The following is a 72,089-nucleotide window of genomic DNA, read 5'->3' on the forward strand; positions in this document are numbered from 1 at the left end:
ATAGAAACATGCCTAGGATTCCTGAACATTAAATAGGGACTAGGTTTGGGTTTTAATAAATTTAAATAGACTCAATCATAATGATGCTTGCTATTTGAATGTTTTAAACAAACGAATGGATTTAATCTTTTAAAATATTTTAGCAATTAAGATTAAATGTGTAGGATGAATTGGATATAGAGAATTCTTATTTAACGGTATAATAAAATATCATCATGTATAAGATTCAGTTTGTGTAGCACATATGATATAGGAAATTTAAAAAAATAATAAGTCATTCCTATTATGTGATAACTTGATATCATATTTATCATAGTTATTTATGGAATGTTTGATGTATTTCCTTAATTGTTACATCAATTGTTGGATTGTGTGGTTTAATGCACCGGTATAGGACGGTGGCATTCTAGGGATGGATTAACTTATCAGTTAAGTCCTACCTATTTTATATAAGGGAATGGATTAACAAAAATGTTAAGTCCTACTTATATTTAAGTCAGGCCTGCTGAACAAGTTGAATGACTTATGGAGGATTAATTTATTATATAAGGGAATGGATTAACTAAAATGTTAAGTCCTACTTATATTCAAGTCAGGTCAGCTGAACAAGTTGAATGACTTATGGAGGATTAATTTATACTGGATAGGATGGTTACTAGATTTTATATATATAAGTATGGTGCCATGATATGAGCTTGAGTCTCAGGATCAATGGTTAGGGCGCGTATATCGCCAGGGATGTGCACCTAGATATAATGTAGTTGTGTACCCTGGTAGGTCTAGGTACTCATGCCCACTATATGTGCGTTTTGCATGTTGCCTACTAATCAGGTTGAGACAACCTTATAGTCTAGTGAGGTTCCTTTAGTGTGTATACATATATATATACGGACTACTAGTTACTGTTGGATTGACTAGGATGTATACGTGTATCGGATCTCTGCTTGGACTGTAGTAGAGTAGAACTTGTTTGTGGGCCTGACCCACCATTATTTTTCAGGTGTTCGTCACGAGTAGAGGTTGTTCGTGCTGAGCGGGGATCAATCTACTTCATTCTTCCGATGCTACATAGGAGTTCCTTTATGATTCAGTTTCCTGTTTTAGATTACTGTCATTTGTTTAGTTTGGATTTTTTAGGGGTCCACACAGTATGGATTCCCGAGTTGTATTTTGGAGGATCAGTTGTATCAGAAGAGTTTATTAATTAATGGAAATATATTATGAGGTTTATTATTAGATTATCATTTTAGTTTCTTGTCAGCATTTTATTTATTCTTCTTTATTCTTTTGTACTCTGTGTTCGTTTATTATCAATTTGTTTTGATATCGTCGGGTATTCGGGCGTGGGCCTGGCCAACCCGCATTTGGAAATTCGGGGGTATCACAGTGCCAACTGCCACTTATTTGCTTAGGTGCCTGGCGCTTGGCTAGAATGCCACTTGCCACTTGGCCTTTTATTTTTCTTAGCAAGTGTCTGGCGTTCGGCTCATAGTGCCAGCTGCCACTTATTTGCTTAGGTGCCTGGCGCTTGGCTAGAATGCCATTTGCCACTTGGCCTTTTATTTTTCTTAGCAAGTGTTTGGCGTTCGACTCATAGTGCCAGCTGCCACTTATTTGCTTAGGATTTTAGAGAGGAGTGCAATCCTTATAAATCTCAGAAACTCATATATTCAACTGTTTTCAATTTAAAATAAATAGAATTCAGTACTGAATCTCAATTTTTTATTGATAATACCTCTTTAGAGAAGTAGCATTCCAAGGCTTGTTAACCAGCCTTCCGGCCATGGTTTCTAAGGTATATGCGCCTTTTCCTATGGCCTCTGCAATTCTGTATGGGCTTTCCCATGGTGGCATTATCTTTTTGACTATCCCTATCTTCTTTTTCAGGACCAGGTCACCTGGCCTAAAGTCTCTGTGCTTTACTTTCCTGTTATGGCTGTTCGCGAGCGTCTGCTGGTAAGATGCGAGCCTTACCGCTGCTGCGTCTCTTTTTTCTTCCAGCAAATCGAGGTTAAACCTTAGCATACTGTCATTATGCTCACGGTTCCATGCCAAGCTTCGAACACTCGGAACTAAGTGCTCGACTGGTATAACTGCCTCGGTTCCATACGCCATGGTGAATGGGTTTTCTCCGGTCGGTCGTCTAAGGGTCGTTCTGTAGGCCCATAAGACGTTCGACAGTTCATCTAACCACCTTCCTTTCCTTTCCTCTAGTTTCTTCTTGATACAAGTAAATATTATTCTGTTTGTAATTTCCGCTTGTCCATTGGCCTATGGGTGACTTACTGCTGCCAGCTTTTGATTAATTCCATATTCCTCCAACAGCTCTCTTACTTGCTTACTGTCAAGGTTGGTACCATTATCCATGACGATTGACCTCGGAACACCAAACCGGCAAATAATATTACTCTAAATGAATCGTCTCACATGAGTTTGAGTAACGCTCAGATATGGCTCTGCTTCCACCCACTTAGTAAAGTAGTCTATAGCCAGTAACACATACTTGTTCTGAGCTCTGGCAGTTGGTAGAGGACCAACTACATCCATCCCCCATTGTGTGAAAGGCCATGGTGTGGCCATTACATGCAAGTCTTCAGGTGGTTGGTGAATCAGTGGTCCGAACCTTTGGCACTTATCGCACCTTCTGGACAATTCTTCCGAATCTCGCGACATGTTTGGCCAGAAGTACCCTTGAGCCATTGCCTTGTGTGCTAATGATCTCCCCCCTGAGTGGTTTCCACATACGCCTTCATGAATAGCTCGTAATATTTGCCGAGCCTCTGTGGGGGTAACACACTTTAAGTACAGTCTGGAAAAAGATCTTCTGTATAACTGGTTATGCACTATGGCGTACTTGGCAGCATTAGTTTTGATTTTCCTAGCCTCATTTCTTTGTTCAGGCAGAGTACCATCTCGGATGTAAGTTATGATCGGATCAATCCAACTTGGCTCATATGGAATAACATTCACTTGCCAAGGATCCGAGCCTAAAGGTTCTTCGAAAATGGATGGCTGATTTAATATTCCCACTGGAACCACTCTTGCCAATGTTTCTCCAGAACCCGAGGCGCTACATGCTAGCCTATCGGCATCTTCGTTATACTCCCTTGGAATCTGAATGAATTCAATTTTTTCAAAGTTTTTTGCCTCCCGCATAACTGCAGAACGATATGCTTCCATCGTTTCATCCTTGGTTTCATACTCACCCCTCACCTGCCGAACGACTAACTGTGAGTCACTAAAAACATTTAAATTCCTGACCTTAAGTTCTTTGGCAAGCTTTATTCCTGCCAGCAAAGCTTCATACTCTACCTCATTGTTCGTGGCTGCAAATTCAAGCCGAAGCGCTTGGCTTAAGGCTGTACCTTCTAGTGTCTGCAGCTTGATCCCAATGCCTGCACCCATCTGATTTGAGGATCCATCAACGAAGGGTTTCCATAAGCACCTACAAAGATCCTTCTCCACGTCCTCTGAATCACATTCTAGTAAAAAATCTGCCACCGCCTACCCCTTGACCGCTGTTCTAGGTTCGTACGTGATATCAAATGAGCTTAACTCTATAGCCCACTTCGTCATTCTTCCGGAGAGATCTGGTTTGTGCAGGATTATTCTGATAGGGAAAGTAGTTGGAACGATAATAGGATGGGACTCAAAATAATGCCTGAGCTTTCTTTTCGCATGCACTAGCGAGAGTATCATCCGCTCTGCCTTTGAATAACGTCTTTCGGCCTCAGTCATTGTCTTGCTAACATAAAACACTGGATATTGTTTCCCGTCTGCGTAACGGACCAGAACGCCACTTGTCGCGATGCTGGACACTCCGAGATACAAAAACAGTTTTTCGCCCGATTCTCGAGCGGACAGTACCGGAAGGTTCTGCATATATTTTTTTAGAGCAGTTAACGCTAGGCGTTGTGCCTGCCGTGGCTCCGGATTGTGTCAAAAAATGGTTTGCATCGATCTGACAATTTGGAAATGAAACGGCTCGGTGCAGCAATCCGTCCCGTAAGTGTTTGCACCTCTTTGATTGTCGTCGGCTCGGCATTCTTAGTTAGAGCATCTGCTTGGGCAGGGCTTGCCTCGATGCCTCTGAGATTAACCACGTGCCCTAGGAATTGGCCTGAACTTACACCGAACGAGCACTTGGTCGGATTAAGCTTTATTCCATATCGCCGCAAAACATCAAACACGCCTCGAAGATGCTGCACATGATCAGCTTTCTTCTTACTCTTGACCACCATATCATCAATGTAAGCCTCCACTGTCTTCCCTATTTGTTCCTTAAAAATCTTGCTAATAAGTCTTTGGTAAGTTGCCCCAGCGTTCTTTAGTCCGAACGGCATAACTTTGTAGCAATACGTCCCGCGTTCAGTAACGAAAGAAGTTTTTTCTTCATCAGCGGGGTCCATGGGGATCTGATTATAACCCGAATAAGCATCCAAAAAGGTCAAGCGTTCAAATCCAGTAGTTGCATCCACCATCTGATCAATCTTTGGCAGCGGGAAGCTATCCTTCGGACAAGTTTTGTTTAAATTGGTAAAATCAATGCATACGCGCCATTTCCCATTTTTCTTTTGCACAACGACCACATTCGATAGCCAGTCGGGGTAGTACACTTTTCTTACGAACCCCGCATCAAGCAGCTTATCAACTTCCTCGGCAATAATTCGGTTGCGCTAGGGGGCAAACCGTCGCTGCTTCTGCTTTACAGGTTTTGCATTGGGGTTAACATTCAAGGAATGACAGGATACCGAAGGATCGATCCCGGGCATGTCTAGGTGACTCCATGCGAACACATCTGCGTTTTGAGACAAAAAATCAACTAAGTCCTACTTTTCCTCCTCAACGAGTCGCTCCCCTACTCTGGTTGTTCGTTCTGGTCGGAACTGATCGATCTGCACATCAAGTAGGGATTCTTCAGTCAAGCCTACTAGTTCCTCCTCTCCATTCGGCTTGGAGGGAGGCTCCTGTAATTGCTATCTCAGACTTACTGAACGAATGGGAGCTTTCCCCTTTCCAGCATGTTTCATCGTTACAGAGTAACATTCTTTTGCTGCAACTTGGTCTCTATGAATGTCAATCACTTTGGTTCCGTCTGGTGCCAGGTATCTCATTACCTGATGCAGAGTGGAAGGAACACCTCGAACTCTGTGGATCCACCCTCTGCCCATCAGAAGATTGTAAGAGGGATGAATTTCAACAACTACAAAGGTTTCCATCAAAACCCTCTCGGCAGCATGTACCGCTACCTCCACCGTGCCGACCGGCTCCACTCGCTTTCCATCAAACCCTACTAGTGGATTCCCGATGGATTTCAACTGATCCTGTTTAATCTTGAGCCGATCGAATGTATCTCTTGGCATGATGTTCGCACTACTTCCAGGGTCAATTAGAACTCTGCGCACCAAGCATTTGGCCAGTGTCAAACTTACGACCAATAGGTCCTCATGAGGGATCTGAACACGCAACAAGTCTGCTGCGTCAAACTTTATCTGCGTTGATGCGCTCTGCTGGTGCAGGGTGTTTACACTGCCTATCCTTCTCTTCATCCGTGCCTGACGAAGGCGTGTTCGAAGCAATTCATCTTATTCCTCAGCAGGTTCTGGCCGACCGTGAATTGCATTAATTACTTGAACTGGTTGCGTGTTGTGAGAATTCGACTTCTGATTCTTCTTCACATGCTCTATTGGCCGGTTCTGCTCCACCGCTGGTCCTTGAATATAACTTGCGAACTCCCCTCTGGCTATCAGCATCTCTACCTGTCTCCTTAGGTTCCTGCATTCGTTAGTCTGGTGGCCAAAATCAGAATGAAATGCATAGTGTTTAGACTAATCCCTCTGTTCGAGAGGTTGTCTGATTGGTAAAGGAGGCCGGAACTTATCTTTATTTTCTTGGTATAGTCTTGCTAGGGTAACTTTCAATGGAGTAATCAGCTCTTCCTCTCTAGGCCTCTTCTCGGATTTCCACGATGAGCGTTGCGGTTAGACCTGTTTTTGCCTGATCTTTGCTTTGGTCTTTTCTTCCGTGGATATAACGGATGTCTTCCGAGCGTTTGCCACCTCTTCTTCTTCCAAGCGCACAAATCCATCGGCTCTTTCGTTAAGTTCATCCATAGTCCTCGGCGTGTTGACCACCAAGCTTGTGTGGAACGGGGTGCCACGATTCATAGCCAGAATGAATGCTTGAACTGCCGTTGAAGGGTGACATTCAATAACCATGCTCTTGGTAAGGTTAAACCTGGTTAGGAAAGCCTGGAGACGCTCTTCAGCGTGTTGCTTCATTGTGAATAAGCTCAAAATATCTTTTGCTAGACGCTTGTTTCCATAGTATTGGCTTATGAACCGATCGCACAGGCTTTGGAAACTATCCACCGAACCCCTCGGCAGGTTCTTGAACCAATTCAGAGCTGGTCCGGCTAGACTCGTAGGAAAGCACTTGCACATCAAAGAATCATTCTCAGTGTTTAGAGCCATTTTCAGCTGGATGTGATACACATGATCGATCGGATCAGTTGTTCCGTCGAATAGAATGAAAACGGGCATGGAAAATTTCCTCGGACTCGGAGCATTCAGATCTCATCGGTGAACGGTGAATCCACCGTTCGAGCTGCTGAACGGAGTGCTTCATTTTCCCTCTGGAACCCGTGGCTGCTCTCTGGTCTACTGATCTCCTCTCTGAGCTGTGATAGTCGAACGTCGTCATGGAAGGCCGATAGGTCGGATCGAATGATCTATCCTCAACGAAGTCCTTGCGCCATGGAGGCGTAGCTTTCTGACGAATCAACTCTGTTGCTTCACCTCGGCTGAGCGTTTCTTGATGTGGATCAAAAGTCATTGCTTCATTTCGCCTGATCTGCTCACGCCGTGGATCCATGTGAATCGATCCTTCACGATCATCCATACGACGAAGATTTGGCGGCAAACCGTCTCGCCGTATTTCCTCGCGGTGAGGATCTACTAGATTGTTTTCAACCTCTTCACCGTGATGTGCTGCATCGGTACGTGCACCTTCTTCTCCTACCGGAAGTGGTCGTGGAATTACTGGAGCTTCTTGACGCTGTATTTCATTCCTTAGATCTGCATTCTCTCTTCGGAGAGCTTCGATCATGTTCATCAACTCATCAAGTTTCACTTGCTGGACGTTTTCAACCGTATTAGAGTTGTCACCCCCTATCATGATTCCGGATCGAAGCAAAGGCACGAATTACGAACTTCGAAACAAATCTAAGCGTTACCGATGCAAACTCCGCTAGATCTGGACTTAACTTTACCGAATTGTGATCTCTGTTTGCTAGATCTAAACTTTTCTAGCTTCAAACTCGTCGGATCTGACTGCAACTGAGCAAATCACAATTGCGTCCTTCCAAAGCAAATGCCTCAGAATCCACAATAAGCAAGAATTCTCTCGGAACAAACTACAATCTCACTGATCTGGATTCAACTTCCAGAAGTCATACTGCATATTCACAAACTCGATTGAACTAATATGGTACTGATCGGGCTCGAATTGATCTTCGTCATCGTTTCCCACAGACGGTGCCAATTGAAGATACAAGATTTCGTTTCTTCTCTCTCTCTCTCTCTCTCTCTAGCCTTCTCCCCACTTTCCACTCGTCATGGTCTATTTATAGGCCATGACCTTTTTTGTAGTTAACCAATTACATTGGGCTTATATCCAAAAGCTCTCTTCCTTCTGGGCTGGGTCTTGCAATGGGCTTGACCTTCCTCGGTGGACCCCCTACGTTCGGCCCATTCCAGGGTGCTTTGGCATGGATCCTATTTCAATCATTCGACCCGATCTCGTTTCTGCGATCCATATCCGGCCCATGCCACTTGCCGCATCCTCAGGTTAGTTTAGGTTTTTTTTTTTTCAGAAAAAAAGTAGAAAATTATAACAATAAAAGTGATTTATATATTAATCTTTTTCGTTTAATTTAGTTTTCTAAAAACAAAAGAAAATATATATAAAAGACTACTTTAAAATAAAAAGATTTTTCTAAAAAAAATTATTGTTTAAAAACTATCCACCAAACAATTTTTATAAAAATAAATATATAAATGAAATTGTTCCATTAAATTATTTCTTATTTCAGTTGTCCGAGTTGATAGTCTGTTCATTTCTCCCAAAACCAATTATGTATTGATTTCTATGATATTATTTGAATTATTTAATTTGCTTGTCATATGAAAATTATAAATTTTGGATATGGTATGTGTGTAGCATAGGAATTATTGGTTAACTAGTTCAATCAGAAGCATATGGGCCTGTAGGGCTGCAAGTTGGGCTGGCTCAACTCAGCCCAGTCCCAACCCAACTTTAACCCGAATGGGGTTGGGTTAGGTCAACCCATATTATACTTAACATGAGTTATAGTCATAATTCGAACCGAATATTTTCGAACGGGTCGGGTTGGGTTACCGGTTGAGTTTTTTAAATATATTTTATAGTTTTTTTTTTTTTTTTCAAAAATTTATATATATTTGATTATATTATTACTAAAAATAAAATATTTTAAGGGCAAATCATTTAGCCTCCCCAATTGCCTCCTTCTCTGATCTCATTCTCAACCACTTTAGTATATAAAATATTAGAGTAAAATATATATTTTTTACAACAAGAATGTTAAAGATAATATATTTTTTTAGTAGTTAGAGAAGAAAGGATAAGGATCTTCGCACAACAATCCAATCATTATAATATTATCATTAATGTACCAATCTATTGTAATTTATTACTAAGTAAAAGACATCTTAAGAAAATAACAAATTTTACTGGATTATGGTTTTAACTTTGCAAAAGGCATATAAATAGTGATGGTATTTTGGACCAATAAAAATTGAATATTCAAGTCTCATGATCCGACTCACAACTTCAAGAGTTAATCCTAGCCGTCCTTACTAGTTAATAAAACACTACGTACTACTGTTCATGCAAAACACGAATTGTCATTTTCAACTGGCCATTCACATTTACTCCCCCCCCCAAAAAAAAAAAAAAAAAAAAAAAACTATATTTTTAGGGCAAATCATTTCAGCCTCCCCAATCGCCTCCATCTCTATACTCGTTCTCAACTCTGAACTTGTCCCCCATCCTCAACCCCTCTCTCTCTCTCTCTCTGTGCAACTACAAACTACAAAATCTACAAGAATCAGAAGTTCAAAACCCATATATTTTAGTTTATCTATCTGTCTGCAAGAATCAAAAGTTCAAAACCTATTACCTATATCAAAACCCACATCATTTCAGATTGTTCAAAAAATCAAAACCCATATCTTTCAGTTTCCATTCGCCCGCTGTTCCAGTACGGGTTCGCCGTTCGCAAGCTTCAGTTGCTGGCCCGCTGTCTCTCAACTCTCAAGCTTGCCCCCCTCCCTCTCCGCAACTGCTAACTTGTATGTATGGGATTTTTTTTTTTCCTCTCTCTAAATCAACTAATCAAGGTCTGTTATTCTTGTATTGCAAACTAAATCCTATTTGGTGAAATTTTTTTGATCTTTTTTAAATATATATATTTTTTACAATATAAAGTAACAAAATTTGAATTGCATTTTGAGGTAATCATTGCATTGAATTTTGAGGTAATCACTGTAATCTACATTTTATTTCAGCAAAACAAATATTTTTTTTAAAATTTCTATAACTTCTATTTCTGTTTTTTATTATTTTTTATTTTTATTATTTTTTTAAATTATGTCTACAAGAAAATTTGAATCTGGGCATAAAAAAAAAAAAAAGAAAAAGGAATCTGGATTGGATTGAATTGGATTAGAAATCTGCAGCGATTGAATCTGAAACAATTTTTATCAACATGCCAGGCTTTTTGAAGATGGAAATCTTTTCAGAACTAAAAAAAAAAATCATAACAAGAACTTTGACAAGCAAAATTACTTAATATAGGGTAAAGCTCTAAAGTTACTTCTTGAAAATTAAAATACTTACAAAAAGTGTGCTTTTAAGTGAATTCCACAGTGTTGGAAGGGGCTTGCCATGAACTACCTCACACTCTGCTTCCACTAGTAGATTCTCAAATAGGATTAGTAAATTGGTCAAAAGAAGAGATAGATAGGGTACTGAGTGGTGAATTGTTCAGAAATAAATTGGTAATTTTTTATTTTATTTTATTAATTACCCAAATAGGATTTTCTATGCCTTAATCAGTCAATTGTCTACAGGTTTAGTTAACTAAAATTGAATTAAATAACAGTTGATTTTGGTTGATATATTTTGATTTAGTCACTGCATTGAGAAATCCTGATGTTTTGTTTCACATAAAAATACAATTTGTGTAATGCACGAAGGATATATTCAATCTTTCTGCAATATTTTTATTTACAAATTTTGGTTTTTGATTTTCTTTTGTTATTAGAATGCAGAATATCATGATATTGATTTGTTAATTTTGAAGATTATTCCTAAACTGATGCATTGTACTTTGTTATTGGATTAATTTAACATAAGAGATGAGTATAATATGTGTTAATCATACTTATTCGTAATCACACCTCTTTCTACGGATAGGTGTCCAACATTTTTGCGGAAAGCATAGTTGGGGTGGGTTGGGTTGATACATGATACAAATAGTACTTAGATGGTGGTGTTTTAATTATTATGAATGAAATTGTGAAACCTCTTCCTCACAACTTGAGTGTTTTCTTATTTTTAGGGTTAGCATCGGGTTTTAATATTTTGCAAGAACAACGTTCAAGAAACATGCCTCCTCAGTCATCAGGTAACAAACTCTTACTTATTCTAAAATTTTAATTTGCATTTTTAGCTAATGGTTACGCTGTTTTTGTTTTTGCTTTTGTTTCTACATACATATATATAATATTGTTATGATGTGATACTCGAGCAATTTATTAATGGGAATTAAAGACTTGGAAGTTTAGTTTTCAATTTCAGAATAAATGTTTTACAAGTTTATTAATGCTTTTAAAACTTTTACTCTTTTATCCTAATAATGTAGGTCTCTTTTCAGAAAGAAGAGAGTTGATGGGATTGGGTGGAGTTGGCAAAAAGAAAATTGGTATGTTTTTTTTGCCTAGCTAATTGAATTATATAAATCCCCTTACTGTTGTAGCTGTGATGTTGGTTTTAAAATGACCAATTATGATAGGAAGTCGCTTTTCTGTTTATCTTAATCAAATGTATGTCAATATAAGGCTTTAAGATTGAATGGTGTCAAGTGTGCACCCACCAGCTCTTGCTCCATTTACATTCCATGAAATCTATTTAGAATGAAAAGCTCGTTCGAAGAATAAGAAGAAGCCTGAGCAATGCTGGCTGATTTACTAAAGTTTTGAACTTTCTAACCCTACTAAAACGGACTCATTCACTACTTTCTCTTCTAGGAATGCCAGAATCTTGGGATCATAAGTGCCCCAATAGGATGCATGCAAGGCTAAGAAGCGTAAGGTCAATAACCTATTAATCTCCCTGGGGGATCATAAGTTGGAGTCTAATCCCCCCAACGCTTCCAATTCACTCACACCAGTTAACAATGCTTGAAGGGACCTTCTCTATAAAGGGGGCTCTGGCCATCCTAGCTTGTCTTTCATTTGGAAAGGGAAATGACTTTGCACCTTCTCGTCTAACGAGGAAAGAATATTTTAGCAATTGTTGCATGCCAGGGAACCCATTGAAGGGAAGTTACTAGAGGGGCCTCAATCGGACCAAGCCTTTAGGTGGCCAGTCAGTCGTTTTCTTGCTTTCCGCCTCGTCACTTGCACCCGACACTTCCCAATGAATAGGTTCTTATTTCTTGCTATGGGTTTTGAGTTTGTGTAAGACGGTGATAGAGAGAAGTGGCAATCAGGGCTTCAAAGCCTGTGGCTAGCTAGCTTGATTATAGTCACATTAGGGAAGGGGGGAAGAAGGTGTCATGTATTAATTCATTCTTACATCCCTCAAAGACGAAGAAAACAGCTGAGTTGCACGTTCAACAAAGTCAAGTAGATGGTTGGTGATGTGCTGGTGGAGATATTTGAAGTGTGCCGTTAGTGCGATTCTTTCTTCTGAGCCCATATCCATATCAGTTGCAAAACAGCTCGCATTCGCATCTCAAATTTGTTCGAGCAGGAGATCCTGTAGAAAGAAGTATTGGTGTATGTGATGCTAGAATGCTCTTCGGTTTTCTTCCGTCGTATAAGTCTCTGCAGTGAAGTTCCTGATTTCTTGATAATGTCAGCTCCTTCAAGGGAGGTCTTGACCTTCCAATAGAATCCATTCTTTGTCTCACTCCCCACGCAGCAAGCGAAGGTTTGAGTTTATTGGGTAATAGACAGGTAAGCATTTCCTTTTCTCTCAGTCAGCTCACCTAACTGTGGGAATTGCATAAGAAATGAGTCAACGTCCTTCCTAGAACGCTTCACACACTTGTGTAACCAGTCTAACATACGAAATATCCCGATTGAGAAGGTTTGTGTGTAGATAGATGCCCCTTGTGAATCCCTTGTCTCCCACGTAAGGTAAGTTCATCATTTGGATGAAGGCCGCTTCCTATATCCATTAGTAATCAATTAAGTCGCACATCTCAAGTGAGCCTCCCCTTCCTTACGGCTCAGATACTCTTCCTAAGGCACTATAGGAGAAATAGAAAGAAATTATGGAATAGACTAGCTACGCAAAAAAAGAGTCAACAACTGACCTTAGAGCGACATCATTCTCACTTCTAAAAGAATCAAGGAGTTCGCTCGAACAGATGGAACTAGGAAGGCATATTCTTTATTGCTTCTAATGGCTAGGAAGTGGCGTAGAAGGAAGCTAAAGGCTCACCGAGGTGACTGGTTGAGGAGAATTTAGAGAAATGGAGGGCTTAAAGAACAATAGAACGTGCGTTACTGCACACGAGAATGTGATTGATTGTTCTAGCCCGATTCCCTAAGAAAGGAAACAGCATAGTGAACTGGCCAGTTTAGACTCCTGTAAGCAGACTGCATGTGCCCCCCATAACTGACAAGAGGACAAATCATCATTCTTGTTTCATTTCTGTAAAAAGTTAAATCTTGAGGCAATGAAATTGTCTTTGAAAATTTTCCTCACTTCATTTATGACTTTACGAAGTACTTTATTTCATTGTTGATTTTCAACCAAAGTAAACTCAATGATGAGAAATTTTAATCATTTCCTTCCTTTCAAACTTCTTACATTTAATTTAAATTTCTTACTCATATGTCGTATGTTCTTTTTTCTCTTCATAAAATTTCTTACTTGTGCATACTTATTAAGCATACGAGTTTAAATTTCTAAAAATTAGGTGGATTATATGTATATGTATAATATTTATCACTTATTTTGCAGGGGATTATCTTGGGGCAGGGTATCCATAATTCAAAATTTGGAATACTTACAGATCATGTAAGAAGATGCCCTTGTATGAGTCTGTAATGGAATTAGCTGCACTAAGTTGATGAATCTGGCGAAAGCCCTACTTGAAGAATTTGAAAGATTTAAAAAAAAGTACAAAAATATTCCTTGAAGATCTCAGTGGAAGAATGAATCAAGAGCTTGTGATTTGTAAAGAACCTAAACAGATTATAAAGATGGATACTTCTGAGAATATAGATGTTGGAGAATATCTCAGAAACATATGTCAACAATGTACTTTTCGAGGCCACTGAGAAGAACAAAATAATTATTCTGTGGGGAAAGATAGGAGTAGGCAAAACTGTAATTCTGAAGAATCTTAATAACAAATTGGAGGGTAAAACAATGTTCGAATGGGTGCTTTGGTCGACAGCTGAACCAGAAGATGGGCAGAGCGTGATCAGAAAAATTCAACAAGACATCCTCACTAGATTGAAGATAAGTGTGGGGTCGGGTAAATATAGCAGAGAACAGATAGCTTTTTGCATTACTAAAGCGTTGAGCGGCAGGAAGTACCTTGTCATCCTTGATGGTCTCTCATCATCTATAAAAAAAAAAAAAAAAAACACTATATTTTTAGGGCAAATAATTTCAGCCTCCCCAATCGCCTCCAACCTCCATCTCTATACTCGTTCTCAACTCTGAACTTGTCCCCCCTCCTCTCTCTCTCTCTGTGCAACTGCAAACTACAAATTCTACAAGAATCAGAAGTTCAAAACCCATATATTTCAGTTTATCTATCTGTCTGCAAGAATCAAAAGTTCAAAACATATTACCTATATCAAAACCCATATCATTTCAGATTGTTCAAAAAATCAAAACCCATATCTTTCTGTTTCCATCGCCCGCTGTTCCAGTACGGGTTCGCCGTTCACAAGCTTCAGCCGCTGGCCCGTTGTCTCTCAACTCTCAAGCTTGCCCCCCTCCTCCTCTGCAACTGCTAACTTGTATGTATGGGTTGTTTGTTTGCTTGCTTTTTTTTCTTCCTAAATCAACTAATCAAGGTCTGTAATTCTTGTTTTGCAAACTAAATCCTATTTAGTGAAATTTTTTATGATCTTTTTAAAATATATATATATATATATATATATATATTTGCAATATAAAGTAACAAAATTTACATTGCTTTTTGAGGTAATCATTGCATTGCTTTTTGAGGTAATCATTGCATTGAATTTTGGGGAAATCACCGTAATCTACATTTTATTTCAGCAAAACAAATATTTTTTTAAAAATTTATATAACTTCTATTTCTGGTGTTTTTTTTTTTTTTTTTTTGTTCAATTATGTCTACAAGAAAATTTGAATCTGGGCATGAAAAAAGGAAAAAAAGAAAAAGAAAAAGAAAAAAAAGAATCTGGATTGGATTGAATTGGATTAGAATCTGCAGGGATTGAATCTGAAACAATTTTTATCAACATGCCAAGCTTTTTGAAGATGGAAATCTTTTCAAAACTAAAAAAAAAATCATAACAAGAACTTTGACAAGCAAAATTACTTAATATAGGGTAAAGCTCTAAAGTTACTTCTTGATAATTAAAATACTTACAAAAAGCATGCTTTGGAGTGAATTCCAGAGTGTTGGAAGGGGCTTGCCGTGAACTACCTTCCACTAGTAGATTCTCTAATAGGATTAGTAAATCGGTCAAAAGAAGAGATAGAGAGGGTATTGAGTGGTGAATTGTTCATAAATAAATTGGTAATTTTATTTATTTATTAATTACCCAAATAGGATTTTCTATACCTTAATCAGTCAATTGTCTAAAGGTTAAGTTAACTAAAATTGAATTAAACGACAGTTGATTTTGGTTGATATATTTTGATTTAGCCCACCCCATTGAGAAATCTTGGATGTTTTGTTTCACATAGAAATACAATCTATGTAATGCACGAAGGATATATTCAATCTTTCTACAATATTTTTATTTTCAAATTTTGGTTTTTGATTTTCTTTTGTTATTAGAATGCAGAATATCATGATATTGATTTGTTAATTTTGAAGATTATTCCTAAACTGATGCATTGTACTTTGTTATTGGATTAATTTAACATAAGAGATGAGTATAATATATGCTAATCACACTTATCCGTAATCACACCTCTTTCTACGGATAGGTGTCCAACATTTTGATTGAAAGCATAGTTGGGTTGATACATGATACAAATAGTATTTAGATGGTGGTGTTTTAATTGCTATGAATGAGATTGTGAAACATCTTCCTCACAACTTGAGTGTTTTCTTATTTTTAGCGTGAGCATCAGGTCTAATATTTTGCAAGAACAACGTTCAAGAAACATGCCTCCTCAGTCATCAGATAACAAACTCTTACTTTTTCTAAAATTTTAATTTGCATTTTTAGCTATTGGTTACGTTGTTTTTGTTTTTGCTTTTGTTTCTACATACATATATATAATATTGTTATGATGTGATGTTCGAACAATTTATTAATGGGAATTAAAGACTTAGAAGTTTAGTTTTCAATTTCAGAATATATGTTTTACAAGTTTATTAATGCTTTTAAAACTTTTCCTCTTTTGTCCTAATAATGTAGGTCTCTTTTCAGAAAGAAGAGAGTTGATGGGATTGGGTGGAGTTGGCAAAAAGAAAATTGGTATGTTTTTTTTGTCTAGCTAATTGAATTATATAAATCCCCTTACTGTTGTAGCTGTGATGTTGGTTTTAAAATGACCAATTTTGATAGGAAGTCGCTTTTTAGTTTATCTTAATCAAATGTATATCTATGCAAGAGGATTATGGACGATTCTAGATGAGGATGTTAATGTCAACATTATGAGGATGTTGATGTCAACGTTGACTTTAGTGATGACGACTAATGATGTTGATAACATATTGATGCACTCTAATTAAGTCAAAGCACTTGGAATTGAAGGAAATTTAGATTTTAAGACATACTATTGAGCACAGTGTCTAATTCTTTTAGTTACAATAATTTTTGGTCACTTCACACACGATTTTTCAGTTCTTGAAATTCTGAAACAATGGTGTGTAATATGATTCATCTACTTAGGCTCTCTTCTTTTTCATTTCTCTAAACCCTAAAAAGGAAAAGAAGACTACAATTTTAATTTAACTTTATCAGTTTGAGCATTGACAGAGCTTCTTAAATGTTGAAACTGCAAAGATATGGACTTGTAGAGACAAAATAAGCTCTCTGAGTGTCTTGACTAATATTGGCGTGGGAGACTTCTATAGATATGGACTTGTAAAGAGAAAGATATATGGTTGGGGGCACAAAAGTGTACAACAATTGTGAACCAACGATAGGGTTGTGAGCTTTTGGCTTGTTTCATGCATCGGATCTAGGAAGTGTACAAACAATGAAATGGAAAACTCTGATGCACTCAAAGTTTCAGACAGAGACAATAATTAATATTATATATTTATAACTTTACTAATCTAATATGATACTGCGTATATCACACACACACACACACATATATATGCTTGTAACTTTATACTTAGATATAATTTGATTTAGCCCACCCCATTGAGAAATCCTGGATTAGCCCTTGATTGCTTCAGACGTTTTAAAATTCTTTAATTTGGGTGTGATGGTCTTCCCTTACTTGCAGAAGATAAGATAACATGGAGAGAATTGTATGTATGAATTTGTATATACGCACGTATGCATGTATACAAATTTTATGAAATTAGTTTAAACATTTTGTTGTTGTGATGGGCCCATTGTTTATATGATGTGTCTTGGGTGCCTACAAAAGGTTATCTCAATTTCAAGTGTCCAAGGAACGGCAGGACATTGATAGTGTCCAAGGAATGGCAAGACATTGATGGGTGGTATCTCAGTTTCACCAGTGAATCCATTTTTCATAAATGGTGTCTTTGAAAGACTATTTTCTGGAAAGGTATTAGTAGTATCTTTTAAAAAACACAATTTTAAAATTTTTTATGTATGAATTTGTGTATAGGCAAGTATGCATGTATTGTGCACCGATGCATATGTATATATTTATTTGTTTAAATATATAAGATATGTTATTTTATAAATATTGCTTCTAAAAACTGTGGCCATTTAGTTGGCTGACCAAATTGAACTTTTTTTTATTTCTTCTGATTTTTTTGTATATTAGTTATGGCAGATTTTGAGCTGCAGTACTGTTTATATTTAAAAATTATCTGTAATTTGACTTGAAATAGTCATTATAGTGGCTCTGGACCCCTGTACTTGTTTAGATTGACTTTTCTAAAAATAAATGGAATTGCTTCGAGGTTAGTTTAGTAATTTTACTACGTATGCTAAATCAAGACACATTCAAAGGTGACCAAGTCATTTTACATTGTACCAGACCTTTGCAAATAGTGTCAGGTGACAAGAGGGGATAGTTTGTGAAATTCTTTACAAACATGGTGGCGAGTTGACGACAATCGCCCTGGTTCGTTTCTAACTGAAGTATAGGGCAAACCTTAGGGGGTGATTGAAATTTAGCCCAATAAAAAGAAAATATACAATTAGGTCATTCTAAATTCTCATAATTGTTTTAATGGCATTGATACGCTGGATCACCTTCTATGGACATGCACTTATGCTAAGGCAGTTCAGTATTGGTTTATGCATCTTTACCAGTGTCTGCTATCTATCAGTTACAATCATTTTCAGATCTGATTATCTGGTTTAGTAATCACAATGCAGCTGGTAGTATGCAGTCTTGACTCTCTTTCTGCTAATTATCTTCAATGGTTTGGTATTAGTAATTGCTGCTGCTAGTATGCAGTCTCTAGTCTTTTTCTGTTAATTATCTTCAATAGTTTGGTATTAGTTTATTGATTCTCAGGTTTAGTAATCACTATGCAGCTCTGGTAGTATGCAATTTCTTTCTGCTAATTGTCTTCGATTGCTTGGTATTAGTTTATCGATTCTATGGTTTAGTAATCACTCTATCCATGAGTTTCACTCTCTCTATATTCTCGTGTTTTACTTAAAATTTTATTTTTCTTCATTAAAATTAATCATTACACACACATATATATTTACCTTATGTTATATTGTGGTCTGCTAGAATTCGAAAATGCCCACTACTCCCACAAAAGATAGTCCGCGTGATTGATCACGATAGGCAGGTGGAAGACCATCACAGATCCAATTTCGGGATGAATCAGGCGGCAATGGGAATGAATCAGGCGGCCATGACAAACGCGTACGTCACAAATGTAAGTTTTGCCCGAGATGCGGTAATGGCTACGAGGATTAAACTGATCCACACCATTTGGAAGTCTGTCCTCAAAGGTAAGTTATTGTTATTATTAATTTTTATTCTTTTGCAGAATCTGGGAAGATTGCGAGAAAGTTATGTGATGTTACGTTAGTTTGTTTCGACGCAAAATATTCTTTTTGGATTTTTTTTTTTTCAAGTTAAATATTCTTTTATTTTTACTTTGTCGGTGTTTGGTAAAAGTTTATGTCGAAATTGAGGTCGAGTTCATCGGACAAAATTATGTAAAATAACTTGTCGAAAATTTATAAATAAATTATTTTTGTTAAATTTTAATATTTTTTTTCTTATTTTACGACAACCAAACACTAGAAAATAAAAAAATATTTTTTGAAAAATATTTTACGTCCAAACAAACGGAGCCTTAGAGAAGAAGATTTACTTACTTTACTGCGGTGAAGATTTACTTACTTTACTGTGGTGAACTTTTTTATTACTAAGTTGTATCAAATTTCTATGGTAAGCAAATGATGAATTAATTGGAGCGAGTATTTTAGGGTAAGTCATGTAATCTTTTTTTATGCCGTTCTCACGCTAAGAGAAAATTCATCCACATTTCATGAATTCAAAGATGAATCTTAAATAAAAAATCCTCCCTACGAAAAATGATTCTTCAAATCTGCACCTCTGAGTCAACAATAGTGGATCAATTTTACACAAAATTGGACATATTGATGAGATAAATGAGTCAAATTTTTGAACAGTTTCGGACAACCCATTAGTTAAATGAAATGCACCAATTCTGTCTCCCAAGCACGAAATCTCAAAGAATACATTACACATGCAAAACAGTGCTTGCTGTGCCACACACTCTTTATAATCTCCTCAATTGAAAATTCCATTTTCTTGCAAATCTCTTCCATTCGACTTCGACCAAGATTAAGGACAGTTAGATTCTTAGCATCTACTGTTTTCTTCTCGTTATAAAAGCCACTACTCATGACTCGATCCTCTTACTCTCTATATCACCTTGCTCAAGTTAGTCTTGCGACTTTTTCAACTTAAGCTCACTATATTCAATTCTCAGAATAAGATATTTATTCACAGTGTTAGTCTTACTTACCTTGCCTAAAAGAGTGTTGACTTCCTCATTGAGATCAGATATGATTGAATTCCTCAAAAGCCTTTCTTTTTTCCTTCATCAATTTGTTTTCTCAAACCATCATTCTCTTCTTTTGCTTGAATGAGCTCTTTTGCTAACTTGTTGATAGTCAATTTTACTTCAATAGTCTCTGCGAACAGTTTATCTATCTGTCAGCCAGAATCAAAAGTTCAAAACCTATTTCTTATATCAAAACCCATATCGGCATATCATTTCAGATTGTTCAAAAAATCAAAACCCATATTTTTCAATTTCCATCGGATGTTGTTCCAATTCGGGTTCGCCGTTCGCAAGCTTCAGCTTTGTCTCTCAACTCTCAAGCTTGCCCCCCTCTCTCTCTCCAACTGCTAACTTATATGTATGGGTTTTGTTTTAATTTTTGAAAGTGACGGTGGCGGTAGCAAAGGGGACGGGGACGGGGACGGCGGCAACAGAAAGAGAAAGAAGAGAGAAAGGAAAAAAAAATTAAAAAAATAATAAATATTTTTTTTTATATTGGGTTTTGGGTTCGTTTCAGGTTGAGCCCGAGCCTAACCCGAACATGTCTAGGTTTTGACAAAACCTAATCCGAACATGAATCCGATTTGTAAATTTTAAGCCCAAATTTCAAAATTTCTGGGTTGGGATTGGATTGGGCTGGGTTAGCATGTGGATAGGAATTGAGAGTGTTTGGCTTGGGTTTTATTATATCTAATTTTGGAATTGTTTGATTTAGCTTATCTTATTTTTGGACAAATCCATGTTTATTTTATTCTTGTCCCAAACAAACAAAATTCTACACAAAACGGACAAAATAGTCATTTTATATAACATGTATTTATATCTCTAGGGAGCTATTTGGACCAAATCACTATATAGATAATAGAGAGATTTTTTTTGTACTTAACCCCAAACAAAACTAGACAAGCTATGGAAGGTAGGTGCTCCATTTAAGGGTAAAGAATGTAATATTGCAAAATTAGCTGTTACACAACGCATCAACTCACTTGTAAAATTCAAACAATAATTATTCAGAACAACAAAAGAAATTATCATTTTTGAAAGTAAATCACCTGCCATCTCGTATGCAATTTGCACCGTGAAGGCGAGAGGGAACATAAAATCCCAAGGAATAATGATGTTACATGACAATAAGGGTATAGTCCACCAGTATCAGTGGCAATAATCATAATATTTCATAGCCAATGGCGGCTTTTGCGGGGCTTCAAGAAAGATCAAGATAACGGGTAAAAGCCGCTAATTTCAGAAATCTTTGAAAACTGCAAACAAATCGCCATTGATGTAATCGTTATCTACCAAGCTGACCAAGAAATAACTGCTCTGGACCTGCAGTCATGACCGAGAAATCAAGCAATTCAATTAGTGAACAACTAAGTTAACTTGAGTCGCAAAGCATTTGAAGGGCACCAACCTCTAAAAGCAGTTTCCTGGAAGGGTCCGCTTCTGCGTATAGTTGAGCCCATCCTCTTGACCAGACTTCAAATGCCTCATCCTTCCACACCACAAAGCTGGCAGGATCCACGACAGTAGGCTGGATGATCTCCTTTGCTGGGAAGGCTCCCCATGTGACCGCATTCACGTCAGTTTCGCTGATGTTAGACAACAAGCTCCCTTCTTTATTCACAGCAATGTAGGTTAGGGATGGGAAAGCTTTGCATTTCTCAATGAGAGCATTCAACTTCTCCTTGGAGCAGAAAAATTCTAGGTAGGCCTTCTGATAAACATACCCACCCGGTCCACCCCATCCTGCAAAACATATTTTGATTATGCCAAGAAGTCAGTCAGCGTTGACAGGCATTGTCAGAATATCTTGACATGGTTTGCTTCATCAGAGAATATAAATCTAATCTCATAAAGGAAAGAGAGTATCACCACCATACCTGTTATTCACATATGCAAAAAACAAAATAAACAAACATATAAACATTTTCTTTTCATCATCATGACAGGAAATAAGCTTTAATCAGTTCTGATATTTTATGAAGACTAAAAATGCATGTCAGCTGATGACATGCAGATGGAAACAAGTGCCATTATAGAGCTCCATGTCCTGCAAGTTCTTGACTTGTGTGCTTTGTGTTAATGTAATATAAGTAGGAACCCAATGGAAAGAGTGAGTGTGATTTGCTACTGCAATGAGATCAAAAACTTAGATCATAGGGTTTGTCTTGCAAATTGGCCCCCAAAACTAAATGCATTTAGATATAAAAGATGAATAAAGCACAAATGTTAGAGGACTCAAGCGCACTTTTCTGCACTTACCAAATGATGGGGAGTCAGATTTTGCTCCATTAACTGATGGTTGGCTATTGATAGTTAGGAAACCCTTCAAGTTAATATTTCCAAGCTGTTCATTAATGATCTTTGTCTCTGGCTGAAGCCCATCTAATTCCGACCATGGACTGGTTCTCAGTTTCCCGAGGCAGAATTTCATAAATCTCTGATATATAACAATTCAAAAAAGGCACATTTATATGGGAACTCATATTTGATAGGCCTTAGAAGACAGGACATATTTTTAAATTCAGAACTAGTACCTCATGAACATCGTCGATGTTTTTCAAAGGGACAGCCCATTCTTCATGAAGTTTCTTATCACGTGCACGTGGTCGCATAAACTGTTGAGAACATCACAACATGCCACATGAAAAAGGAATCAATATTGTCAGTGGAGATGTTTCTCAAGTATCAAATTATTCAAGGTTCTTGTCATTAATCAATCAATTTTTTTTAAAAAAAAAAAGAAGAAGAAGAAGAAGAAAAGAAAAAGAAAGTCGGATCTATGGATTTCATTAAAGAAGGCTGTAGGAGTAGTAGTCAATGGAAGCCAAAATCCTCGAGTTATACGAAGCAACATCTAAAAAGAATGTGCACCCATGTATATTTATCGAACATAGAGAAAGGTTTTCTATAGCCTCGGCGGCTTTCTTCATACAGGGGAAAAAAATTATTATGGTGTTCGCAGACACCTTTTAGACCGCCTGCACATCCAGTTGGCACTTAGATGTGCACTGCAAATAGCATCAATAGCTCTATCTTAAAACTCATATCATTAGACAACTCGAATCTTCCAGTCATGAATCTTTGATTGATGTTTAAGGTTGCTTATTAAAAAAAGAAAAAGAAAAAAAGAAAAAGAATACAACAGTGATATTAACAGTAAACTATTATGACCAATGAATCTGTACTCAATACTGCTTTTGGATGTTAGAATTCAAAAACTTCCGATTTAAGGCCAGTTGGTGTACTGCGGTCAAAATAGAATGGCCCTGATTCTTCACTTCTTTATCACAAGATAAAGATGACAATGCAGAAGACCCTACTTCGTCATCAAGTAGGCGATACACAACAAACATGCAAATGAAATTATTATAAACGTGTTCGAGATACATGGCCTATTTTCCAATATTATTGACCATAACCATTGGTAACATTAGAAGCAAATAAATATACACGCGCACACACACATACATATCTATACACAAAATGCAGAACAAAAACATGAAGCCTAGAAATGACAATTTAATATAGTAATGCTAACAGTCTCATTGAGACAAATAAAAGAAACTGAAATGTTATCTAATTGTACTTAAGAGTGAAATTACAAGAAAAAATATTTGAATTTGACAAGTCATGCTTACCTGATGGTCAGTCAGTCCTCCATAAGATGCATTACGAGAATCACCCCATCGCCCATGTGGGTAATGGTCCCAACCAATAGTCCTTGATATGTAGCTTTTCGGACGATTAGCCCTACCATCATTAGTTCGGACAGATTAGACATTTTTTTACTAAAGCTTTTACACAATGCTATGCATCCTTAAACAGTACAATTTGAATCATGAGATTCAATTTTTGTCTATATTGCATACCAGAATATTGGCCGAACGTCTTCTTTAACACGAAAAACATTTGTAGGGCGCCTCCAGGGTAAGGGCCTCGCAATTTTGGACTCTTCAATCAGTCCAAGATTCTGGCAACACGAGTCTACTAGTCAGGCCTAACTTCAAATATATACATTAATCACACAAACAATATTATAGACTCTTTCGAGCAAAATAATTTTACAGAATATAAAATCGACCATTAGAATTGCCAACGCTGATTTTTCCATGTTTAGTGTATATAGATGCAATGTCTTAATCCCGCTAGCCATAATCTTCTTGCACATTTCAGTTCCAAGGTGAACTCCATAGGCTCTGACAGCTTCTTCGTTGTCTTTGATAGGCTCCAAAGCAGCGGTGATCTCAGATGGTATCTACAGCACATCATCAAATACAATTAACAATCAACATTTAGCGTAGACATAATATCAACAAATATAGAACAAATGGACAAAGAAGAAAGTTTTACATATGTTGAAAGAAATAAGAAATTAAATTTAGAATGCACATTCAACTCAAGATCAGATGTTTTCACTGATTCCCTTTGCCAATTCTCTCCAAAATTTTAAATTATGGAAGCCGCTGATAATAAATTGTGCAAAACTCAGCTCTATTAGCCCTGTTGAATAGGAGGGCCAAGGGTTTTTGAAGTCTTTTGGTCTTGTAAATGCAATTATTGTAATTTTTTGCAATTATTCACGTTTGTAGGAAGAGCCGTACGAGGCAGCTTACATACAGTTTGGGAACCGAGCCCCAGCACAAGGGCTTAGGTCATGAGTATTAAATTTTGAGATGACTAAGAAATGCATTTGACGGGGTAGAAAAGAACTAGAAGAAAACAGATTCTGCATTACAATGTATAAGATGTGCATTCTAATTTATTTTATTCTTAGTTGGTACTCACACACACATGCCTCTATTGAGACTTGAACCTTTGACTTTCCTTTGGGAAGTAAGAGCCTGATACTGCTAGGCCATTGGTCCGTTGGTTATATTACTTTAATTTAAGAAAAGTTCAGTGGATATAGGGCAACCCTGATATTAATAGTAGAAAATTAGAAATTCACTTGTGGACCATATAGGAAAGAATGAGGAATATCACACTTGAAATGTAAGATTTTGGTTCTGCAGATCAGTCGTAACAATTTCAATCCCAACCTTAAACTTCTTCATTTAGTTTAATTCCAAACATGTCAACATGCAGCACAATTCACTTGTTAAAAAAATGCAGCACAATTCAATATGTTAAATGACCATGAGGAGGCGGCGAAAGAAACAAAATGCTAATGGTGGCACAGGGGGTGGCAAGTATAGAAAAATGCTGATAGTAGCACTAAAGCCTAAAGTTGATTACATTATGGTATTGGTAGAGGATTTCACATCTTTCAAAATGATAGTTGAACTTGGGTTATAACCTAGGTGGGCATGAGAAAACAACGGGGGCAGTTTAAATTTTAAAAATTTATTGTAAAAACAATAAGAGACTCAAGTATATATCAATCAAGAACAAACACTATAAAGTACACGGAATCTGAGATGAAAGTACTCCCCTGAATGCGTCCTACTAAAAAGTCAATGTTCAAGAGATTGCATACCTTAGTTTTGCAAAAACCAGTCATGCGAATGAAGCCCTTATAATTATTAATGGGCATGATGCCTGGAACAATAGGACAATTTATTCCAATTTGACGGCAATCATTTACAAATTTCAGGAAAATATCAGTATCATAGAAAAGTTGAGTGACAATAAGATCAGCTCCAGCATCAACCTGCAAAATAAACACACCATCAGTAAAGATGACCCTTTTCTTTTTACTTGTGTGTGTGTGTGTGTGTGTGTGCGCGGGTGTGCGAAGGAGGGGGTTATGGGGATAAGCTGGAAATGGGACTGCTACAGGGAATATCACAAGCATGCTAAGTTCAACATGTTTTAAGCATTTCCAACTTTGCTCTGGAAGACTACATTCGTTTTCTCCGGCTTTTTTCTTTTTAATTTTTGGAAAATATGGAGGGGGTGTTTTCCTAAAACAAATCCTATAATCAATTATTCCCACCCTGTAATACTTAAGTTGGACTAAAAGAACCACATTTTACTACAAGAATCAATATAACATAAAAACTAGTGAAGCTTCACAAAATAAATAAATAAAAATAATAATAATGTAAATGGAAAATCAATATTAGAACCAAATCCTTCTAAATACCATTGATAGATCATATCCACATTCTTTTCATCATTACAGTTCCAAAGGGTTTTTACGTATCATCTTGGGTACATTGAGGAAGCTTTAAGGTTCCATGAACATGTGACAAATGCATTTGCAGAACAATTTACTCCAAAAAAGAAAGCAACAAACGGAAAACACAATACCTTTCTCTTCAAATAAGCAAGATCATTCTGATATCCTTCTGGTGTAGCCAAACCATTACTTTCAATGACATCAGGATGTGCCTCTGATCAGAAAGGCCAAAAACATATAGTACATTGTCAATACAGATCTTCAATTGGTTCACAAAATTACAATTTTTGATTCGGAATGGATAAAAGAACTTCCAATGTGATACTATTTAATTCTCGACGATTAATTGATTTGATAGCACAAATATTGTTACTCATGATATAGATCTGATTCAATATAAGTGAGGTAATTCTTACAGGTGAAAATGTAAGTATCAGGAAGATAAAAAAAAAGAATAGACATTCGTTCAAAACCTGGATACCCAGCAACAGTTATGCCAAAGTAGTCACCATACTTGGCCTTAATATGCTTCACCTGTACAATCAGTCACAAACAAACAAACAAACAAACAATCAAACACATTGTCAGCATAACAGAGCATAATCAAAACAAGTAAATCAGAGATTAAAGAAACCACATCATATCAGATCAGATCAAATCTGGAACAAATGATGAACATGTATATATATTGAAGTGATAAAATGACAAACCAGGTCCAAAGCACAGGCAAATCCGCCCTGGATCTGGACGAACTTGTCCTGGCCGTGAGGAGGGTCACCACGGAGAGCAAGGACGTTCTGGATTCCATTGGTCTTGATGGTGTCTAGGGCATGGTCGATCTTATCGACGGGCATGTTGGTGCAGGTGAGATGCATCATGGTCTCCACACAAACCATGTTCTGCATCCGCTTGGCGATATCCAGTGTCAGATCGGCGGTGGAGCCACCGGCGCCCCAAGTAATATCACAGAAGGAAGGATTGTGCGCCACCATCCGCTCCATCCTCTCGAAGAGGTTGTCGACTCCATCGTCCGTCTTGGGCGGAAAGAATTCGAACGAGAACACCACCTTGTCCTCCCCCGCCGACCGGATCTTCTCTATCACCTTCATTCTTCTCCTCCAACAACAATGGCAGCTTCTTGCCCACTCTCTCAACCAGGTGAGAAATGTGTATGTGTGTGTGTGTGTGGATGATTGAGTGAGATTTAGAGAGAGAGAGAGTAGAGAGAGATTAACAATGGTAGTTCTTGTTGGGATTCAAATGGGGTTTGTTTATATGAGAATTGTTAGGAAATGAGATCTACTTTGGTCTGATGGTCCCACAATTGAGAAGCCAACAACCCATCTTCAGGGCAAGTCAGTGTCACACCAACTCTCCAGCTCCCGAGTTTTTGTTTCCTCCTCGCCACTCACTCCCCATTCCCCAACTTGTTGGGTTTATTTTATTTTTTAATTACAGTTTAATCATAAGTTTCAATTGTAAAGATCATTAAAGTTTTATAAAATTTTATTAAGAGTATAATATAAATCATTTTTTTTATAAATATTTATAACGAATTTTTATTATAAATTGATATTTATACCAAAAATTTGCAATGAATTGCCTAATCGAGTTATTTTTGATAAATTATTTATGTAAATTACAAGTAAATGGAGAGGTTTATTACTTTATTTATAAAATAGATAACCAATTAAAAACAATATAATATTATAATTCACTGCAACAAGTTCGGTGTAAAAATTATTATCCTAAATTGATACAATTATGCGTCTTGTATATTTTTCCTTCAACCCAGCATAAGTTATCAAAAATATATAATAAATTATTATTATTTATTTACTATTGAAGTTTAGAACTTGATCGGAAACATTTATGCTTAGAGGTGGTGTTCTACAACAAATTTGAGGACTTATTGATCATTGCAATTAGAAAGTATTACTAATTTTATTTTATTTTTTCTTTATTTTTAGGGTAAAGTGCAAAAAATCCCCTTGAAGTATTGATCATTTAATAGAAAATCTCTCTGATCTAATAATTTGACATATAACACCTTGAACTAATTATTTTTGTTGCAATTAACCCAGTTCGATGATCAGCCGATTGAATTTGACCGTGAAGAAGTACATGACGAGTCACGTGATCTAATAACTTGGCATATAACACCCTGAAGCTAAAAAAACCACAATACCCTTTTATTACGTTAAATCCCAAATAGGTCAGAACTCCTAAATTCCTTATTCTTCATCTTCCTCGATCAAATCTCAAATAGGTTTGAACCTATAAAGTCGATGAGCTCGGCTAGACTGAATTGACGGCTGGCGAACAAGGGAGGGCTAGGCTGTGGAAAAATCGGCCGATGGCAGAGAGCTTGGATGGTGGAGCTCTGACCGGCGAGGTTGGTGGAGATGGACGGCGGGCAAGAATCGGTTGGTTGTGAAGAGCTTGGCTGTTAGCTCGACCGTGCAGAGCTTGGGGCAGCGAGTAGTGGGCTGTGATGGTGTACTCGCGACGGCTAGCTCGGCTTTGATGGTATCGGCTGTGATGGAGGAGGCGGCGAGCTCGGAACTGGGAGGTCGATGGATGAGGCAAAGCTCGGCGGTGAGCTTGTGACGGTGCTTGAAACACGGACGACGGTGTACTTAGCTGGTGGAGACAGCTGGTTCGGGACGACAGCGAATCAACGACTAAAGAAGTCGCGATTTTGGCGATGGGCTGTTATAAAGAAGCTCGGCCGTGATTGGGTTTGATGGCGGCCAGTGGGACTAAATAATTGCAAGCTTGGCTTCGGATGATGGCAGCTGGCGGTGGAAAGGACAGTGGAGTGAACTCAGCTGCGATAGGGCGGTTCGCGGCGTGATGGCACGCTGAGTTACACTAAAGCTCTTCCTTTTTTCTCGATTGAGCATGCAATAGCTCTTACATCACACGTAACATTTGGTTGGTAAATGAGCTTGCTTGATACGGATTTTCCATGCGAACACATTACAACCAATTGGTGGTTACTGAAATTTTTAGTGAAACGACGTAATTTTATATAAGGGTAAAATTGTCTTTCATGTTTCCTTTACAACTAATTGGCCGGATATGTCACATTGGGGGTTAATTGCAAAAATTCAATAATTTAAGAGGGTAAATTGTAGTTCAGGGAGGTTAATTGCAAATGACCGGAGTTTTTTTTTGTACTTTACCCTTATTCTTATGGACTTTGGTAGTCCAAACATTAATTTCAAAAAATAAAAAAGTATATATTTCAAATAATAAAAAAATATATTCGAAATTATGTTATTAAATACACTTAATTAAATAATCACTTGACGTATGCATAATAAGTATGGAATATATTATATTTATAGCTTTATATATTATATATTTCTTTTTTTCTTCCGGATTTTGTTAGCTACATTTTTGTTATGTGTAAAAAAGCAGGCAAGAAAAAAAGTTCAAATAACAGTAATGGTACCGCACCACTAAACATTTTCCACATGTTTAAATGATATTTGAGAACCGTCAAAGCTTATATTTGTTTTGTTGTGTAAATTTATTTTCTGCCTCCATACGTTTGTGTGTGATATACACTCCCACATTTTCAAATGGTCATCTCCAATAACTCATAACTGGGTTAATGTAATAATGTTTATATGCAAGAGTTGCCCAATTGCAATGCCTTATTTATTTATTTATTTTGTTGTGTTTATTTTGGACTGACTTATATAAACCACCCACAAATGAAAACAATATTTTTGTTGTATTTGTTTTGGTTAAATGGTATAATTTTTTATTTTTAAAGAGGTGGGGAGAGGTTTGAAGTCGTAAATAAAGTGTGCAAGAATCATTGTTAGTGAATTTTTGGATCTAAATCATCATTTAATATTTCGATCTATGCCATGAGCTATTTCGTTTACATTCCTTTCAAGTACAACTTTTTAAATGAATCAAATTTTTACCAACTAATGAATCGTATACCCATGATTATATTTGAACTAATCTAATTCATAAAAATTAGTTTGGTTTTGAGGAATTATCGATTTGGTCATATCAGTTCAATTCATAGATTATAAGCAAATAAATCCAACCCGAACCGATTCGCCATGCATATAAATACACATTAGGTTTCACATGAGTGGTTCACTTTGTTTACTAGCATATTGAACTAGGACAGTTGATAATAATTGGACTGTTGGTGTTTACATTTAGTTGCAAATTATAACTAATATTGGTTGTGGTTAAGAAAATAAAAAAACCTAGAGTACAATTATTCGGTTACCCTTAAATTAAATTATAAAAAAAAATAAAAAAATTGGTCCATTTATTCTGTATCGTCTTCATTCTTTTATTATTTGGACAACAAACTCCCGAAATCTTAACGGAGGAGAGGAGAGGAGAGGTGGTGCACATGTAACCACACGTCAGAAACTCACTCTTCACACCGTCAGATAACATTCATGTGAAGTTGTGAACATATATATACAGCATACACAATGATATATATATATATATATATATATATATATATATATATATAGACACACGTATATGATAAGACAATAATAACAAGTAAAATAGGAATAAGGGTAGGCAGAGTTGGTGGATTGGATCGGCTCTCACCAGACCCCAGACGACTAATCGCCAAAAACTTTTCCATTATAGAAAACCTTACCAACTTTTTTATTTTTTTAGAAAATTTCATAATCCTCCACTGACACTGGGTCATCACATACGCACTGAGTGTCGGCTGAGTTGGGTGTGGGCGGGGTATATTGGTCAGTTCAATGATTGTCACACATTTCAAAATCTATCATTTTCTTCTTCTTCTCTTTAAAATTTTTGTTCTCTTTTATTCACTTTTTCTTATGGCCTGTGGGAATTTTGCACGAGTTAGTTGATTAATTAAAAAATATATATTCTCCACTTCTAGAAATTACTCCACTACATAAAAATGGGAGAAATTTTTAGGTGGTCCAAAAGAGGCAAAACACGGAAGTAAAAATTTCAGAAAAAAAAAAAAATAAACTTAGGTGATAGATTCCATTATTTCATAAATTATTAAAAATGAAAAAGTATCAGATAAAATTCAGAACATAAAGATACTCCTAGGCCTCTAAAGCTATTTTCAAAAAGTATACAAGAAATATTTTTCTTGAGAGCTATCTTAATTCTTATTAAAAATAAAAAAAAATTACACATCATGGTGATCGGTTCCATTAGTCCATAACTTTTCAAAAATAAAAAAGTATCACATAAAATTCAGAACATAAAAATATTCCACGTCTCTAAAGCTATTTTCAAAAAGTATACAAGAAATATTTTTCTTGATAACTATCTTAAGCCTTATATTTTACCTGAAGTCATTCCGAGGTCTCACTTCTTACCATCATGATCTCATCAATCTCACCTGATCTTTGCAGCATCCATACCCTTCAAAGAGAAACACATGAAAATCTCTTAATTTATTTTTCCTTCTACGTGAAAAAAAATCTTCGTAGATTTTAGATGGAATAAATTGTATTCGAATAAATTTCTGGGAAAAAAAAAAATTCAAATGAGCAAAAATAGAACATATATCAGTCAAGATTTTACAAGTATGGGAAACATTTTTAGCTACAAGGAAGAGTTAGCAAAAAATTTTCAATACTTAGTTGTAGTTTAGTAGTATCTCTTTTTCTATTAAGCGTGGAGGGTTCAAATTTTCTCGCACTTGTCAAGTGAAAAAAAGTCATATCTCTTCTATGTTGAGGGCCCATCTAGTGAATACAAGAATTTATAGCCAAGGTAAAATAATGATAATAAAAAAAAATCTCTGGACATGTTTGGTGTGGTGGAATGAATTGGAATGTAATGAGAATGGATATGAGAATGGAATGGATTGGGAATAAAGATTTTTATTCTACCGTTTGGTTGCAAACATGAAACATGAAATGTGTAAAAATAGAATCTCATTCTCATTCCTATGTTTGGTAAAAAAAGTTGAAATATAATGAATTTATATTGTTTCTTAAAATTACATTTTATTATTAGTAAAAAAAATTAACTAAAAAAATTAATCTGCAAAAATTAAAGGAAAAGAGATAATAGATAGAGAAAATAGAGAGAAACAGAGGGCTCTCCCAATGACTGCAAAAATAAAAGGGAGATAGATAATAAAGAGAGAGAAAATAGATGAGATAGAGAGAGAAAATAGACTAGATAAAAGAAACAAGTACGAAAAAAAAGAAACAGAGGGCTAGATAATCAATGAGAAAGCTGCATAACAAAGCATAAAAGCTCATAAAAGTTCAATTACACTATTTTCGTCTCATCCTTCTTGTGTGTGTAAATCGGATTGAGAGAACAAACGGCATATAAATACATATTATATATATATTATATATTATATAATGTGTGTATGCGTGAATTATCTCTTTAAATTACTTTATTACTTTATTAATTCTTAGTGAAAATAAAACGGTCATTCCATATCTTAAGAAGAGGAATGGACATTCCACCTTTTTGATGGAATGAGCATTCCCTATGAATGACAATTTCACTTTTAATATTACACACCAAACAATAAAATAAAAACAAATACATTCCAATTCACCTTCATTTTATTCCATTCAATCACACCAGACATAGCCTAAAAGAGCACATGTTTTTCATTCTGGGCAGACGCCTTTGCCTTAGGGCTCCGATTTGACTCAAAGTATATAAAGTCCGGGACTTGAATGAGCACATGTTTCGAAGTGCTAGCAAGTGAATTGAATTCTCCATTACTAGAAATAAAATATATATAAACACACCCACGGGTCCCACGCTCGTATCTAAAGATTGATATTCATTCTGCCTATTTATTTTAGGTTATCACTTTGCTCTTTTTGATCGTCCCGAGTCAACTCCCACAGGGCATTCCAGAACCATAACTTCAACAAAAAATCCATTGTTATCTGAATCTTCTACAATTACTTCAATTCAAAAACATTTACAGGACTACTATGCACATCTTAATACCATGACTCTCATGTCGTGTGGAAAATGGAAACAGTGCAAACAATATTCCATACTTTGTTTTTTGCTAGGAACTTCAAACTAGCAACAAACGGAAAGGAAAATCGAAAATTTTCCAAGAGCCCCACCGCTCGGCCTAGTATGAAATTTAGTAGTTTCAGGGACTTTAAAAGTAAAAAAAATTTCACCGGTAAACAAGAACTCAATAGTTTTACAACAATCTCTTTCAATCTCAGTACCATTGGATTTATGGCTATGTTACATTTGTAATGCTTACAAAGATGAATGAATCAACAAAAGAGGATATTACATTTGGAATGCTTACAAAAGATGAATGAATCAGCAAAAGCGGATTTTTTTATAAAAAAAAAAAAAGAAAAGAAAAGAAAAGAAAAGAAACGTCCTAATGCATCAACAAAAATATTTCTTAAACACCTTATTAGCCAGATTTAAAAAAAAAAAAAAAAAAGGGTTGGTAGAAGACAAAGATTACAATTAGTACAACATATCTGTAAACCCATTGCAAGGTGAATCTTCATGCTACAACATACAGTCTAAGAAGGGGGCTACATTAAGAATCACCACCATCAATCAGCAAAACCTGCAACAAAACAAAAAAGGGTTAAAATTACCCGACTTGTTTATCTTTCAGCTCAATGCTAATTACAAGAGATCAGTAAGGAAATGAACATACTGTGAACACGTCACAGTGGCAGAACACTAATCCAACTAGCCTTTTTCCAACAAAATCCTTCAACCAAACATGGAAAATGGGAAAATCAGCGAACAGGGCACATGGTAAATTTACAAGGATAGTACGGTGTGCTATGTAAATACAAAAATCTTCGGAACCCCGACAGTTCAACAAGCTTACACTCATAGCATGAATAAAAATTTGTGAGAAAACCCAAAAATAAAAAAAACAAAAAAAACAACTAGGTCCGGATTGCATGAAGAACTATAGCAAACCATTTGACAAGAAATTGAAAGGAAATCTGACAATATGTGTTGTCTTGAAGAAAGTGGACCTCAATTCCTTTTTCCTCAGTGGGACAACCTAATACTATATCAATGTTCTTCACAACCCATTACTGGAATTGTAACATCCTAGCTCTATTTTGAGGTATTTTCAAAATTATGTTCACATGTTGTTGTCACAAAGTTTGCCAGAATAGAGTGTTAATTAGTTCCAAGAACTTCCCCAACTATAGAACATGAAATATGACGGACAGTTCTGTTTGTGCTTTTCTTACATGAGTGTGGGGCATGTTGCAAAGGTGCTTGACAATGCGGTCCAAACAGATACAATGGGAAGAGGTCCCACCCCTATAGCAGCTTCTAAACGAGCACCTATGTAGGGGACATTTATTTAACATTTTGTGCATATGTCTATTAAGCCCCGAATCAAGCTAGTATAGTTCAATCGTTCCCGTTCCTAAGCTATAGAAGTTAGTCCAGGATCCAAATCCAAATTGCCAACGTATACAAGTTAGTCCAGATCCAATTCCAAATTGCTAATTAGCAGAATCCATTTCAAATCCAATCAGAATAAGTTCGATTGCTGCATTAGGGAATTGGTCTCTTGTCATTCTAGTAAATCATGTTAGTTTCCTTAAAAAGTTAGGCCCAAAAAATCAGCTAAATGTCCACCAAATTTTGAGCCTTCATTGACCTAGTTCAAGCCTCCAACTCGGACACTCCTCACCAAGGTTAATTTGAGGTTTGGCAAGAGTAAAACAGAATCTTTCGCTCCATTTTATAAAATATATTTAGAAATTTTTTTTGAGTAAAATATTTTATGCAAATTCAGTTTGGTTGACTGCTGTTTTATTGGATGCAATGTTTCTTACAAGAAATTTCTTTGATACTTCAAAGGAGTTGAACCTTAGACCTGATACATTAGAGGCACCAAAGCCAAGTGACTTACTGTTACAAGGGGAGATTTGTCCCACATCGAATTCGGATGGGAGAGTGATTGGTTTGAAATGGGTGGGTATGCAGCACTACCCAACAACTTAAGCTATTGGGTAAATGGGCGCGCCCACCCGTTACAGTTGGTATCAGAGCCAGACCCAATCCTTGATCCGGTGCCACGCCAAGCTCCGGACCCGGAAGGCGTCTAGGTGAGCCACCCGGGTAGGCGGGGTGGCCTGACTGCAATGAAGGCGTTGCGAGTTCGGGTGAGGGAGAATGTTACAAGGAGAGATTTGTCCCACATCGGATCCGGATGGGAGAGTGATTGGGTATAAATGGGTGGGTATGCAACACTACCCAACAACTTAAGTTTTTGGGTAAATGGGCAAGCATCCACCCATTACACTTACCCACTTGAGCCAGCCAACCCGATGGGGTTTGTTAACCTACTTTTTCTCTACTGCTGCAACTATACTACGTTTTAAACTCTCTCCTGTTGCTATACTAAAATGCATTACAATTTACATAATATGTCTTGCGTATGCCTGGTGCTGGGAGGGAAACAATGAAGAGGCTGTGATCTGCGTACCGTGACTTCACCATACGCACAACTACTCGTATGACCGATATTATTAGTGCTTTAATAACTAATATCATGGCAAATCTCAATATGTTTAAAATTGTTATCCTACAGTTACTTTTTCTTCTTCTTTTGTTTATTTGTTTGTTTGTTGTTGTTGTTGCTCCTTCTACAAAAAATTTATATGTAAATATCTTTTACGTTGTTCCAGTATCAAAAAAGTTTATAAAATTTGACTTGATCTTACCAGGTCTTGTATAGTTTCCTGCAAATTCAATTGAAACTAGAATCTGACTTCTAACATTTTCTTTGGAGCTCTTTCCTGAGTATCAATTGTTTGATATCCAGTTATATCAAACAATCGATATAAAAATCTGTTTGATATCCAGTTTTTAGTAAACATGAGATGTTTGACTTCCTGGAAGAAAGGATTTTGTCTAAAGACGGAAAGTAATACTGAAAGCAGTTCAACTAGTTTTCCTACATAAAAATAATATGATCCAAAACCCTCATTTCTTTATAGCTCTTTCTGAATTTTTAAAATTTTCATCCAATCATATATAGATATTTTTACAAAATACTTCCTCAAAAAAGTAGTCTGTTTCAAGGAAGAAAATAAAAAGATTAAAGCATTTTACCTAGTCCTGTAAAATGTTTGTTGCAGTTTGGGTATTGAAAGAGAACAGCAGAAGTGGACAGAATGATCCATGATGTAATTTTAATTCAGAAGAGGTATGTCGTACTTATAATCATATTCTTAGAGGAACTTGTTGGTGTCAAGTACTGTCAACATACTGGGCCAGTAGCTATGTTAGCTTATGTTGAAATGGAGCTCTTTATAATGTGTATATAGTGATGATATTTAGAGGCCTAATGTGAGAGACTTCTTTTTTCTCCTCTTGCACGTTATTGTTGCTCTTTATTATTCGAAAGGCGCCAGCTCCCTTCTTACTCCATCTCTTCCATGCAACTCCTTCCGGACATCTGACCCGAGTAGCATGTTTATCCATATGCTTCAGATGATACCTTTCATCCTAACTCACGTTGTAGACCTCTTGTCTAAAACCAACAAGGAATTCCCATCCTCCTGACCCATTCTTTCTCCCCTCTTGGTAAGAAAACCTAATCTAAAAAACAGCTTCTAAGTTACTTTACTTCTTGCTTTCACTTATAAAAAAAAAAAAATTTATCTCAAAACTTTCACTCTGTAAAACTCTGTGACCAATAGTCAGGTTGCACTTTGGTACAGTTTTTTGGAATTCTACTAATAATTTGACCTTGAACTTTATTTCAAAAGAGGGAACTTCTTAGCCACGTAACGGAACTGACATTTACTAAAAATGACATAAAACTAGATGCTAAGAATTACATGACAACCTTGTACACATTAAACAAGTTATAAAGATTAAATGTCTCGAAAAACGTTAAATTGGTTGTACTGACTGAAACTGAATACAGGGTCCGACTGCTCATATACATCAATTCAAATAGAAAACTTCTGATTAAATATATAGGACTTTAATTGAATAGAAATTTAAGAAAATATCTTTCTAACATAATATCTTTAGAAGGACTAGCAATATCTCATGGCAGGTACAGGCGTAATGGAAAAATAAAAGCCAGTGCTTATTAAATAACATTTACGTTATGCCCAATTATAACTGTCAAGTTGTGATTTCACTGATTAATGGCTGTGGGACCATAATGGCCAGATCAGGCAGTTAGCTTAAAACTGTATTACAGTTCCATTCTTCTACAATTTTCCTTCCCAATTTTCATCCTTCTCTTAAATACCAATTCTACACAAAAGATCTAAGACTAAATTCATTCAATTGATAAGTTAAAATTGTTTATTCTCTTTTCACATGATTTATGCTAAATCTAATATAAAATGTTCTGATTAATGTTAGATCTAGATTTGCGATATTATAGCATAAATTAGTATATCAACACAATTAGTAACACTAAATATTAATTACATCACCAAACCACCTGCCCTGTTACTAAAACCTATTTTTCAGTAAAGAGACATAACCATTCATGGTACCTTTCTAAAAACCCACATGATAACTACCCCACGGCCCTCACCCAGCACTCCCCATGCTTATTGCCCACTATTTTTTTCTGCAAAAAAATATTTTTCCAATCGAGAACTCCAAAAGATATAGGTTCATTAAACACATTAACCCAAAATACTCAAGCCACCAATTTCTTAAAACTATAGAAAGAAATCCAATCAATAAGGTGAACCTCAAACTCAAACTCAAACTCATCTCCCATAACGTTCATATCAAACAAAAACAATGAACAAATTTTCCTCTTAAAAGACCTTTTTTCAAGAAATACCAAATTACCAGAATGAAGTGTGTTGTAGATTTTCCATCTCTCGATTTCTGCCTCTTTAAAAATTAGATCAACCATAGCACATACCAAGAAAGATACATGATTCTGAAGCGCACTGGTTCCAGTTTCAGAATATTTTACAGAAACACAAATCAATTCCCATTTCAGACGAATTAAAAAAGAATAATAGATTATTTGGATAGAAAATTCAGATGACAGCACTTCTACTAGAAGCATAAAAAGCATGTCTTTTAGTAATGTGGCGAAATCAGAAGCTAGACAAATTTCAATTCATGGCAGCATCGACTCCATTTTTATGCAAGTGTATTATAATGTAAGTGGATCAGTGGGTGTATACTGTATAGGACATTAGTATACCTCGATTATTATTTAATAGGCTTATAATGTAGATAAGTCTCTTTTGAGTTGGTATGTTGCTAATTTCTAAAAAAATTTACTTTCTCTACTGTGTTTCTAAGGAATTTCAGAAATGTTTCTCCTTTCCACAGAGTGAAATAGAACATAGGAAACAGAGGTAGTTACTAGATTTAACTCTATTAATGATGTTAACCTTCCTATTCTAATCCCAATTTTGACCTATCCCAAGTCACACTTGTGAAATCACATGCACCACAGCAACATTTATTTTTTCAAAATCTATTGTCAGTGAGAAGATTGGCACACTTTCTATTAAAATTCTTTTCAATTTTATTTACCAAAAACAAAAAGTTATTGAACATTTTAACTCCAATTCCTGAAGACTACAAGCAGATTATGAATATAACTTTGAAAACAAGGAGCAAGAAACTAGAATCAGAAGTCCAAAATTAACAATTGTACTCACCCTACAGTTACATTAGACCTTACAGAACTCCCAATCTTCTTTTGACAAGTCAAGAAATTCAATTTTGCCGTCTTCATACATAATCTGTGAAAACAAACATGTACTAGTTACTGATCAAACCGATAATTAACCATCATAAACAGACAAAAACTTTCCTCACCGAGTGTTTTCTGGTATTGCTATCAAAACGTTTTATAATCCCAAAGGACCTGGAACATGTGAAGCATGGATTAGAAGAAATTTAGCATCCAAATTATAACAAAAATAAGAACAGAGAAAATAAGACCAAATACTGAATTTTGTGTAATTCAAGTAAAATATTTAACCTCAACCGTGTTCTATACTTCCAACAGAATAAAATACTGAATTTTGTGCAATTCAACTAAAGAAGCTGATATGAATCATATGGACTAAGCATGCTCAAGCCTCAAAGCACTGTTCTCAATTGTAGTTCACACCTCCAGGAAATTTGAGCAACAGTTTACTATCAAAGATAAGGGTCATTACTTGATGTAACGGCAAAGGCGAGCTATAAAAAATAATAATAATAGTAAAAAATAAAAAGTTAAAAAGTCCATATCTGTTCCACCCTTCTAGCAAAATATATATAGGTAGGTTGTCTTTAGTTTACCGTCAAAATTCAAGAGTGTCTCTTTCTAAGAAGCAAAAAATGCTACAAAAAGGACAAACAAACATCTCTTGTTCCCATCAAAGGTGACAAGAATACCCTTTGCTTGTTTCTCAATTCAATTCGCTCACAAATAAGTGAACTGCGTTGTTGAAAGAGATAGAGAGAGAAAGAGAATATATGAAAACGTATTTGTTATTGAGTGAGTAATACAATGGTGTTTATATAGGAGAAGCTACGGAAGTGAGCGAGTAATACAATGGTGTTTATATAGGAGAAGCCACGGAAGTAAGTGAGTGGAGAACAAGTAAACCCTATACATGGGAATTCTATATATGGTGGTAATGAGGGGTAAGTGACAACTCATACAATACTGTACAACGTGACAACTCATACAATATTGTACAACGCTCCCCCTCAAGCCGGAGAGCAAATGTCGATAGCTCCCAACTTGCTACATATGGAATCAATAGAGTTCTTGGAAAGCGCCTTAGTGAAGATGTCTGCCAGCTCTCTACCAGAAGGAACAAAAGGTGTAACAATCTCATTCGAGTCAACTTTAGATCGAATGAAATGGCAATCTACTTCAATGTGTTTAGTCCTCTCATGGTAGACTGGATTGCTAGCAATATGAATAGTTGTTTGATTGTCACAATGGAGAGGAATCGGGTACTAGACTGAAATCTCAAGTTCCTGTAAAAGAGTTTTCAACCAAGTAAGTTCACAGACAGTGTGTGCCAAGGCACGATACTCTGCTTCAGCACTAGAACGAATCACAACTAACTGTTTCTTACTCCTCCAAGTTACTAGATTTCCTACTATAAAGGTGCAGTAACCCGTGGTGGACCGTCGATCAGAAGGAGAATAGGCCCAATCTGCATCTGCGTATCCCTCAATCTGAAGATGTCCAGAAGATCGATAAAGCAAACCACGTCCCGGAACACCCCTGAGATACTTCAAGATGCGTACAACTGCCTCCATGTGAGGTACCCGAAGACTTGTCATGAACTGGCTCACAACACTGATTGCATAGGAGATGTCTGGACGAGTGATTGTGAGGTAAATAAGTTTACCTACAAGTCTCCGATACTTCTCTGGATCATTGAGTGGGTCACCATCATCCACTTTAAGTTTTACATTAATCTCCATGGGTGCAGCTACAGGTTTCGAACCAAGATATCCAGTATCCTGTAAGAGATTAAGAGTATACTTCCGCTCAGAAAGACTAATGCCTTGCTTCAATCCGAGCCACCTTAATTCCTAGAAAATACCGAAGTTTGCCCAAATCCTTGGTGAGGAAGCTAGAACTCGAGTGATGGATAAGAACTTGTATCCCATCTTTGTCACTGCTGGTGATAACGATATCATCTACATACACCACAAGAATCACAATACAACATTTCGTTTTCTTAAAAAAAAAAGAGTGGTCAGCCAAGCTTCTGGTCATACCAAGAGCTACCACTGCTTTACTGAATTTATCAAACCATGCACGAGGGAACTGTTTGAGGCCATAGAGGCATAGATAGACTTCTTGAGCTAACACACACACTACCCCTTATACTCAAACCCAGGTGGTTGAGTCATATAGACAGTCTCAGTAAGGTCACCGTGCAGAAAGACATTTTTAACATCAAGTTGATGAAGTGGCCAATCTAGATTAGCTACAAGAGAGATTATCACATGAACATAATTTAGTTTGGCCACAAGAGAACGTCTCAGTATAATCAAGGCCATAAGTCTAAGTGTAGCCTTTAGCAACAAGTTGAGCTTTCCATCAGGCTTCTATTTAACAGTAAAAACCCAACGACAACCAACAACCTAAGTATCAGCAGGCTTAGGAACAAGGTCCCAAGTATGATTCAATTTTAAAGTGTTTATTTCTTCTTCCATAGCTTTCCTCCACTCTGGATGAGAAAGTGCCTCCCTGTAGGACTTAGGAAGAGCAATAGAGGATAATGACATAGAAAAAGCTTGAAAGGAGGAGGACAATTTATTATATGATACAAAATCGGAGATAGGGTGATTGGTACAAGACCGTTTACCTTTCCGAACAACAATAGATTGATCAAGATCAGAGTCCGCAGGGATGGAAGAATCTCCAGGCGTTGAAGTGACTGGTGGAAGTGGCAAGGCTGGGTTTACTACTTTTGTCGTTGGAACATGATTAACTACTCTTTTTCGGCAACGAGCATAGACATAAAGAGCTGGTTGGACGTCAGAATCAAAAACTGAAGTTGGAAGAACAGACTATTGAAGAATAGAGTCCTCCAGACGACTGCCTTCCCGGGAATAATAAAGAACATCCTCAAAGAAAGTTACATCTACGCACACAAATTGTTTACGAAGAGTTGAACTGTAACATTTATATCCCTTTTGAGTGCGAGAATTCCCTAAGAAAATACATTTATGAGCACGAGGATCAAGTCTATGAACAAAACAGACACACCCAAACACCTTTGGAGGAATGGAAAAAGGGTTTTTGTCAGAAAACATTATTTGGAAGAGTGATTTTCCTTTAAGGACCCTAAAAGGCATGCGGTTTAAAAGATAAGTAGCAACTAGAAGTGCATCAGCCCAAAAATGCTTTGGAACATGCATTTGAATTATTAAGGCACGAGCCATAGCTAGGAGTGGGCCATTCTTCCATTCAACAACTCCATTTTGTTGTGGGGTATCAACACAAGATGTTTGATGGATAATGCCCTTCGACTCTAGAAACTTTGAAAAACATTAAGTTTATATTCAAGGGCATTGTCAATTCTAAGAACAAGTGGTTTTGCATCAAATTGATTTTGAATTTCAATATAAAAGGATTGAAAAACAGAGAATACTTGAGATTTATCTTTAAGATATAAACCAAAGTTAAACGTGAATAATCATCAATAAATGACACAAAATAATGATCAAATAAACCAGTAGTACGAGCTGGTCCCCAAACATCCGAATGTACTAACTCAAAAGGTTTTAAGCTTTTATTATCAAAACGAGACTTAAAAGTAGCCAGACAATGTTTACTAAGTTCGCAAGTAGTACAATTAAACTTAGAAAAATCAACTAAAGAAGGGACCAAGGCTCGAAGACTATTTGAAGAGGGATGTCCAAGGCGGCAATGTTACTGGTAAGCTGAAGAGGAGGTGGAATGTAGAGTTTTCAGAGTAGTAGTTGGCTGGAAGTAGTAAAGACCATCCTTCTTAAACCCCCCACCAATCGTCTTCTTTGTCTTAAGATCCTGAAAGACACAACGGGAAGGAGAAAAAGTAACTAAGCAATTTAAATCTGATATGATTTTGCGAATTGACAATAAATTGAATGAAAATCGAGGGATATATAAAACTGATGAAAAAGTGAGATCCAAAGTGCGGAAGGTACTAATTCCATGAACAGGTGATTTGGCACCATTCGCTATAGTAACAACCGATGGTGAGAAAACATGAGAAATATCAAAAATAAGAGATGGGTTACCTGTCATGTGATCGGATGCCCCTGAATCAATGATCCAAGGTGTAGAAGATGAAACATGGAGACATGTATTACCTGAAGTAATGATAGTAGCGGTGGAGGGGGGTTGATTTGCACGCTCACGCTTTACCAGAGAATCATATTCGGATTTAGAGAGAACGACTTATTTATTCACATAAGTGGGAGTAGTCTCCTCCAAAACCAAAGCTTGATTAGCGCAAGCTGGCTTGCATTGAAGAGCCAGCAGAAGTCAACAAAGTGATTGTTTCGGCCACAATGAGTACACTTCTTGCTGCCGTGACCACCTCTGCCGCCACGAGTACCACGGCCTGGGTTGGAAGGACCTCTACCCCCTCGTCCTCCACAGAAAGTATCATGTCGCTCAGTAGGAACAAGAAGAGCAGAATGGTTGTCCTTCTCAATCACAGGGGCATGAATAGATGCTCTTCAAACTCAAGAAAAAGTCTCACTTGATGTGGGTATCTACTTGCCAGACAAAATCTGTGAACTGATCGGAGCGAGTTTGCGTTTAAGTCCAGATAAAAATTTTGCCACCCGAAACTCCTCCTTGCGCCGTTTTTGTTGTTTTATGTCTGCATTCAATATTTTGAAGACATTCAATTCTTCCCACATGCCCTTCAGTTCTGAGTAATAATCTTCAACAGAACGATCTCCCTGCTGGAGATTAAAAATATCATGATACAACTGATAAATACGAGAAATATTCTTCTCTGAAGAATACATGTCCCTGAGATTTTCCCAAATATCTTTGGCAGATTCTAGGAATGACAGGTTGTTGAAGATCTCAGGCTCTAAGCTGTTCCATAACCAAGTCATAATCCGAGCATCTTCTTTCTCCCAAGCCTCAATAATCTTTTCATCACTAGTGGGTTTGGTTGATTTAAGATAGGACAGTTTTCCTCGAGCCCGTAAGAACACCTCTACAGCTCGAGACCATTGAAGGTAGTTCGAGCCTTTCAGTTTGGTGCTGGTAATTGACCCAAGAAGATGGGATTCCTTAGTATCCATCGCAAGAGTTGCCGAACAAATGAGATATAGTTACGAGCGGGAGAGCCGAGATAAGAGAACCAAGATCTAGCCGAGATGCACCCGAGAGAAATTATCGAGGAGAGAGCCGAGGAGGGATCCGAGAGAGATTGCCGAGATGAGAATTGAGATCAGAGGAGAGATCGCCGAGAAGAGATTGTTGAGAGAAATCCGAGATGGAATCAAGATCGGAGAGTTTGAATAAGACTAAATTTTTTTTAAAGAAGGATCGATTTCTGCTCTGATATCATGTTGAAAGAGAGAGAGAGAGAGAAAGAGAATATATGAAAACGTATATGTTATTGAGTGAATAATACAATAATATAATGGTGCTTATATAGGAGAAGCTACGGGAGTTGGTTAGTGGAGAACAAGTAAACTCTATACATGGTAATTCTATATATGGTAATAAGGCGTAGGTGACAACTCATACAATACTAACTGTACACGTGTGACAACTCATACAATACTGTACATCATGCATCAATGGGCCATTCATCAAGACCACATGGAGGGCTCTACTTTACTCTATGTGCGTGCGTGTGTGTGAGAGAGAGAGAGAGAGAGAACATCAATCTTCCTTCCTTTTAGACAAGATGGATACTGAACTACTTTGAAAATGTTGAGGGGGGAGAGATATATTTACTAAATGGGAAGAAGAATTTTAATTCTGGAATGTTTTATACATATAAGTTTATAACCCTATTAGGGGCAGGAAAATGTGGTAAAATAGGTAGGATCATTAGTTGGAATGTCAGAGGACTTGGCTTTAGCCTGTTAGGATGAAAAGGGGGAGCGGGCTTTTCGATGGCAAACCCCAGATATAGTGTTATTGCAGCAAACTATGGAAGAAGTCATTGATAGAAGCTCAAAAAATTAATTTGCAAAACTAAGCACAATTACTGTTTTTCTTCAACAGCTGAGGATTTGTCAAGAGATATAGTGGCTGGTAATCAAGAGTTGCCGCAAAAAAAAGAGATAATGGGAAGATGCTTTCAATTTCGGTGAGATCTCGGTCAGACCTTCAATTGTATTATGAGGTCAAAAGAGAAGCATGGTGGTTGTAAGATTTCCAGGAAAATGGATGGTTTTCATAATTTTGTAGGGGGTCCTAATTGTATCTATGACTTGGTCTGAAATCCAGGAGAGGTTGGTGTATAATGAACCCAATAAAGGTTGGGTTTCTTTGCCTCCTGTTGGATTTGTCAAGAGGTATGGTGGCTGGAATTAGAATCGCTACTTAAGTAGAGATAATAATAAGATGCTTCTATCTGTCAACCATCTTCTTATTCGTTGCTTGCTGGCAAGGGATGTTTGGTCTATGTATTTGGTAGCGTTTGGCCTTCCATGGGTGTTCCTAGAATCCACGGTCGACTTGTTGGAGACTTGGAAAGGGTGTACAGTGGAGAGCCGAGTCAGAGATGGTTGGAAGGCTACTCCCCTTTGTATTTGGTGGGGTTTGTGGCGCGAGAGAAATAGGAAATCCTTTGAGGGAGAGGACTCCTATTTGGGCTCTTAAATACAATATTCTTACTTCTTTATTCTTTTGGGTACATGGACGGGATTGTACTTCTTTGGATTGTCTTTTGGATTTTGTTGATAGCTTAAAGCTATAAGGTCGTTCTGGACGGCTTTTGTTTTCTTTGGGAGCGCTCCCCTAGCTCGCCTTTTATGAAATCTTACTTTATCACAAAAAAAAAAAATGCTTCTAAAGGTATTAGCCTATCAGCATGTCAAAAGATAAGACTGTTGCCCTTAGCATAAAAAAAAGAGTATGAGTGGTTTTGATAATTTTGTAAGGATTTCCAATTTGTACACCCATCCACTTAGGAAAGTGCCCTCCCATAAAGTACACCATTTAATACCCTCCCTCCCATTCAGAGTTTCAATATTATTTGAATGGAGTCTAGTTTTAAAGTGGAGGTCATAATAAATGCCTCCCATTTATATTGAGGTTTTGGACTTGATTGTCCACTGGTAGGAATCAGGTCGGGTAGTTTCATAGGGGTCAGATCTGACCAATAACCAGCTTTTGAATCCTGATACATGGAAAGGTAAGTAACTATGACAGCAACAAAAGACCAAGCTTATGAAATTGTTGATCTTTTAACGGTTGAATGAAAATAGCACAGATGGCTATACGGAAGAAGGATAAGAAGGAGCTTCTCGGTATAAAGAAACAACTGGTATTGTTAAGGGACAACTCGTGATGTTCATATCAATCTATTATGCACCTTTGCATCTAGTATTGGATAGACCTGATACAATAACTGTCGTAATTCTACCCTATCTTTTGTTCTTTTTCTTTTTTTTTTTTTGGTTGTCAAATACATCTTTCTTTTTTGATTAGTAAATATTGTATAAAAACGTTCAAAAGGGGAACGCATCCCTCAAAAGCTACACAAGGCCAAATAGGCACTTTAGACCCTCAACAAGTCCAAAAAATCTACTAGTTCCTCCAAATACATCATCATTATCCTTACCTTTTTCCAAATTAATGAAACATCACATACATCTGTTAAAAACCTAGATACAATCTCACAATAATACTTGGGGTCCCTGTTTGTGTCTATATGTTCTTGCCTTTACATTTAGTCTTGGTCTCCAAAGATCCATAATAGATGCTACAGAAGTCGCAACACAGACTACTAAATACATAGTAGTCTAACTAAACTATCCATACGGCCACGGCCAAATATTTCCTCAAAAGCAAATTTGAACAGACTTGAATCCAAATCAATAAGGAACATAAAAGAAAACCCCGAAAAATGGTATGCAGAATCTAGAAATACCTATTATTTGTGTGGCCAAAAATTCTAATAAGTTCCCCGATGCAATTATGAGGGCACGTCCTTCTCTGACTATGATTGTGTATTGAACTTCCTAAGCAGGGGAAAAAAAAGAGTGCAATATTAGTTTGGAGATTTCCAAAAGAATCTAACAAAAATATGAAAAGTAAGATAAACATTGAAGTAAAGAGTTTGCTTGCCTATATGAAGAACTCCATTTTGGTAAACCTTCCAGAACAGTAAAGCCACAGATTAGTCCACATCTTGCAAAAACATTGAAAAACAATGATCAAACAAGAACAAGAAAAAAAAGGCATCGAAACAACTAGAGAGCTTACAATATTTATAAAATTGTATAATATGAAAAATTCACTGGTTAAAGATTAAGAGAAGAATTTGGATTCTGAATAGGACATCTTGGTAAAAGGAAAAAATGATAGTGAATAGTTGTATGGTAAATAAAAAGGACTTCCAAGGTGCAACCAACTTGCATCTTACCCAACATCCTATCCCCATGTGACAAGAAATATTAAATTATCAAAGGTTATATTTCTCCTGGAACTTATTGCAGCACCTCCATCAATATTTACAGATAATAATGATATAGATCAAAATGGCATACCTATTATTACCATCCAAGAGAAATGAATAAGTAACAAATTACTCGAACAAGTAAGAGATTTAAATACAAAAGCGAGGATATAACCCTCTGACAATTTCAGTACACAACTCTACAGAGTCATCAGTCAATAGCACTAATATTTATATTCTTAAAAAAAAAAAAAAAAAAAAAGAAACCGATCTAGCAATGAATTTTTTTGAAAATAATAGAGTAAATAAAAACAACTTGGAAAATTACATCCTATGCCATAACATACTTAATCATACCAAAAGAATCACCCTTACATTTTGTGTTCCAGATAGGATTGCTTTCACCTTGGGAGAGGACACAGCCACCTGGCATGCAACTATTTTCAATGCAGCATCTGAAGAGGGCACCTTAGGCTTACTAGGCTTAACCCCCAGCTTCTGCCTGCAGCCTAGAGCACCACAGTGACAATCTTGATCTGCACCAAATTGAACAAACCTGCTAAATTTGTTAGGCTGGCTTTTAAAGCAGATACAGATTTCAAAGAAAACAAACAGACTAGTGGGCTTAGGGCCCAAAAAAAAAAAAAACAGACTGGTGGAAGTCAATATGCAATCTGGGAGCTTTTCTTTTTTGTGCTGGGGAGAGGGGAGAATGCAAGGTGCATATGCAAAAAACTAAAAAATCATGCTAACATGAACACATCAATAGTGCGTATATGCCAAGAGAGATTTTCAGCTCATACTGATAATCATAGGTAAGATGTTCGCCCTTCTTTATGTCATGAGTTGCAAATATGCCAATCCTTGTCTCGCCATCAATTCTCCTGTGAAAAACGAAAAAAACAAAATACAAAAAAAAATTAGGTAAGAAAAAAAATAACAACAATTAAGATTATGAAAAGTGTCAGAAGAGAACCATTTCTGCATCTCAGTATTGGGACAACAACTATGATTTATATATCTTGATTTGTTTCCCTTGTATGTGGCATCAATGACCATATCTCGATTGATTTCACATAAGTAAAAGTTTGTTTCCCCACGGTGTTTCATTTTCCAAAGCCTTTCCTCACATGTTTTGTCATCAATAACTGCATTGAGGAAAAGCATTCATCATAGAATTCCATATATAACAATATGCAAAATAAAGATTTAATTATGATAAAGATAATGCGCAATGCCCGGAAAAAAAAATGTCACCTTCTCCCACATATTCAATCACAAATTCTCCATGCTGAATATCTTCATCTGCCACAATCCCTGATCCACATTTCTCAGTCTACAAGCAACACCTCAACTTTACTTGACATTTCGAGCACATGTACAAGTAACAATAAACAACCACATACAAAAAGTTATAATTGACAAAATTTAAATCATTCCAAAGTGAAATTGATCAGAATTAAATGTATCTGAGTGCTCTAAAAGCCAATAAGGTGGACTAGTTTCCAGGTGTAGACTTTTATATGTCCAAAGCTCTATCATATGTATATACGTATATGCACACACATGCGTGCGCACACACGCACTCACAAGCACACAGAAATCAAGCTTCGAGGAACAAATGTTTAGAGGGGTCGTGCAACAAATGCCTAGTAAAAATCCTGAGTGGGGGAGAGAACAAGAGACAAATAAATGGCAAGAGTTAGTGTATAATTTTTTGAAGAAGAGTATAAATTATATGAAAGGAATATAGAGTTCTACTCATAGAGTTGGTGCTAGGAGAGGAGACAATTAATCCGGTTACTACAAATGCATCCAAATAGAATTAGGTGAAGCAAATAAAGGAGAACTTTGAGAGGGCATTAATGGAATAATAAAAAATACACCAAATGTTGATAATCTTTTCATAAGAGAAAACTTAAATGGCCTTTCAGGAGAAGATATTGGAGACTATGAGAGTATATGGAGGTATACGTTGGTATATATTACAAAGAAGTTACTGCCTCCGTCCCATAATGAGTGTCCACCACACCATATTTTGCTGTCCCAAAATAATTGTCCCAACTGAAAAATCAATATATTATATTTTACGACATTCCGAATTTACCCTTCTTGCATTGAATTTATAAAAATAAAACATCATCACATCATGTGGACTCACCATGGATAGATTTGGTAATTCATTCACTACTAATACAATAAAAATATATATTAAAAGCAACATATTAAGAATTTAGGTTCCCAAAAACGGACACTTAAAATGGGACGGAGGGAGTATAATTTTAAAGGAAGGGATGAGTAAGGAGAAGCACCTTTGAACACTGAGTTTGCAATCGCATATGATCTTCTTATAGATCGTGGTAAATTGTTTAAAACTCGAGGACAAGCTTTCTTCAAGGAGGGACTCATGCAAATAAAGAGTGTTGCCCAGAAAAGTTTCTCATTGTTTAATGAAGTCAAAGTTCATCCTTGTTTCTAAAAGGTATTAATTAAAGTTTGGAACTACAAAGTGATAGCTTAAGGATTCTAGAAGTCATTCTAGGAGAAATCAGGAGTCGCTATAAGTTGTTTTATAAAAGGGAACAGCCTTCTCTTTGTTGTAAAAAGTCTTTCATCAATAATACTATTTCAGTATTTTATCAAATATTCACTTTTCTTAGCTTTTTCCCAAGTTTCCTGATGCAGGATGGATAGTGTGCTCTAATACCAAATTGATGTAGGACAGAGGAGTACTCCAATACCAAACGGATGTAGAGCAGGAAGGTAGTGGAGAGAGAGAAGAGAAAAAGAATTGGGAGAATAAGTCTGTAATTCAACACACAATATTCAATATTCACCAGAAGGTACAAAATTCAATATCTATGCCCATCCATATATAAGCAATCCAAAGAACCATAATGCCCAAAATAGCTGCTACAAACATAAAGTAAAAATTTGCTGCAAATAACCCTAATGAAACATGTAGGCACGCCTAAGCTCAGTGCTGGAAAATAACTATGCTCAGTCCAAAAAAGCTACAAGACAGAAGACCCTATTCATAAGCAAACCTAACCCTAATACTAATTAAAAGGAAAAATTATAAAACTAACTCATTTTTATTATAATTCCTAAAACATATAATAAAATTCTAAAATGTCTTTCCTTGACCCTCCTACGAGCATAGCTTTAGATTCATGTGTGGCTCATGCATACAAGGCAGCTTTTGATCTCCATTTAGAAATATAGGCTCCATCAGTACCATGGCACAATATTTAAGATAAAAGTTGCATTTCATAACCATGATGTTTCTTTCTAATTTTTCCATTTCAATAGTAGTAAATTCAGGACTATCAAAACAATGGTAAAACAACATGTGTGCAACCAAGTTGGACTGCAAAGTTAGAAAGATGATGCACCTTGATTAATGTGGAACTAAAGAGTATTTAGAATAAATCTTGAGGTTTGTCTAATACAGTATTGGATAGCATATGTTTTAGCCTTTGGGCAACTTGCAAAAGCCTATAAATAGACTTTCTTGTTGTAAAAGGAGATTGTCCCTATAGATGAACAAAATTGGAAGGAAAACTATATGAAAGTTATTTGAACAAACTTTCTCTCTCTTTTCCTCCTCACTTCCCTCACCTTATCAAATCTGTTTTCTCATATATTTGGGAGGCATAGAAGTCACTTTTATGCTCTCCTACTATTCAATCTCTTCTCTCTTTTTTTCTCTTGTGATGAAGAAGACACAACGCACTCTTACTCGCCCTCTCCTATATTCTCTCTTTACAATTCTTTTCCTCCCTTTATCTAATTAAAGGATATTATTTTCTTTGACCACCATCTGTTAAAAAAGTTCTCATGAGAGCCTGGAAGCATCAAAAGGCTAAGGCAAATTAGTAAAAGGCTAAAAGATTATTGCATCTCTTCATTAGAGGAAGAGGGGAATGGTTTTATGAAAAGAAAGCAAGAAAATTATATAAAAAGATCATTAGTCAATGCTTTGCAAAAAGTAGAAATCAGTAATTTGCCCTTTTTAGGGACCATAGCTTGGTGCAATTCTATAAGAATAGGCTACCACCTATGAGAACAAGAGTCCGAGTCTGAGAGGAGTCAATTGTCAGAATAATGCCAAAGTTTATCTTGTTTCCAGTATATCCCTAACATGGACAAGACCAATTCTACGGAACAACATTTAGTGGTTTTCCCTTTCCTAGGCAACCATTTAATTGAACCCTAATACATGTTGCTTATACAAGTACATCCCACACTATAAAGAGTAATTCTACGAATTGATTGTTCATGTTATATTGTCCAAAATGCCTCCTCTCTTCAATCTTGCTTTCCCACACACAATATACTATAACAAAAACTTTTGAACAGAAGTTATACCTTCACCAGTTTCATCTTCTTTGGAAGTCGATGCTGGAATGGTTTATTAAGACATGAACTCCCACATTTACAGCCTGAGGAGCAACTAGATAGAAGCATCCTGTAGAGAGAAACCATTATGATGCACGCAAATCTCCAATTGCAGTACAGAAAATAGTGAGAACATCCCAAATCTAAATTTCAATTCATAGGAAAACAACAGATATAGTCACATCACATCCTTCTAAACTGTTAGAACAGAAAAATGGTAACCAACTCAAGGTATGGATGAACGCCTTCAGCAGGATAGGGAAAGAGGTGTGGGGCGGATCCAAGTTTTTGGATCTAGAAATTCAATGAGGAGTCAAATCTGACACATTAGATTTCAAGTGAAGCAAATTTAGATATGCTTGCATCTCATCCCATTACAGTCATACCACTCAGTTATATCAGGCTCCGCAACAAATAAAAAATATATAAAATGCTCCCAATTTTGATCCGCGTAAATTCTTATAGTTTTAATGTACCACCACCAAATCAGCCACAAAAATGCATTAGAGCCATTCATTTTCTGGGTTCAGTAAGCAAAAATTTGTTGCTACAATTGTTTGCTGTAGTAATTTACTAGAGATATACTAGTCATTTGGGGATAAACCACCAACAAGGGCATTTAATTTATCAGTGAAAATATTATTTGATCTGACAGAGAGCATGTTCCACCACACTAGTGAAATACGTCCAAATAAATGCAAAGCGTCATAAAATAGCACCACACAGCAGGAAACTCCCCATGGTATATGCATATGTCACCTACCATCTGTAATTAAATCCAAAGTTGGTCAAAGTCCATATCACAAATTAATAAGTTTTACACCTGAAAATTTGATGAGGTTTCAAATATGACACATCCTATACATCCAGATTATGATTTAATTCAATAAATTGATACACCTAAATGGGAATTGAAGGCAACAGGTTTATATTCCTAAACACCACTAAGTAAAACCTGTTTACAGTTTTAAACATCACAAACCAGTAAAACCTACCCACAATGGCAATCTCTACCACAAACACCAGAAGATCCCATTGATGAGTTGCAGGAACAAAATATCCCATCATCCTCAAGACGCCTCTTAATCTTCTTGGTAAGATATATATCTTAAATTAGTTAATATTAACAAAAACAAAAAATGAATAGAGAGTGAGAGAGTAGAACCATAGACTTCAATGATATAAAAGACCAAAAAAACTGTATAACAGTCCTTTCAGCAGTCAAAAACATGGTGAAAATGAAGAATTGAAGTAAGGGATTTTAATTAGTGAAAAAGGCAACCAATATGACCGAAGTGTAAAAGCAAATTTATCTATTAGAGAAAAATGAGAAAAAGAAAAAAGAAAAAGAAACAAAGCTTGGCTAATGAGAAACCACTTTGAAACCATAGCTTAGTAGGATACTGCGCTTTATAAAGGAGTACGGCGTAGGCTTCCACTTATTCAACCAATCTGGAAGTTCAAACTCAACAGGATTTCCAATCTCCTTCGTCAATTTGTTGAATATATGCCCGATGCTACTACGCTCAGTCTTCTGAGTCACAAAACATAAAGATTAAAATATGAAGTCAGCAATATAGAGACATTAGAAGTTGCAAATACATGAAGTATGAAGAGGATTTATTCCTAAGAGTAGAATTCTGAACACAACCTTCTTCATAGCAGGCATGGCCTCAGTCAGCTTCACTGCCTAAACTATTGAGCAATTTTTGCCTGCATGAGCAACATGAGAAGTAAGAATTCTAGGAGAACAGGTAAAGCAGTAAAATGGCACTAAAAACTGCAAACTAGAGGTTTAGTATTCACAAAATAGCTGCGACTCATTTGAACATTTTCCTGAAAATGTCCTCATTTGGTATACGTTAGATCAGCACAAGAGTAAAAAACTGAAAATTCAAACTTAGTTTACTATTGAACTGCATAAATTCTACGCCAATGATAAGCCTTGCTTTGCCCTGGCCTGGCTTTTAAGGTCCTCAAAACAATGCCAGGCTTATCTGCATATAAACCCTAATAAGAAATTAATTCAAACCATCAATCAGTCTAGTGTTTAGATCAATGTCATAGAGGATCTAAGGAATACTCCAAGTGTAAAATTTCACATGCAGGGTCACTTTAATATGCTACAGTGAATAGCCGGATTAGTGTCTAAGGGTAGAACACTTGCGCAAGTAATCTACCAAAATAAAATTCCCCCATTTCCCATCACCACCTTCAATAACAAAACAAGTTACAACAATGCAGAACTAAAGGTAACCAATTGAGATGTCAAATGCAAAATTGCCATTTCAAGGCATGTCTAAGAATGCCTGAAAATTACTGCCTTCAGAAGCTGATACAATTCCATCAAAAATATTTCATGGAAAATCATATAATAAAGAAAATAAAAATACATTCAAGAAATTATCTCACCTAACACTACGCAAAAATTCCTTAAAGCCCTGCCCAAAGATCCAATTATTGCTAAAATCTACACAAAAACAAGCAGACAAGGGCTCGTTAGTGAAACATTCCATCAAACTATTGGTAAACAAGAAAATAAGAATGTATACTTTCAACTACAAATTGAAGCCAAATGGATCGGGAGAGACTCGAAACAAAACGAACACAGCAACACAACAAGACAAGATTCTTTCAAAGCAAATCAATTCAAACGCCAATCAAGATTTCTAGGTTTTACTGCAAAGAACACAACTAAACACTATATTTCGCCGCCTCAACTCACCGACGACGAGAAGATAGTCGGAGTTTGGAGAATTTCACCGGCGTCGGAAAACCGTCGCCGGCGTCGGGGAGAATTCAAACGAAACGTCACGCGGCACTCCGTGTTTCGTCAGTTGCTCTCCGGTTATGTCGTCGAACTGCTTCACTTTATCAGAAGTGAAAAATAACTGAAACTGGACCAGTTTTGACCATTCTATGTAGTAAGATATTTTAGGGTTGATCGTATAAAACCCACTCATTTATTAAAAAATTACATTTTATTTTTTATCTTAAATATTTTAAAAATTAATAAATAATCATCTTAAATATCCAAAAAATATATTAAATTAAATTAAGACACATTTCTAGTCAAGTTACGAAATATTTGCGACATTTTGAAGATTTTTAATTTATTATTTTGAATTAATTGCAAAGATCCCTTGAATTATAAATTTTTTATATATTAACAATGTGTAATTATTTGTAATTTAATAAATTTTGTGTAATTAATTAAAAGAATAATGTAGTATTTTAAAACATACATTTTAATTTAATATCCACGTAACTTACCATTATTTGTAAATTTTCAATACTTCAAGGAAATGCAAAATAATAATAATAATAATAATAATAATATAGTTCAAGAAAATTTAATTTATTATGAGATAACATGTAATACCCTTATCCTATCATTTATCTTATGTATATAAGCCTGTTAGATTTTAAAAAATGTTGCAAGGAAGGTTTCATGTCATTGATCCTTAGAAAATGCCTGAAAGATATAAAATTCCTAAAACACCCTTTTACGTTTTAAAAAATGCCCTTAGACCATTTTTCACTTTTTTGTGGGTAAAGTGCAAAATAAAACAATGTTATATTAAATTTGTGCAAAAAAAATCCCCTATTTTAAAACTAAATATAAATACCAAAAAAACATCCCCTATTTTAAAACTAAATATAAATACCTGTATTTTAAAATTTTGTAGCAATTTGTTCCGTGATTGCCAATTTTGACCATTTTATATAAATATAAAAATCCAAAATACCTTAAAGGGCATTTTAGATATTTTAGGCTTCAATTTTTCTTAGATAAAAAACCAAAAAAAATTTCCAAATTTTTATATAAAGCCCCAATAAATATATATATATATATATATATATATATATATATCAAAATTTTGAAATCAGTGTTTTTTATTTTAATTTTGACTTAAGGACTTTAGGTATTTCAGTTTTCAAATTGAAGAATTGTTTTTATTTATTTAAATTAAAAAATATAAAGAATTTTTTTAAACACCAGAGAGTATTTGCACATAATATATATAACAGGATTTTTTTTTTTAACATTACAGAAGGGCACTCGATACTTTTCATCAATGAATTAACATTTGAGTACCGTCATGCTATTGTTGGCACCAAAAATGAATGTTACGGGGTTTTGATAACTCATAAAGGACTACATGCTCTGCATACAAACTGTAGGGTGTTTTCCGCATGTCAGCCTATTTTAATAATTCAAAAGTATTTTATTTCTTTAATATTATTCATTTTTTGCTTCCACTCTGGAACATCTTCTCATGAAGCAATTTGTGTTGGCATATCGCATTGTGGCATAAGTGATGGAAATCTTGTTATACGGATTGACACAAATACGACCCGATTTTTATTAATATTAATATGAAATCAACATGATTATTAAACAGGTAACATAACATAATCAAAACTTTACAACATGATGGGTAAGTTTTAGCACAAACACAACGTGTTTGGTTATACGGATCTAATAGAGTTTAAACACGTTGGTGAGTCAAACACAAACACGATATAATTGACGGATTAAATACAAATACGACACATTTAATTATCATATCAATTCAATTCGACACAACTACGACGCAAACACAATTGAATCAAACTCAAACTCACTTTATCTTATGTCAAGTATTGTCACTCCATAATAACAAGATGATACCATGTCCTTTTTAAAATTTAAAATATGTGTAAAAAATATTTTAAAAAATCGTAACTTCCTTTTTTTAAAAGTAAGATGTAGTCATTTTTTTTAGAACGAAGTTCCTCCTTACCAATGTTGTAATTAATAAGATAAATTACACTAACTTATCCTGAGTTAGAGTAAATTACTCACATGTATAGTGTTTGACCTTTATTACTTTGACTTCACATGAGATTTGGCGTGTATGCTCAACAATATCCATTGCAGTTAATGAAAATTCAAAAAATGACTAAGTTACCCTTTATTTGTGTTAAAAAACCTCAATAACCTTATATTCTTACATAAAATTACAAAAATATTGTGAAATGCAACGTATCAATTTTCATTCCAATTTTATATTATTAAATTTTACAAAAATATCTATTTTTTGTTAATGACATTTGATTAGATTTCTTTTTAGGGTTTGATTAGGTTTTTTTTTTTCAAAAAATAATAATAATAATAGGTTGGGTAATATAGTTTTTATAAGATGTGGGAAAAATAAATGAGTAATAGAGTCTTTTGGTTTGACATTTTTTTTTATTAAATTGTTACAAAATTAGACATATGGAAAACATTTCATACTTTTAGGGGAGGTAAAAATAATAAAGGCCAAATGCTAGTGTATAATTTGTGCAAACCTCAGAGGATGTTAGTGTAATTTACCCTTATTAATAACATAACAACAATTTAAAGATTAATCCAAAAAAAAATTTAAAAAAACTTTTATCTCTGAACAAACAGAATTATTAATTACATAACAACAATTTGTATATTAATAAAAAAAAAAAAACTTTTACAGAGGAACTTTTTTTTGCATTCTCTAGGGTCGAACAGAGTTTGGAACCCTAAGGCTTCGTTTAGATGTACTGGAGAGAAAAGAAAAGAAAGATTATGAGAGAAAAGAAAAGAAAAGAAAGGAAAGGAAATGTTTATATTCATGTTTGGATAGATAGGAGAGAAAAGAAAAGAATTGATAATAATAAAATTACTATCTTACCCTTTTTGGTAGGGTTAGACCGCAAAATCATTTCAGCCTCCTCCATCTATCTATTCCCGATCTCACAGATCCCTCTGTCTCTCTCTCTCTCTCCAACTACAAAAATAGTCAAAACCCATATCAGCTCTCTCTCTCTTCAACTGCCAACTACAAAATCTACCAAAATTAGTAGATCAAAACCCATCTGCTCTCTCTCTCTCTCCCCAGCTGCAAACTACAAAATCTACAAAAATAAAAGGTCAAAACCCATTTCGGCTCTCTCTCTCTCCAACTACCAACTACAAAATCTACAAAATCTACCAAAATCAGAAGACGATCTCTGCAACTTCCAGCGAATTTTTCGGCGTTCTCTGCAACTTCCGGCGAATTTTCAGACAATTTCTGCAACTTCCGACGACTTTTCCGACGATTTCTGCAACTTTCGGCAAGTTTCCGACAGTCTCTGCAACTTCCGACGAATTTTTCGACGATCTCTGCAACTTCCGGCGACTTTTCCGGATGGGCTCCAAACGTCATTAGCTCCCTTTCTCTCCAAATCTCTCCAAATCTTGTCAATTTTGGAGGGATTTGGTTTTACTGTTTAGGAGAGATTTGGAGGGATAGGCTATCCCTCCAAATCCTTCCCAATCCTTTCTTTTCTCTCCAAAACCCTCCATCCAAACACACCTATCCCTATCCTTCCCTTTCTTTTCTCTCCAAAACCCTCCAAATCCCTCAATCCAAACGAGGCCTAAGTGATCACTAAGTAAAACAGCAGTGTCTTCCAAGATTACACCAGAAAGAGATCCATTGGTTGTATCCTCTTAGTAGACAAGCAATCCCCCTTATATATATCATATATCGGCATTTGAAAAAACCCAACGATTAAGCAACTTAATCCTTCACACAAATCTCTTGCCACTACTGCTGATGTATTAGCAATGTTAGTGAAGAAAACATAAGTAATACAAAATGTAGTTGGAGCTTGATTTTGAATCGAACTATTGAAAATCTTCTTCAAATATTTGTAGTTAAGAAAGATCATCAATGATTTCTGATCGAACTGAAGAAGTTTGATCTAATCAAATAGTATTATTTGATAATTATTTGTAGTTAAGGAAGATCGTCAATGAATTATGATCAATGACTGAATAAACTTGATTTCAAATAATATTATTTGATGATTCTTCAAATTTGTTGAATCACAGAGGAGTAATGACATACCTTTGAATGTGCTTATAATTGGGATTGAACGTTGAGAGAGTGAAGAGTTTGGTAGAGGTTTGGTATTCTCTATGATTTTTGTTGGTCTCTTCACCACCCTCTAACCCCTTCATGAAAGGGTATAATTATACCTTGCTTCACTTTTGATAATTACCTAGTTTATTTAGGATAGTTATCCTAATTATCCTTGACGATACTTATAAATAATTATCTAGTGACCCATTTTACAAGTGAGTGTGGGCTTATTGGATAATTTAGTTTGACCCAGGCCCATATTTGATGATGCTATTAAATATTTGTAGTTAAGAAAGATTGTGAAGGGCTGAAGAATCTTGATCACCAATAGTGTACGAATAGTGTTATTAGATGATTATTTGTAGTTAAAGAAGGTCTTCAATAATTTCTGATTGATGGCGGAAGAAGTTTGATCCCGAATAGTATTATTTGTTTGAATGTGTTTATTGTTGTTCTTAAATGTTGAGAAAGGTGAAGAGTTTGGCGCGGTTGGTATTCTCTTTGGTATTCCTTCTTCTCTTTGAATATTTGTTATTCTCTTCACCACCCTCTACATGTATTTATAGGCTTCATGGAAGGATAGAATTATTCCTTGCTTCATTTTTGATAATTATCCAATTTATTATGATACTTATAAATAATTATCTAGTGACCCATTTTAGAAGTGTGTGAGGGTTCATTGGGTAATTTAGTTTGATCCAGAGTTCCGGACCCATATTTGATGGTAGACTGAATTATGTTTGATATTATGCAATTTTTTAGGCTTCATATGGATTAATGAAGGGATAGTGATTTTCATATTTGGTTTGTTAATAAGGAGAGAAAAGAAAGATTTCAAAGGATAGTTTATCCTTCCAAATTTCTCTTTTGCCATTTTTCCAAAATTGAGAAAATTGGAAAAGAGGATAGCAACTTAAGAGAAACTTTTATAATACTGAAAATAACTTTAACATTTTCGCTTTACCCCAAAAGGCCTCATACTAATTGAAATGACACACCTATATATAAGCACTTCACCTTTTCCTTTCCCAGACGATGTGGGATTGTGTACCCGTAACTCGCTAGTGTGATAGCCTGTCATTATCTCGCACCTGCCCACGACACACCCGCCCATAGGATCATCACAATCCACCCCCCTTGGAGGCCCGACGTCCCTGTCGGCACATTTTCGATTGGGTCAGGCTCTGATACCATTTGTAACGACCCACCCCACCACATGGTATGATATTGTCCGCTTTGGGCCTGAGTCCGCACGGTTTTACTCTTGAATTTTACCCCAAAAGGCCTTATACCAATTGGAGTGACACACTTACATATAAGCACTTCACCTTTCCATTTCCCAAGCGATGTGGGATTGTGCATCCGTAGCTCGCCAGTATGGTAGCTTGTCAGTATCTCGCACCCGTCCACGGCACACCCACCCAATGTATTGTGATGACCTTGTGGGCGGGTGTGCCGTGGGCGGGTGCGAGATACTGACAGACTACCACACTGTCGAGTTACGGGTACACAATCCCACATCGCCTGAGAAAGGGAAAGGTGAAGTGCTTATATGTAGGTGTATCACTCCAATTGGTATGAGGCTTTTTAGGGTAAAGCTCAAGAGCAAAACCTGCAGGCTCAGGCCCAAAGCGGACAATATCATACCACGTGGTGGAGTGGGTCGTTATAAATGGTATCAGAGCCTGACCCAGCTGGAAGTGTGTTGACAAGGACGTCGGGCCTTCAAGGGGGATGGATTGTGATGACCCTGTAGGCGGGTATGCCGTGGGCGGGTGCGAGATACTGACAAGTTACCACACTAGCGAGTTATGATTGCACAATCTCACATCGCCTAAAAAAGGGAAAGGTGAAGTGCTTATATGTAGGTGTGTCACTCCAATTGGTATGAGGCCTTTTGGGGTAAAGCTTAAGAGCAAAACCGTGCGGGCTCAGGCCCAAAGCGGACAATATCATACCATGTGGTGAAATTGGTTGTTACAAATGGTATCAGAGCTTGATCCAGTCGGAAGTGTGCCGACGGGGACGTCGGGCCTCCAAGGGGGGTGGATTGTAATGACCTTGTGGGCGGGTGCGAGATACTGACAGGCTACCACACTGGTGAGTTACGGGTGCACAATCTCACATCGCCTGGGAAAGGGAAAGGTGAAATGCTTATATGTAGGTGTGTTACTCCAATTGGTATGAGAACTTTTGGGATAAAGCCTCAAGAGCAAAACCGTGCGGGTTCAGGCCTAAAGCGGACAATAACATACCATGTGGTGGAGTGAGTCGTTACAATATTTGAGTCACACCTAACATTAGGGTGTGATTAAATTGCTTAAAATAATTTCTGGACAATATTTAGGTCTTCACTGGTAAGAATGTACACCATCCTGACCGGTGATGTGAAGCAATAACATATCAATATGTCATCTTTATTTATCAAATCAGAGATGGTGAAGTATATATTCACTTACCAAATCAAGTTTGGTGGATTAATTACTCTCTCGGATTTGGTAATTAAAAGAAGACGTTTTCTTTATTATTGGTACATTATATCCTCACTGATGAGGACCAAAGTATTATCGATATATATATATATATATATATATTCTCTTCTTTTTCTTCTTCAAAATAATAAAGTAATCATTTTCTTTCTTTACTTCCACAATTTATCTAATCATAAATGGAAGATTATTATTATATTTTCTTTTCATATTAAATTTCATCATTTTTTACCTCTCCTATTTACCCAAACGAACCTTACTTTTGCATAATTCATTAAGCCACTGCCATCTTAGAAACCAAGACCACCAGTCACGAAAATTCAATTCTTAAAGGACATGTTTTTAATACAATCTTAGCAACATAATGATCAAACATTTAGTGGACAACATTGCCATGGGAAAACTTGCAACTTTCTTGGAATCTTCAAGTTCCATAAATTCTTCCAAAGAGCATTGCCTCCACTGCTACTAGCTTGCTTATATCTCTGATTTTTCTTTTCCTTTATCTTTGAAGCCAATTTATAAGCACTCTAGATTGCAATTTCCAGTAGCCAATTATCAGATCAGTAGGTAAGAAGCGAAGCAAGAACCGACTTAACAAGCACTTAGGGCTATAACTTGGGCAGCCCAACTCAAACCAAACTTGATTTGTTTATTAATATGGACAATTGTTTTTGCAATTAGAATTAGGTCTGAAATGAAAAATATCAATCCAAACTTAATTAAAGTTGGGCAAAGCCGAGGTGCCATCAACCCAAATCCAAATTATAATATTATTTATATATATATATATATATATATATATATTTATTTATTTATTTTCAATATAATACATATGATATTCAAACTACGATTATTTTTTTCTTTTTCACCTTTCTTTGTTTAGATATTAATTTATTGATTGTTAATACTTTGGAGAATTATTTCTTTTTAGAATTTGTTTGTAAATTTTTAAAAGTTGTATTAAGTTTTTTTATTTTTTTTGTGCTTATTATTGTTTTTAGTTGAAATTAACTCAACATCAGAAATGACGGCACCATCTTTTATGATAATGGTGATTATGGGAGTGTGGAGGACTTTCACCCACTTTGGCATCATAAAGATCATCAAACCAATAATCAAAATCAAAATCTTTGTAGTTAAAGAGACCCTGATCGGATTGCCATCGAAAGTGATGAGAGCTTGAATCAGTTACTCAAAAGGGAATTGATTTGATTGGAAGGTTGGTTCATGAGTCGTGCGTTTTTTCCGTGCTACTATTTTCTGTACATATATGATTTTATTGAGTTAGGGTTCTGGGTTTTTGGAAATGGATTTGGTTTGATTGTGACTATTATTATTGTTGTTGTTATTATTATTATTATTATTGACGACATTCTATTCTATATTATTGTTTCACCATTCTTTTATATCATTATGTATGTAAAATTTCTATACCTTTTTGAGGTATAGTCTAATCAACAGGTTGTTTAAGTTACATAATTCTTCTAAACGAGTGCCTCTCTCACACTCTTCTAAATAGGTGCCTCTCTCATGCCACGCTCTTGCTTTGGGTTTGGTGGGTTTATGGAGATTAGTTTGGTGTCCAATTGTATTTCAAATGTTTGTATAAACTTTGCTTTATGTAGGCTTCAGATCCTCTCCTTACATGCAGTTTCTTCAAACATTTTTGTTTACTGCGTTACAATTTTCTTTAAACAAATCAAAGCTAACAAACAATGTTCTGTCTTTTGTTTTCAAAACAAGCTCAGCATTTTTGTGTTTTCATACTATGTTTCTATTTATTGACAAACAACATCATAACATAAACATGCTTATGTTTAATCTTAAATGATAAACAAGAAATGAAAACGGTAAACAAAAAGGCCCTTAATAAAATGTTCTGAACACTATACTCCTTGTATATATGTATGTACGTCTAAAGCCACACACATACGACGACAGCAGCGGTCAAAGCCGGTGGTTGCAACCATCTCATGTGATCTATGTATAAACCATTGAGCAAAAATTCCTCAATCCAGAAAATTTGACATTACATAACCAAGCAAGAAGCAACCCATTGCAACCCCAGCACCCAGAGCTCGAAGCAATAAGAAGATAACCGCTTTCTGTCAAATTCCCGTTGAGCCTACATTTTAACTAACTGGATCCTCAGAAACAACCATTTCAGTTCCTCCGGTGGTTTCCACAGCAGCAGTCACGGGAGTGCTGCTTGCAGGTGTTTTGTCACCCATGGCATCACTAGCATTGTCGACAACGTTGACATCACCACCAGATGTCAAGAAGCTCGTATTGGGGGAGATAGAACCAGAAACACGTTCGAGTTGCTTTGACTGATTCAGGGCATTGCAGTGTGGGCAGTAGTACGTTATGTATGGGAAATCCTCCTTCCTTGCAAGCCCTGCAGAAGACAAGATAAAGGAAATTATTCTTTCCTACTTCCAACACATTCAGCATGGATCCAATCAATCATTTTTTGGTTCTTTTATTAGAGGCGAAAGTCCACTCACCATTGTGCCTATGGCAGTTACCGCATATAAGTGCATAGGATTGTGTTGGATCCTCTCCTACAAGCAATGCTGCAATTCGAGCCATCCATCCACCATCATGCGTGGCCGATCCTGGATTATGGTGATGTTCAACAACCAGCGGATTATGCTCAGAAGTCTCAGGAACCTCATTACCCGCATGATGGAACATTTCTTCATCAGGATGATGAATTAAAGTGCTCCCTGTGCCACCGGATCTTGTATGCAATTGTTTTCGATTTCTGAGCCCATCAGATTGCATATATTCAACATCATTGCTCTTTCCGGTAGGGGCATTGAGCTTAGACTCATTTCCCACATACACTTTCAAGCCAGAATCCGCACCCAACTTGGAAGCAAGAACAGTTGCAGCAGCTGCCTTTGCTGCTGGGTCAGGATCATATCTCTACGTTTGAGAAATTGCAGTTAGCAAATCATGCAGTTTCATACACAGAAATGTGAAGAGCACTGTTATAATAGATGCACGTATATCGTAGAAGCAAACCCCCAAAGATTATGAGGCTCAGCCTAGAAGTATAAGCAAAAATCTTATGCTTGATGACGTAGTTATGTCAAAACAGTTAAACCATCAATACTTAATATTCAACAACATAATAATATCTACCAATTCATAATTCATGAAGGAAGGAAGCAAACAGGTAAATATAATATACAACAATAAATAATTTTACTAGATCGTATTCACACATATGTCAAGTTTTGACCAATAAAATTGCTGATTACCTTTATCTACCAATTTACTTAACAATTTATTTAGGAAAAAAAATACTTAACAATTTAATAATATTGTTGAAAAATATATGTTTAGTCTGATTTGTTTGCATGAAGTTGAAAAAAAAAATTAAGATGATTACAATTGGAGACATTTTTTAATAAATGATTACAACAACCAATAATTTATTTTTGTCTGCCACAATTACTAATAATTAGAGATACAGAACTCTATATGAATAGTAACTGAAATAGGCTTCCCGAGAAGACAAATGACTACTGTTATGTCAATTTCAATGACTGAAATATTTGTCTCAATGTGGGTACTAAACTTTGTGTTTCAGTGCTAGCAGCCTTTGTGACGCACACTACCACATCGTGTGTCTTCATGCTGTGTAGATCACATGATACAACCATGCTTTGCCGGGTGCTGCCTCCCCACAAATTGCTTCTCCATTCAGAGTAGCATATGCACATACTAACACGTGTTGCATCTCAGTTATGTATTCAACACCTTATAATTTGCACTGATCCTCCAGTCAACACACACAGGCCAAGAGTGAGGTTTCTGAAACTTCAAGCTTGCACATGACTAAACCATCTCCTCGGTTTGGATATCCCATCAACAGGTCTCTACCATCCAAATCTGTATCACCTTGTTTATTACAGACACCCCTTTGCACATGCACCCTAACGTATCTTAATAAACCTTACCAAGTCAGTAGCACCACCCATGGAGCTTGTTGACCTTGATTAGGTTGGCACTTGGCAGGTTGCTGTGTAAATTTGAATTTTCGTTGCAAACCATTCAAGAATCCCAAGGATTTGTGACTTGGCAATTGAAATCGAGGCCGAAGTTTTCTCCACAGAGTACACCTTGGTTGGCTTAAGAAAAAGAGCGATGCCATGTGTCCTCCAAGAGATGTTCGTCCCATATCACGCTAAGCTGGATCCATTTCACCTATGAATATTCTACTGTTACTAGACAATATATCAATGTGACATGCGCACTTTATCTCAGCAGCCATTCTTTAGTCTCCTCTGAACAGAATATGACCCCAACCTCATCTCAAATACATCTGAAAGGAGGATAATGATAACCTTGGGATTCTCTACTGATTCTCTCGACTTTCTCTATATCAATGTCATCCTCTCTCCTAAGATTCCCAGGTTTTCATCTCAACCCAATATCTTTAACTGCATCCTACCAGTAATACTTCCATCTCTATCACTAACCGCTAAAAAAACATTTTGGTGACACCGCTGGGAGGTAATATCATGCGATGGTGGACGCTCAAAGCAACTGATGCATTAGTGGCACTAGTTGCCCTGCTAAAGTGTCTCCACAAAGCAAATCTCTCAGTAACAAGCTACTGCTCAGTCTTGACAAGTTGGAACAAGACCAACAACTCATTTATTGAAACACATGGCCGAATCAATGAACAATCTCATCTTAATGCGTCTGTTACCATTCCTGCTCCTAATGCTGAAGATTATCCCACTCCTACTCCTGATGGTGAGGGTAATCACACTCCTACTCCTAATGATGAGTCATTCAATCCCTCGTGCAGCAAAATAATGCCTCTATAACTCAATTTGACAAACACGCCAGAATTTGCATCTACAATCAGTTGTCATTGCAACAGCTATCCCCACACATTTGCTACCCTAAATCCACCATTATCAATGATATCACAAGTCCACACCTGATAAGCTAACTGAATGCCTGAGCAGAAGACACTAACATACTAACAGAAACTGAAATACTTCCGATCTTAGACAGCAGGTAGCTCTTTGGTCTTACTATACTTTTCTCCACTCCAGAAACCCAATCTATTCCAGCTCACATTCCGACAATTAAGAGAGAAGATATAGAGAGAAGAGAAATCTCCATATGGTTTTTATTGATTTGGAGAAAGCCTATGATAGGATACCTAGATACCTATAAGGTTTTAAAAAAGAAAGGAGTTACAAAGGGATACAATGACACAATGAAGGACAGACATATGGTAACAAGTGAATTCCCAAATACTGTAAGCTTACACCAAGGGTCAGCATTAACTATTAAGTCCATACCTTTTTGCGTTGGTTATGGATGAGCTGACAAGGCACATCAAAGATGAGATTCCGTGGTGTATGTTATTTGCCAATGATATAGTAGATGAGACTAGAGAAGGAATTAATGCCAAATTGGAGGTTTGGAGAGAAGATTTTGAACTAAAAGGGTTTAAGATAAGTTGAAATAAAACTGACTACGTAGAGTGTAATTTTAGTAAATCTAGAAATACAAATGAGGATATGGTGAGGATTGAGAATCAAGAGGTACAAAAAAGTGAACATTTTCATTTATTACGTTCAATTATTCATATTGAGGGAGAAATTGGAAATGACAATAATAGAATCAAGGCAAGATGGGTTAAATGGAGGAGTGCATCTAGTGTATTGTGTGATAGGTGTATCCTCTTACGATTGAAAAGGGAGTTCTATCGAACAACTATTAGACCAACCATATTTTATAGTACCAAATGTTCAGCACTCAGAAAAGAACATTTGCATAAAGTAAATATGGCAAAAATGCACATGTTCAGATAAATGTGCAGTAAGACTAAAAAGGATAGAATTAGAAAAGAGAATAGCACCAATTGGAGATAAAATGAGACAAAATTGATTAAAATGGTTTAAAAATGTGCAAAAAAGACATTTAAGTGTGCCGATTAGGAAAAGTGACATAATACACATTGAGAGGACAATACTAGGGGAAGCAGAACACCAAAGCTAACATGGGTAGAGTTAATAAAGAAAGATATGATAGCATGTGAATTGACTTGAGTTAAATAGAGCGGAAAGGAAACATAGGATTCATGCAGCCAGTCCCAAGTAATTGGGAAAGGCCTGGTTGTTATTGTTATTGTTGTTGTTGTATCGTTGGTCTTTAGTTTGTCAGTGAAATTTTAGTTAATTAAGGCATAAAAACATTTGACTTTGAAATTTTAATTAGTTATTTTAGAAAATCTTGCGTAGAAATTACAATGTAACTTTGAAAATTTTGACACATAAAAATATTGAAAAAATAGTTTAAAAAAATACTAGCTATCTTTAATTTTAATAAACATGGAATAACTTTTTTATAATTTTTTTTTTAAATGACAGTTTTTAACAATTATTATTTGCAAATTGAAAAAAAAGAAGAAGAAGAAATTGCTAGTAAGAAAATTTTAAACGTGTTTGTGTAGTTGAGCACAATATATATATATATATATATATATATATATATAGATATAAATTGTATTAAATATAATTTTGAAACTATAATTGAACAAGTCTCTGTTTTAATTCAAGAATGTTACTATACTAAAAGCCAGTTTGGGATTGCTGTTAGAATGTTAAAAGTGTTTTTAATAGTAGAGCTGTTAAAAAAGTGCTGTCAGTAAAACGCAGTTAAGTGTTTGGCGACACATTGTATAAAAAACTTTTTATACTTGAAGCACTTTTAAATTTGTTTGGTAAAAATGTTGCTTAAAGCACTTTTATTACTAATTTTACTATATTACCCTTACACTAAACATATATTAATTCCTTAATATTTAATATTATAAAATTTCATTGAGTTCAATAATTTATAAAGATCAACTTGTATTTTTTTTTTTTTATTTATTTTTAAATATCATATATTTTGTTTATGATATCGAATTTGTATTGAGTACTAAAATATAAATGAGTTAAACATAGAAGCTAATTTCCTATCACAAGCCTTTACGGGTTTCCTATCACAAGCCTTTACAGGTGACTTCCTGCCTGTCCACATTTCATTCATAAATCATTCTCCCGTCTTTCAAGTGAAGGTACCCGAATGAAGGAGGTCGTCCTTTATTCTAGTAGGGGAAGAAAGTGAGCATACATGTGATATATCTCTTTGATTCTAGCTCTCTTCTAGTACGGGAAGGAATCGTATCAAGAGGTACTTGAATGACTTCTTTGAGCAAAGCAAAAGAGAGCAACCTAATTTGGGATCTTCCAGTAGTAAAAATAAGTAAATTTGTTCATATGCTATCTAATAATGAAATTTAATAATATAATATTTTGCAATATATACAACATTTCATAAAATAAAACTAAACACTCTAACCACAATTAATAATCTTATTACTTGTTATTTAAGAAAATAGCATAAATGTATTATAGTTATTTTAAAAACAAATTACAAGTCATAATTTATTAAAAATTAAACATCTAACAAGTAACAATTATAAAATATAGAGTCCCAAAATAAACTGAGATTGGAAGACGGCTAGAGAGTCCCAAAATAAATTAGGATTTTAGTTTGTTACAGAGTCCCAGATATTGTTTGCTATTTGTTTGTAGAAGGAATACATTTGTATTTATAAAAAATATAAAGGGATTAAATTGTCTAAAACAAAATTAGTTACCTAAAAACATGGACCTCTATCTTAACGCAATTTTAAAAGCTACGATTCCTAACTTTACTTAAACGCGCTTTTTAGACCTAACCTCTACCATCTATAAGAGCTTTTTTTTTTCACCAAACACATTGCACTGCAATTTTTTTAAAATAGAAGTGCTTTTCAGTAGTAGAGAAGCAATCACAAACACCCACTAAAAGGTTTATAACTGGCTCAGGAAAAATAACAAGGATTTATTGGTCTTTAGAAGGAAAAGTAGGCCTGATGAGTAATTTTTTCCACAAAATAAATAAAAAATAAAAAAAATAAAAAATGAAGAAGAAGAAAAACGCTGCTAGGGAGTCCAAAAGTGATGTTCTAGCTCATCATCGTAATCCATATCTTTAACCAATTTTTTCTTTTTCATTTTTTTTTTGTTCATCAAATCTGTAATTTCTTAATAGTTAATAGTAAGAAGCAGACCACAAGCTAAAACCTGTGCCTCGTTTAGAATATTTCTTTGACGCACCACTCATTTTAAATACAGTAAGAGATTACGAGTAACAAGATCCTTCAGTTCATGCTAATTAGAAATATCCAATGCATTCACATTTTGAAACATTAACAAAACAATAAAACTCCAAAGCTAGATATCTATTATTATCACAAGAAAAATGAGAATTTCAAGAGGCAAAACCTAGTCATATCACCTGAATGAGCTGTTGGGTAATGTAGTAATTTGTCTTCTCTTTAAGTTCATCAATTTTTGCCTGTCTTTCTGCCCGGAGCCTTTCCACAGTTTTCTGGTCCTTGCGATCACCTATAAAACCACGTGGATTAACGTATATTAAATAAAAATGTTACTATTTCTGATCAGGATGCTATTTTATGGTAAGTCGCACACAAGTAACATGCACCATTGTCCCATTGGGAATTGAACTCTAAACCTTACATTTGGAAGGAGAAGTTACCACTTTGAACGATTAGATATTAGATATATCAAATCCGAAACCAAAGCAACAAGAATCATAGCAGTACAAGTAAATAGCTTTTTGCATGTCAACAACCAAAGAGTGCCAGAAAAGGGATAAAAAGAAAAATAGAAAAAGAAGAAATTGAGTTGACTGTACTCAGGACCCCAATTATACACAATTAATACCCTTAAAAAAAAAAGGTGTACAGCCTAATGACCAATTTAAAGATAGCAAGATGAATAGGATCAGTTTTACCATATCACTTGAAATAAGAAAACTTTGCAGGGAAACACACTCGAGTATCTAAGACATGGCAATTAGCATTACAAGGATCCTCGAGAGGCCAAAACAAAGCTTTCCCAACTTTTTAATTTCTTAATTTTTCTATTTTGCATAGGTATATATCTTTCCACTCTTTCTATATGCAATTTATATTAACCACAGGAAATATCTAAGATTAACCACAAGAAACTTAACCCAGAGATCTATGATTAACCAGCATTCTACAATAAAGCATTGCAGGGAAATGGCTGCAAATGTGTGATTTGTATCAACTGCAAAGTATTCATGCTATGCAGGCTGATTGGCGGCGGATTTTAAAATATTCCAAGAACAAAATAGAGAAGCAATTATAAATATATCTAAAACGCCAAGATCAATAAACACCACTACCGCTACCATTGAGAATAAGATCTTGATAATTTTGCCTCTACTAGTTTCTTCAATCAACTTAGCCTCTCAAGCTCCCTTTTTCCCTCCGCTCTTTAATATTTCATCTCCTACCAATCATCCTTTCCCCTAAGACCTTAAAACTTCTGCCTCTATCTAGTTTCTTCAATCAACCTTTTTTTTTAAAAAAAGTAAAAGATATTTATAAAAGGCACTCAAGAGGGGAGTGCTCTCAGAGGAATACATAAGGCGCCAAAAGTGACCACTATAATTCAAGCTATCCACAAAATCCAAAAGATGCCCCATAAATTACAAATTTGTCCATTAACCAAAGAAATAAAGTAGACTGTATGTTGTCTTTGAGAGACCAAATAGGAGATTCCTCTCCTTCGAAGATTTCTCTCGTGCCACAGACCCCACCATAAACAAAGGGGAGTGGCCCTCCACGCATCTCTGGCTCAGCTCTCCACTATACACCCTCTCCAAGTCTCTAACATGTCCACCGTAGAACCGGGAGAAACCCAAAACATGCCAAATGCAACTAAGAACATAGACCATACATCCCTTGCCATTGGGCAATGAAGAAGAAGATGGTTCATTGTCTCCTGTCTTCTTGCACATGCAGCAACAGTTCACCACAATCTGTCCAATCAACTTAGCCTCTCAAGCTCCCTTTTTCCCTCTGCTCTTTAAGATTTCATTTGATACCAATCATCCTTTCCTCTGAATTCCTTAAAAGCCTTAGAACCCTTGCTTAATGCAGCTCCATACCACTACACTAGCAATCTATCTCTTCAATTTAGCCTTAATCAGTTAAGGTTTCTTGCCAACAAAAAACTTGGCAAGCCCGTTGCTTTACATCCTTCCCACCACTACCATATTTTTACCAAGTCTTTCGCTTTTATGGTTTTACCCATATATTTTCAAACCTTTATGGACCTTTTACATTTCTCTAATCTTCAGTACAAAAAACATAAATGAAAAAACTATCAAAAACAATTGAGGGAGTGCTAGCTTAACACCATCAAAGAATTGCTCACCCAGAGCCAACGAGTCAAAAAAAAAAAAAAAAAAAAAAAATTAAGAAGAAGAAGTTTTTCCCCCAAGCTTAATACCATCTATGAATTGCTCCTTCTCATCCAATGAGACAAAAACTGGCTTAGACATGAAAGGGGATTCTCAATTGTTAGACCATCGACACAGGCCATGCATCTAGTGGTGTTATGTGGGTAAATGATCTGTCAACTAAAAATTAGTTCTCTAATAGGAACGAATGTGACGCTCAAGTCCCAAATCAATGTATCACATGTTGCTTCACAGCCCATTCACTTGTACCTAAAATGAGGGGTATGCTTTCTTAAGCTCAAGAACTTGGAAGGTGCACTTACATTCAATGAGGAACTTTTGTTTCTTTCCTAAATAAAGACTTGGAGCAAGAAAGGATTCAAGATAAGGTGCCACACAGGGAGTTAGTTGAACACCCATTTAGAAGGAAATAAATCAAAGAATTATTTCTTCTTCAAAAGGCCATTGAAAAGAAGTGTGCAATCATGTGGCTTATTAGTCCTATCCAAGTTAAGATTAGGTGACAATCAGTATTGGTATTTTACATCAAAATCAAGATGCAGCTCCTTTCTTTTCATTCCTCCTGATATATAGCTACTTCTTTTTTGATCTTCAAAATTCTTCCATTTACATTATCCATTTTAGTGGTCACATAAAAGTAGCCACATATATATATATATATCAAATTAAGATTGGCAGTCCATATTAAACATATATGACGGCATGAGAAAGTAGCCCCACTAAATTTCTAAGAAAATGTGAAAAAATTTATTGAGAAAAGGGGAACGAATCATCAAAATCCGAAGTCAAAAAACAAACCATATCTTAACAACATCAAAAAAACACTATGCATGTATCAAGCATATGAACTTTTTCCACCTAATTACGAGTGTTAACGGATCTATCTACACAACAAAATGGAGCTTTATTAGTAAAATTGACGTTTTTCTTGATTCAGAA

At 35.9% G+C, this 72,089-nt stretch overlaps 4 protein-coding genes across 8 annotated transcripts in view; all 4 read right to left on the bottom strand.

The window, feature by feature from the left end:
- Positions 1-4,829: 4,829 nt before the first annotated feature.
- Positions 4,830-5,549, bottom strand: LOC132276121 (uncharacterized). The gene is made up of 2 exons (XM_059777394.1): positions 4,992-5,549; positions 4,830-4,895 (listed from the first exon to the last, which is right to left on the bottom strand). The coding sequence occupies exons 1-2, from the start codon at positions 5,547-5,549 to the stop codon at positions 4,830-4,832; spliced, it is 624 nt and encodes a 207-aa protein (XP_059633377.1).
- Positions 5,550-20,645: 15,096 nt separating this feature from the next.
- LOC132302898 (probable methylenetetrahydrofolate reductase (NADH)) lies at positions 20,646-27,107 on the bottom strand. The gene is made up of 11 exons (XM_059799901.1): positions 26,552-27,107; positions 26,315-26,375; positions 25,973-26,055; positions 25,197-25,370; positions 23,802-23,975; positions 23,590-23,690; positions 23,359-23,470; positions 22,255-22,335; positions 21,980-22,157; positions 21,129-21,463; positions 20,646-21,043 (listed from the first exon to the last, which is right to left on the bottom strand). The coding sequence occupies exons 1-11, from the start codon at positions 26,948-26,950 to the stop codon at positions 20,960-20,962; spliced, it is 1,782 nt and encodes a 593-aa protein (XP_059655884.1). The 5' UTR covers positions 26,951-27,107; the 3' UTR covers positions 20,646-20,959.
- Positions 27,108-33,015: 5,908 nt separating this feature from the next.
- On the bottom strand, positions 33,016-54,261 carry LOC132302907 (histone-lysine N-methyltransferase ASHH3). 4 transcript variants are annotated; one of them, XR_009480977.1, is made up of 16 exons: positions 54,084-54,260; positions 53,771-53,828; positions 53,010-53,071; positions 52,763-52,889; positions 52,354-52,465; positions 51,329-51,428; positions 48,215-48,293; positions 47,934-48,105; positions 47,761-47,841; positions 47,333-47,513; positions 46,627-46,654; positions 46,430-46,520; positions 38,664-38,712; positions 38,504-38,587; positions 33,517-33,573; positions 33,016-33,423 (listed from the first exon to the last, which is right to left on the bottom strand). XR_009480977.1 is itself a non-coding variant. In XM_059799914.1 (15 exons), exons 3-14 carry the CDS (start codon positions 53,025-53,027, stop codon positions 38,516-38,518), a joined length of 1,113 nt encoding a protein of 370 aa, XP_059655897.1. In that variant the 5' UTR covers positions 53,028-53,071; positions 53,771-53,828; positions 54,084-54,260; the 3' UTR covers positions 33,016-33,423; positions 38,504-38,515. The 4 variants fall into 4 exon arrangements, 1 of the variants encoding a protein (XP_059655897.1); XR_009480976.1 differs by having other exon boundaries at positions 52,763-52,892; XM_059799914.1 differs by lacking the exon at positions 33,517-33,573 and having other exon boundaries at positions 52,763-52,892.
- An 8,253-nt stretch (positions 54,262-62,514) lies between these two features.
- Positions 62,515-72,089, bottom strand: part of LOC132302920 (uncharacterized protein At2g24330-like) — a 16,554-nt gene continuing 6,979 nt past the window's right edge. For both annotated transcript variants that reach the window (XM_059799926.1, XM_059799933.1), the window contains 3 exons: positions 69,132-69,241; positions 63,272-63,695; positions 62,515-63,162 (listed from right to left, as the gene is read on the bottom strand). In XM_059799926.1, coding sequence (XP_059655909.1) covers positions 62,897-63,162; positions 63,272-63,695; positions 69,132-69,241 — 800 coding nt within the window. In that variant the 3' untranslated portion in view covers positions 62,515-62,896. The remainder of the gene's footprint in view (positions 63,163-63,271; positions 63,696-69,131; positions 69,242-72,089) is intronic.

The sequence above is a fragment of the Cornus florida genome, unplaced genomic scaffold (genome assembly GCF_030987335.1).
Source record: "Cornus florida cultivar Cherokee Brave unplaced genomic scaffold, ASM3098733v1 CherokeeBrave_3.0.0_Hap2_Chr01, whole genome shotgun sequence".
Lineage (NCBI taxonomy): Eukaryota > Viridiplantae > Streptophyta > Magnoliopsida > Cornales > Cornaceae > Cornus > Cornus florida.

Excerpts from the sequence above, each read along its gene's own strand:
- LOC132276121 (XM_059777394.1), bottom strand. The coding sequence starts at position 5,549 with ATGAAGAGAAGGATAGGCAGTGTAAACACCCTGCACCAGCAGAGCGCA. Across the intron at positions 4,896-4,991 it reads GGAAAGCTCCCATTCGTTCA|ATCGATCAGTTCCGACCAGA; the intron begins GTAAGTCTGAGA and ends CTTGATGTGCAG.
- LOC132302898 (XM_059799901.1), bottom strand. The coding sequence starts at position 26,950 with ATGAAGGTGATAGAGAAGATCCGGTCGGCGGGGGAGGACAAGGTGGTG. Across the intron at positions 26,376-26,551 it reads TTGCCTGTGCTTTGGACCTG|GTGAAGCATATTAAGGCCAA; the intron begins GTTTGTCATTTT and ends CTGATTGTACAG. Across the intron at positions 23,691-23,801 it reads CAGCGTTGGCAATTCTAATG|AATCTTGGACTGATTGAAGA; the intron begins GTCGATTTTATA and ends TCGTGTTGCCAG.
- LOC132302907 (XM_059799914.1), bottom strand. Across the intron at positions 46,521-46,626 it reads AAATGGAGTTCTTCATATAG|GAAGTTCAATACACAATCAT; the intron begins GCAAGCAAACTC and ends TCCCCTGCTTAG. Across the intron at positions 38,713-46,429 it reads TTTGGCCACACAAATAATAG|GTCCTTTGGGATTATAAAAC; the intron begins GTATTTCTAGAT and ends CACATGTTCCAG.